This window comes from Salvelinus namaycush, chromosome 41 (genome assembly GCF_016432855.1).
Source record: "Salvelinus namaycush isolate Seneca chromosome 41, SaNama_1.0, whole genome shotgun sequence".
Classification (NCBI taxonomy): domain Eukaryota; kingdom Metazoa; phylum Chordata; class Actinopteri; order Salmoniformes; family Salmonidae; genus Salvelinus; species Salvelinus namaycush.
This window is the reverse complement of record NC_052347.1, coordinates 17,604,168-17,654,887: the sequence shown is the minus strand read 5'-3', so window position 1 is coordinate 17,654,887 and position 50,720 is coordinate 17,604,168. Positions and strand designations below refer to the sequence as shown.

The following is a 50,720-nucleotide window of genomic DNA, read 5'->3' as shown; positions in this document are numbered from 1 at the left end:
TACCCACCCCTCCCCATACCTATTACCTACCCTCCACTCCCCATACCTATTACCTCCCCTCCCCTCCCCATACCCATTACCTACCCTCCACATACCCATTACCTACCCTCCCCATACCCATTACCTACCCTCCACATACCCATTACCTACCCTCCACATACCCATTACCTACCCTCCACATACCCATTACCTACCCTCCACATACCCATTACCTACCCTCCACATACCCATACCCATTACCTACCCTACCCTCCACTCCCCATACCTATCTTACCCTCCACTCCCCGTACTTATTACCTACCCTCCACTCACCATATCTACCCTACCCTCCACTCCCCATACCTATCTTACCCTCCACTCCCCGTACTTATTACCTACCCTCCACTCCCCATACCTACCCTACCCTCCACTCCCCATACCTACCCTACCCCTCACTCCCCATACCTATTACCTACCCTCCACTCCCCATACCCATTACCTAACCTCCACATACCCATTACCTACCCTCCACATACCCATTACCTACCCACCCATTACCTACCCTCCACATACCCATTACCTACCCTCCACATACCCATTACCTACCCTCCACATACCCATTACCTACCCTCCACTCCCCATACCCATGACCTACCCTCCACTCACCATACCCATGACCTACCCTCCACTCCCCATACCTATTACCTACCCTCCACATACCCATTACCTACCCTCCACATACCCATTACCTACCCTCCACTCACCATACCTACCCTCCACATACCCATTATCTACCCTCCACATACCCATTACCTACCCTCCACTCACCATACCTACCCTCCACATACCCATTACCTACCCTCCACATACCCATTACCTACCCTCCACATACCCATTACCTACCCTCCACATACCCATTACCTACCCTCCACATACCCATTACCTACCCTCCACTCCCCATACCCATGACCTACCCTCCACTCACCATACCCATGACCTACCCTCCACTCCCCATACCTATTACCTACCCTCCACATACCCATTACCTACCCATTACCTACCCTCCACTCCACTCCCCATACCTATTACCTCCCCTCCCCATTACCTACCCTACCCTCCACTCCCCATACCTATTACCTACCCTCCACTCCCCATACCTATTACCTATTACCTACCCTCCACTCACCACACCTATTACCTACCCTCCACTCCCCATACCTAATGCAACCAATATGATGGTAGGTGTACACACACACACACACACCAATGCTTTCACTAGCAGAATTACAATCATAAATCCCACCAACCGTGATAAACCCGCCCGGGTCCTCACACACAACACTGACAATGCTTTGGTAAATTACTGTTTTATGTGTGTTGCACTGACAGGTTCACGTCACAGATAAGAAGAATCCATCTCTGAGCTGTAATATTCAGCTATATTATTAAGGTACTCTATTACTACTCTCAATTAGCTTGTCTCAATGTAGTGGTCTGTTATTATCATAATTCATTCAGTGATTACCGATATGGTATTTGACATGCCACTGGTGAGGATGTGAGAAAGAGAGGGATAGAGAGAGGAAGAAAGAGAGAAAGAGGGAGATAGAGAGAGCATATTTAGAAAACCTCACCAGTTTTTATTCTAATCATATTTATTCATGTCTATCCTGTTATACATAATCCATTATGATTCCTGCAGAACTGTATCCTCCGGTGTTTCTATCGGTCACTCTGTCGCTCATTTCTTCTCCTCGTCTCCTTCTTTCTTCTCCTTTAAGACTGGGGAGGGCAGAGAGAGAAACTCACCATGAAAGAGAGGCTTGAGGGGGATTATCCTACTTTAATCTCCCTCCCTCCCTCCCTCCCTCCCTCCCTCCCTCCCTCCCTTCCATATATATATATATATACATACATACAGTGGGGAGAACAAGTATTTGATACACTGCCGATTTTGCAGGTTTTCCTACTTACAAAGCATGTAGAGGTCTGTAATTTTTATCATAGGTACACTTCAACCGTGAGAGACTGAATCTAAAACAAAAATCCAGAAAATCACATTGTATGATTTTTAAGTAATTAATTTGCATTTTATTGCATGACATAAGTATTTGATCACCTACCAACCAGTAAGAATTCCGGCTCTCACAGACCTGTTAGTTTTTCTTTAAGAAGCCCTCCTGTTCTCCACTCATTACCTGTATTAACTGCACCTGTTTGAACTCGTTACCTGTATAAAAGACACCTGTCCACACACTCAATCAAACAGACTCCAACCTCTCCACAATGGCCAAGACCAGAGAGCTGTGTAAGGACATCACGGATAAAATTGTAGACCTGCACAAGGCTGGGATGGGCTACAGGAAAATAGGCAAGCAGCTTGGTGAGAAGGCAACAACTGTTGGCGCAATTATTAGAAAATGGAAGAAGTTCAAGATGACGGTCAATCCTCCTTGTCTGGAGCTCCATGCAAGATCTCACCTCGTGGGGCATCAATGATCATGAGGAAGGTGAGGGATCAGCCCAGAACTACACGGCAGGACCTGGTCAATGACCTGAAGAGAGCTGGGACCACAGTCTCAAAGAAAACCATTAGTAACACACTACGCCGTCATGGATTAAAATCCTGCAGCGCACGCAAGGTCCCCTTGCTCAAGCCAGCGCATGTCCAGGCCCGTCTGAAGTTTGCCAATGACCATCTGGATGATCCAGAGGAGGAATGGGAGAAGGTCATGTGGTCTGATGAGACAAAAATAGAGCTTTTTGGTCTAAACTCCACTCGCCGTGTTTGGAGGAAGAAGAAGGATGAGTACAACCCCAAGAACACCATCCCAACCGTGAAGCATGGAGGTGGAAACATCATTCTTTGGGGATGCTTTTCTGCAAAGGGGACAGGACGACTGCACCGTATTGAGGGGAGGATGGATGGGGCCATGTATCGCGAGATCTTGGCCAACAACCTCCTTCCCTAAGGAACTAAGGAGTGGCGCCGTAAGAAGCATCTCAAGGTCCTGGAGTGGCCTAGCCAGTCTCCAGACCTGAACCCAAGAGAAAATCTTTGGAGGGAGCTGAAAGTCCGTATTGCCCAGCGACAGCCCCGAAACCTGAAGGATCTGGAGAAGGTCTGTATGGAGGAGTGGGCTAAAATCCCTGCTGCAGTGTATGCAAACCTGGTCAAGAACTCTGTAATTGCAAACAAAGGTTTCTGTACCAAATATTAAGTTCTGCTTTTCTGATGTATCAAATACTTATGTCATGCAATAAAATGCAAATTCATTACTTAAAAATCATACAATGTGATTTTCTGGATTTTTGTTTTGAAGTGTTGAAGTGTACCTATGATAAAAAATTACAGACCTCTACATGCTTTGTAAGTAGGAAAACCTGCAAAATCGGCAGTGTATCAAATACTTGTTCTCCCCACTGTGTATATATATATATATATATATATATATATATATATATATATATACTGAACAAAAATATAAAAGTAACAAAGTGTTGGTCCCATTTTTCTGTTATTACTCTTAAATTTTGTGCACAAATTTGTTTACATCCCTGTTAGTGAGCATTTCTGTAACAAGCCCTTTTGTGGAGAAAAACCTGGCTCCCAAGTGGGTGGGCCTATGCCCTTCCAGTCCCACCCATGGCTGCGCCCCTGCCCAATCATGTGAAATCCATAGATTAGGGCCTTATGAATTTATTTAAATTGACTGATTTCCTACTATGAAGTGTTACTTCGTAAATTGTTGTGTTTATATTTTGTTCAGTATAATATGATGATTTGTATTCTGTACAACTGCCTGAATCATACACTCACAATCTCTACATTTAATCTTGTTAGGGAAAATTACATACTATCAGAGTGTTCCCAACAAGCGATAATCATAAGTCATAGATTGTGAATCCATGACCAACTTTGTAATAATGGGTTTAACGGGTGATAACTGATGATTAGTTAGACAACTATCGACTGCCAATAAAAGTCTGTCTCATGCTGAGTATGATAGGAGTTGTAGTGTGTGTGTGTGTGTGTGTGTTTGTACATGTCTATGTGTGAATGCGTGACAGTGTGTGTGTGTGTGCCAGTACCTCGGACTTCCAGCCTGCACTCCACCTCGTCCTCCCCCAGGTTGTTGATGGCCTTGCAGGAGTACTTGCCCCCGTCAAACTGGCCGGGCTTCCTGATGTTCAGGGTCAACACCCCCTGGTTGTTCTGCATCAAGAACTTAGGATCCTCCCCAATGATCATCTTGTTCTTCATCCACACTATCTTAGCCTGAGGTGAGGAGAGGACGGGTTAAGAGAGGAGGGAGGGACTTTAATTGGGGAAACATTTGGCCTTGAAATATAAATCACCAACTCACTAGGCAATTTTCCATTGACCCCGGTTTATTCGACAAAAGCAATATCATTGTAACATGTGTAATGGAAAGGCAGATATAGGAGACATTTTCTGAAGAACGATAACAATTCTATCCATTCAACAGGGGTGGATTTTAGTAATTTTTCTTTATTTGTGAAAAAATGATGACGGAAATGATGTTTTTCAGAATAAATGATGATTGCCTAATCATTTAAGGTACCCGGGGCACGTGATGTCACCGAGTAACTATAAAGCTCCACTCCACATTTAATTCTAATTCTATGCTTACAATATACATTTTTCCAACTACACTGAACAAAAATATAAATGCAACATGTAAAGTGTTGGTCCCATGTTTCATAATCTGAAATAAAAGATCCCAGAAATGTTCCATACGCACAAAAGTTTATTTCGCTCCAATTTTGTGCACAGATTTGTTTACGTCCCTGTTAGTGAGCATTTCTCCTTTGCCAAGATAATCCATCCACCTGACAGGTGTGGCATATCAAGAAGCTGATTAAACAGCATGATCCTTACACAGGTGCACCTTTTGCTTAGGACAATAAAAGGCCACTCTAAAATGTGCAGTTTTGTCACAACACAATGCCCACAGATGTCTCAAGTTTTGAAGGAGCGTGCAATTGGCATGCTGACTGCAGGAGTGTCCACCAGAGCTGTTGCCAGATAATTTAATGTTCATTTCTCTACCATAAGCCGCCTCAAGTCGTTTTAGACCAGTCCAGGACCTCCATATCCGGCTTCTTCACCTGTGGGTGTCACACCTGCTCCCGTTCCCCCTCCCTGGCCCTCGAGGGCGCCAGGCTACCCGTCATCATATACACCTGTTACCAACATTACGCGCAGCTGCGCTCTTTGGACTCACCTGGACTCCTTGACTTTGTTGATTACCCTCTGTATATCTGTCTGTTCCTTGGTTGTGTTCCGTGTGTCCGCATTATTCCGTATTGTGTTTGTCATATGTTCTTGTTTACCTGTGTGCTGATGCTGTTCCTGTCGTGTTCTATGTCTGTTCCTGAATAAATCTTTGACTCCCCGTACCTGCTTCTCATCTCTGGGGTCAGGTCCTTGCAGTGGGATTGTCTGAGACCAGCCACCCGGACAGCTGATGAAACTGTGGGTTTGCACAATCAAATAATTTCTCCACAAACTGTCAGAAACCGTCTCAGGGAAGCTCATCTGCGTGCTCGTCGTCTTCACCAGGGTCTTGACTTGACTGCAGTTCTGCGTCGTAACCAACTTCAGTGGGCAAATGCTCACCTTCGATGGCCACTGGCACGCTGGAGAAGTGTGCTCTTCACGGATTAATCCCGGTTTCAACTGTACTGGGCAGATGGCAGACAGTGTGTATGGTGTCGTGTGGGCGAGCGGTTTGCTGATGTCAACGTTGTGAACAGAGTGCCCCGTGGTGGCAGTTGGGTTATGGTATGGGCAGGCAGGCAGGGGAGCAACTTTGGTTTGTATCCAGTTGGATAAGTACTCCAGACAGCCTACCCGACCGCTCGGAGACTTCCGCAAGGTCCTAAAGCAGTTTCCTCGTTTTGTATCACATTCGAATGATAAAACTGTGGGGGACAAAAATGCAACTTCAGAATGGGGGGGGGGGGGGGGGGGGCATGTCCCCCCCGTCCCCAATGAAAGTTGCGCCCCTTTGGGCATGTATAAGCTACGGACAACAAACACAACTGCATTTTATCAATGGCAATTGGAATGCACAGAGATACCGTGACGAGATCCTGAGGCCCATTGCCATGCCATTCATCCGCCGCCATCATCTCATGTTTCAGCATGATAATGCACAGCCCCATGTCGCAAGGATCTGTACACAATTCCTGGAAGTTATGACATGTCACACATTGAGCATATTTGGGATGCTCTGGATCGACGTGTATGACAGTGTGTTCCAGTTCCCGACAATAACCAGCAACTTCACACAGCCATTGAAGAGGAGTGGGACAACATTCCACAAGCCACAATCAACAGCCTGATAAACTCTATGTGAAGGAGATGTGTCGCACTGCATGAGGCAAATGGTGGTCACACCAGATATTGACTGGTTTTCTGATCCATGCCCCTACTTTTTTTTTTAAAGGTATATGTGACCAACAGATGCATATCTGTATTCCTAGTCATGTGAAATCCATAGATTAGGGCCTAATGAATTCATTTCAATTTGACTGATTTCCTTATATGAACTAACTCAGTAAAATCTTGAAAATGGTTGCATGTTGAGTTTATATTTTTGTTCAGTGTACAAAAATAATGTTTCTTTGCAGTACATGGATTGTCCTGACTTTCAGGAATGCCTGAATTCGGGCTCCCGATTGGCACTGCATCTCAGTGCTAGAGGGGTCACTACAGACCCTGGTTCAATTCCAGGCTGTATCACAACCGGCTGTGATTGGAAGTCCCAAAGGGCGGCACACAATTGGCACAGCGTCGTCCAGGTTAGGGTTTGGCCAGGGTAGGATGTCATTGTAAATAAGAATTTGTTCTTAACTGACTTTCCTAGTTAAATAAAGGTTAAATAAAATAAATAAATAAAGAATTGCTGCGACTTGCTTTTCTGGTTAGCTGGATGCAAGTTTCACCATCCAACTATTTCAGAACTACAGGAGTGCAAGTTTCCCAGTGGCACGGACTGTGGAGTTATGTTGGCACATGAGAATTATTAGAATATGGCAAATATTAGTCAATTATTCTATTCATGCTGGCTTTCATTTGTACTTTAGGCTACCTGAAACATGAAACAGATAGGTGGGAGGGGATACAGGTTGTTGCCAATTTATTAATGTAAAATTTGCCTAAATGGGTAATGGAAACACTTCAACCACTACATTTGTACTTTAGGTGTAACATCATTACGTCCAGCTGTTTTTATCGACACAAGATCGTTAAATGGAAACCCACCCTAGCAGGCAATTGTCGCATCTATTTTCTATGCCAACTTTCTAAATGTTGAAAAATCACCGGACAAGTTAATGGAAACATAGCTTGTGACACACAAACGCACCTTCAAACAGCTTCTTGTTCTCGCTCTCTCAACACACACTCAAACACTTAATTACAGTACTGCCCCCCCCCCCCCCCCCCCCACACACACACACACACACCCTCACCTTAGGGTAGGCCCGGACAGCACAGCTGATGGCAGTACTGTAGCCTGCAACAACAACCCTGTCCACTAGGGGAGCTGTAAACTTGGGGGAGCTGCTCATGTCCTTCTCTTTGAAGGCTGGTTTGTTGTACTCCAGATCTGAGGGAGGGATATAGATGGGGACTGTGATAGCTGTGTTTATTAGGCTATATAATAATAATATTAATAAATGCCATTTAGCAGGTGCTTCTATCCAAAGGGACTTACAGTCATGCGTGCATACATTTTACGTATGGCTGTCCTGGGAATCAAACCCACTATCCTGGCATTACAAGCGGCATGCTTTAGCTTTACCAACTGAGCTACAGAGGACCACATAGTATATCATGTTAACTATTATATCTACATACTACATTTGGTTTAGTATAGTGTGGTGTAGTGTAGTGTAGTGGTTCTCAAACTGGGGTTCGCAAGAAGGTTTTGGGGGGGGGGGGTCGTCGCAAGTTTGAAACGGAATGTGAAAATGTGTAAAATATTTTTTTCACACATTTTAAATCAGCTACATAAAGTTTAGCAATCTGCTACGAACACATCTTTGCCAGAACAATAGGCTACCTTGCAATTTCATTGATTATTTTCACATTTTAGAAGTTTTGGGTGGCTAGTACTGGCTATATTTCTAAAGATAGCTGTAACACTGTAACAGTCTTTTTTTAACTTATGGGGTGAAGATGTAACATATTCTGGTGAATTTATTACGAGATTTGTGAGGAATAAAAAGACTACAGACAGACCGTGGTTAGGCTGTTAGGGTGACTGTATTACGGCCACGCCGGCGGTCACGAGTCATGACCGCAGTCAAATTCCATGTGACCGTTTAGTCACAGTAACTAGGCTTCTCCAAGCTCTGATGCTGCTGATGGTCATTAGTAGCCTACCAAACTTGCTAACTGCCTGGTACTCAGCACTCTATTGTTCCTCTAATCACTCTGACATCAATGCAAATGTAATCGAAAATCAAAACACTTCATGAGAGCCCGTGAGAAAAGCCCATGCGTGAGAAAACAGAGTTTTCACGGCCTCTTTTAAAAAGAGGAGGATCCCGTCAGCTTTCTATAGGCTAGGCCTACTATATTTATTTCTCAACTTTCATAATATTAAGCACATTGCTTCTCTTTATAAAGGGAGTATAGCCAACCTGGCTGGCATGAAAATGAACCACGTGAAAATCACCCATAGGCCTAAATGTTTTGATAAGGTTTGTATCACACAACTAAAGTGGCCAAATAACTTTGTAAACTTTGGCTTTACAACCAGTGTAGAGCCTAACTGGCATACTTAGGCGGCGTGTGAGTTTCAAATTTGGGGAAGATCATTTTCACCATAAAAATCCCCCTTAATAATATAGCATTACATGCATAATCTCATTTGTGGTTACTTTTTAGAATGGTGTTTTCCCACTAATTGATTGCATTTTGGAACATTTGCACTTACAGCCTACTGTCGTGTGCGCATTGCTGCGCTTATAATGTGAAGAAATCGCCTAATAGTTTATCAACATTTTAAGCTAAACGTTCTGATCTGTTGCATCAGCCTCATTGCCTTTAAAAGTTTTTTTGATGCGAGTTGTTGTATTAATTTGGGATCTATCGCATCCTACAACTGTCCCAGACTAAGTTTGGAATATTTCTTTCTCACACAGAAGGCCAAGTTGGCCAACAGAATAGGTCAACCTTTGTACTATGGGGGATAGTAGATTGTAGATTGACATACTGTAGGCTAGCGCTTACCCTAACCATGGTTTCCATCCGATCCTGCAACCTCCGATACATACAGGTAGGCCATATGACCCAGCTTGCTCTGGACTCCAGAGAAGTGACATGATATCCCTAGTTGATATTGGTGGCTAATAACTATGAATTACTTTTTTTTTTTAAATAAATGTATCCCATTTTCTCCCCAATTTTCGTGGTATCCAATCGCTAGTAATTACTATCTTGTCTCATCGCTACAACTCCCGTACGGGCTCGGGAGAGACGAAGGTCGAAAGCCATGCGTCCTCCGAAGCACAACCCAACCAAGCCGCACTGCTTCTTAACACAGCGCGCCTCCAACCCGGAAGCCAGCCGCACCAATGTGTCGGAGGAAACACCGTGTACCTGGCCCCCTTGGTTAGCGCGCACTGCGCCAGGCCCGCCACAGGAGTCGCTGGAGCGCGATGAGACAAGGATATCCCTACCGGCCAAACCCTCCCTAACCCGGACGACGCTATGCCAATTGTGCGTCGCCCCACGGACCTCCCGGTCGCGGCCGGCTGCGACAGAGCCTGGGCGCGAACCCAGAGACTCTGGTGGCGCAGTTAGCACTGCGATGCAGTGCCCTAGACCACTGCGCCACCCGGGAGGCCCCTCTATGAATTACTTTTAATCTCAAAATGCTGGTGTAAAACTCAGTTTATTTCTAGATCTTGCCTTTTGAAGGTGCATCACTGTTAATGGTTGTAATGACAGGCTACATTTGCGCAGCGATGGTGTGTGCGTGTGCGTGCAGGGGGGAAAAGTATGGTGTAGTATTGTAGTGTGTTACCGGTTTTGCCTATGATGGCAGTGTTCTTGCTGAAGGCCACCTCATCGCTCAAGCCACAGATGTTCTCACTGAACACACGGAAGGAGTACTCGTTCCCCATGACCAGGTCAGACGCTGTGCAGCTGGGCCGGCGGTTGTGCTCATACACTGTGAACCAACCCTGACCAGAGAGGGAGAGGGAGGGAGGGAGGGAGGGAGGGGGGAGAGGGGAGAGGGAGGAGGGAGGGAGGGAAAGATGTTTACAGAGAAGTAGAGAGGTTGAAAAAAAAGGGGAGGATATGTGGATATATAGAGGCAGATGTTTGAGAACAGAGGACGAGGGTAGAGAAGGAGAGGTGAGGTGGATACACAGTAAAGAAAGAGAGAGCTATAGAGAGAGATGAGGAAAGACAGAGGAGGGAGTTGGAGACCTGGGTCTTCTTGTCAGCCTTCTGGATGGTGTAGCCGGTAATATCAGTGTTGCCTGTGTCTTTGGGGGGCTTCCACTCCAGAGCAGCGTTGAAGCCCCACACCTCTGTTACCATCACATTTATAGGAGGACCTGGCTTGTCTGTGTGGGGGGGGGGAGGAAGTACATCTGTGTGTCAGTGAGAAAGAGATCTCTTTTAACAGACAAACAGACAGCGAAAATGGAGCATGTGGAGTGTGTCTCATGTACGTCAGTACTCCAGCATGTTTGTCATTAATCCTGGTCTCTGACGTGCTGCTACTGTGACTAAACGTGTGTGGGGGCTGATCTGAGGAGGCTGGGCCCTCTCATTAGCTCACCTCCCAGCAGGGGAAAGGAGACAAAGACCCCTAATCCCACCCTAATCCCAGTCTACACACCAATAATGCCAATGGAACCCCACTGCATAATCCACCCACCCAGCCATACAGCACCCTGACCCTCACACGGGTGCTAAAAGGAGCAGGAAGGAGGGAAAGAGGGGAGGGAGGGAGCAAAGCGACGGTACGGTGGCAGTCAGGGCAGGAGGGAAGGATTAAGAAGACAGGAAGAGAGGAATCAGCCTCTTTGATGATTCCCTCCCTACTTTGGAGTCTTAGACTCCCTCCGAGGATTAAATGAGGAATTATCATCACATTAAACTCTGGGGTGTCATCCTAGATTTAAGTCATTGCATCATGGTGGCTCCATATTTGACTGTAATAAGTAGTAAAACATACTAGGTAGAGTGACTGAAGGGTGAGCGGGGACATACAGTTACAGTGGCAAGAAAAAGTATGTGAACCCTTTGGAATTACCTGGACTTCTGCTTAAATTGGTCATACAATTTGATCTGATCTTCATCTAAGTCACAACATCAGACAAACACAGTCTGCTTAAACTAATAACACACAAACAATAATACATTTTCATGTCTTTATTGAACACACCGTGTAAACATTCACAGTGCAGGGTGGGAAAAGTATGTGAACCCTTGTATTTAATAACTGGTTGACCCTCCTTTGGCAGCAATAACCTCAACCAAACGTTTTCTGTAGTTGGGGATCAGACCTGCACAACGGTCAACAAAACTGTTTCAGTTCAGCAATATTCTTGGGATGTCTGGTGTGAACCGCTCTCTTGAGGTCATGCCACAGCATCTCAATCGGGTTGAGGTCAGGACTCTGACTGGGCCACTCCAGACACTCCAGAAGGCGTATTTACTTCTGTGTTTTGGGTCGTTGTCCTGTGGCATCCCCCAACTTCTGTTGAGCTTCAATTGGCGGATAGATAGCCTTACATTCTCCTGCAAAATGTCTTGATAAACTTGGGAATTCATTTTTCCATCGATGATAGCAAGCTGTCCAGGCCCTGAGGCAGCAAAGCAGCTCCAAACCATGATGCTCCCTTCACCATACTTTACAGTTGTGATGAGGTTTTGATATTGGTGTGCTGTGCCTTTTTTCTCCCCACATATAGTGTTGTGTGTTCCTTCCAAACAACTCAACTTTAGTTTCATCCGTCCACAGAATATTTTGCAAGTAGCACTGTGAAACATCCAGATGCTCTTTTGCGAACTTCAGACGTGCAGCAATGTTTTTTTTGGACAGCAGTTGCTTCTTCTGTGGTGTCCTCCCATGAACAGTGTTTTACGTATCGTAGACTCGTCAACAGAGATGTTAGCATGTTCCAGAGATTTCTGTAAGTCTTTAGCTGACACTCTAGGATTCTTCTTAACCTCATTGAGCATTCTGCGCTGTGCTCTTGGAGTCATCTTTGCAGAACGGCCACTCCTAGGGAGAGTAGCAACAGTGATGAACTTTCTCCATTTATAGACAATTTGTCTTACCGTGGACTGATGAACATCAAGGCTTTTAGAGATACTTTTGTAACCCTTTCCAGCTTTATGCAAGTCAACAATTCTTAATCTTGGGTCTTCTGAGATCTCTTTTGTTCAAGGCATGGTTCACATCAGGCAATGCTTCTTGTGAATAGCAAACTCACATTTTGTGAGTTTTTTATAGGGCAGGCCAGCTCTTACCAACATCTCCAATATCGTCTCATTGATTGTATTCCAGGTTAGCTGACTCCTGACTCCAATTAGCTTTTGGAGAAGTCATTAGCCTAGGGGTTCACATACCTTTTCCAACCTACACTGCGAATGTTTAAATTATGTACTCAATATAGACAAGAAAAATACAATACTTTGTGTGTTATTAGTTTAAGCACATTGTGTTTGTCTATTGTTGTGACTTAGATGAAGATCAGATCTAATTGTATGACGAACTTATGCAGAAATCCAGATACATCCAAAGGGTTCACGTATTTTTTCTTGCCACTGTACATATGGCCTCCATCCCAAATGGAAACCCTATTGTCTATATAGTGCACTACTTTTGACCAGAGCCCCTAATGATGTTGGTGCCAGTGACTGACCTACGATCTGGATGTGTATGTCAGCCTTGTCCTGCATGTTGTCTATCTGGACAGACAGGGTGTATGTCCCAGAGTGGTCCCTTTCTACCGAGCGGATGAACAGGATGGTGTCAAAGTCACTGGTGCGGATGCCCACCGACTTATTCTCCAGGGGCTCACCGTCTTTCAACCAGTTGACCACGGGGCGAGGCTTCCCCTGGGGAAAGACAGGGGTGACATGGTCAGTGAATGAAAATGACATTTACTGAATTAAAGAGTGAGATGCTGCTACAGGAGAAGTGCAGGAGGAACACCCTAAAGTGAGAAAGGTGTAGACTGGCAAGAATATCCCATTTTCTGATTGGTTTGTTTTTGCATTACAGGACAATGATTGCTCTTCTTTCACACACTGAGACCCAGATAACATGAAGTCAGCCCTGTCTCTAGCCTGGGGAAGGTTACTACTGTGTGGTGCTAGGTGTTCTCAGACCTGGAATGGGATGACCAGGTTGATCTTCTCTCCCACTTTCCTGATGAACTTGGTTCTTAGCTGGCGAGGCAGGCGGATCTTTGGGTACTCTGAGACATGGAGGGAGACAGAGAGGAATGTCAACACAGAAGTAATGGAAGTGGCTGTGTATACCGTGTGTGTTAGAGGTCTATGGAGAAGTGTGTGTGTGTGTGTGCGTCCATGCATGCGTGTGAGTCTGACCCATGATCTCTCTGATGGTGACAGACTGTTTCATGGTGCAGGGGGGGCTGCGTCCAGCGATGTTCATAGCCACCACTCTGAACAAGAGCTTCTCTCCTGTTGGCAGCCCCTTCACACGGTACGTGTTCTTGTCCACTGGCTCCTTATTGGCTGCCACCCAGTTATCCTCTGAGGGATGGACCAATAGCAGAAGAGTATTCATTGTCATCCACTTGGAAATGAGATGGTTCATCTGTAGGGTTTTATAGGAATTCTATAGAGGAATTCTATGGGAGCGATTAGTGAATTAGAAGGAATAATAATGTTATTGAACAATCCCCAAATCCTCCTTCACCTCCTTCTTTGCACCACTCGATTATGTACCCATCAACGCCCCCTGCTCCAACCCTCTCTGGAGGACGCCACTTCAGGGCACAGGTGCTGTCTGTCACATCCTCCACCGTCAGACGAGTGGGCTCACTGGTAGGGGCTGAGAGAGAGAGAGAGAATAGTTAAGAGGAGAGGAAGACCGAGGTAAGCTGTATAAGTAGAGTATCAGGAGATTGAAAGGCTTCTCTCCACTGCTCTAGTAATAAGTGTCTACCCACCTATGGGCATGAAGGGCTTTGAGTTGCCGCTGGGCTGGGAGATCCCGATCCCGTTGACAGCAAACACTCTCATCTCATAAAAAACACCCTCAATCATCTTCTTAGCCTCATATGTGGTTGACTCAAACACCTCAAAGTTCAGCTTGGTCCACCTGGAGGAACCCTGCTTCTTCCTCTCCATCAGGTAGCCTGCGAGTGATGTCATCACAGAGCGACATTACATCATTACAGACCGACATTATCACAGTGACATCATCACAGAGCGACATTACATCATCACAAAGCGACATCATCACAGAGAGACATCTTCACAGAGCGACATCTTCACAGAGCGACATCTTCACAGAGCGACATCTTCACAGAGCGACATCTTCACAGAGCGACATCATTAGATCTTACCAATGTAATGAGAGAGGTTAACAGATGCCTGTTAACTTCTTTGGGGTAGGGGGCAGTATTTTCACATCCGGATGAAAAGCATGCGAAGAGTAAACGGCCTGCTACAAAGCCATAAAAGCTAGAATGTGCATATTATTAGTAGATTTGGATAGAAAACACTCTGAAGTTTCTAAAACTGTTTGAATGATGTCTGTGAGTATAACAGAACTCATATGGCAGGCAAAAACCTGAGAAAAAATCCAACCAGGAAGTGGGAAATCTGAGGTTGGTCGATTTTCAACTCAGCTCCTATTGAAGATACAATGGGATATTGGTAATGTTGCACTTCCTAAGGCTTCCACTAGATGTCAACAGTCTTTAGAACCTTGTCTGATGCCTCTACTGTTTAGTGGGGCCGAAGGAAAGAGGAATGAGTCAGAGGTCTGCCAGCAGCTACGAGCTGACCATGCGCGTTCACATGAGAGTTTGCTCCCGTTCCATTTGCTTTTCTGAAGACAAAGGAATTCTCCGGTTGGAACATTATTGAAGAATTATGTTAAAAACATCCTAAAGATTGATTAAATACATCATTTGACATGTTTCTACTGACTGTTACGGAACTTTTTGACATTGTCTGCTTTTAGTGAACGCACAAACGCGCTAACAAAAGTAACTATTTGGACATAAATGATGGACATTACCGAACAAAACAAACATTTCTTGTGGAAGTGGGAGTCCTGGGAGTGCATTCCGACGAAGATCAGCAAAGGTAAGTGAAGATTTATAATGCTTTTATGACTTTTGTTGACTGCATAATATGGCGGCTATATTTGTGTCTTGATTGGGCTCTGAGCGCCGACCTCAGATTATTGCATGGTTTTTGCTTTTTCCGTAAAGCTTTTTTGAAATCTGACACAGCGGTTGCATTAAGGAGAAGTGCATCTAAAATTCCATGCATAACAGTTGTATCTTTTGGCAATGTTTATTATGAGTATTCCTGTAAATTGATGTGGCTCTCTGTAAAATCAAAGGATGTTTTGGAACTTCTGAACGTAAGGCGCCAATGTATACTGGATATAAATATGAACTTTACCAAACAAAACATACATGTATTGTGTAACATGAAGTCCTATGATTGTCATCTGATGAAGATCATCAAAGGTTAGTGATTAATTTTATCTATATTTCTGCTTTTTGTGAATCCTCTCTTTGGCTGAAAAATGGCTGTGTTATTCTGTGAATAGGCACTCACCTAACAATCGTTTGGTTTGCTTTCGTCGTAAAGCCTTTTTGAAATCGTACACTGTGGCTGGATTTACAACAAGTGTATCTTTAAAATGGTGTAAAATACATGCATGTTTGAGGAATTTTAATTATGGGATTTCTGTTGTTTTGAATTTGGCGCCCTGCAGTTTCACTGGCTGTTGAAGAGGTGGGACGCTAACGTACCCTAGAGAGGTTAACCCAGAGGGAAGAGAGTCTGATAGCTCAACAGATAGATGTAAAAATAGGAAAGGTGCACCTTTGATGGGCGCACCCCCGTCAAATTTGGGGGGATCCCATGTAATGGTGGCTGTGTCCTCGCCAACTCCCATACATCTGACGTTCTCTGGAGGGTTAGGCACATCTGGAGTGGACAGGGAGAACAGTCAGGACAGAACATAGAGGTGTTCTCACCAGCTCAGAATGGGTTCTAACTTAATGTCACATCTATTATTGAATCTCTCTTAGTGAATTGTTTTTAAATATCTGTTTACATATATATTGCATAAGAGGGGAGAACAAGACACAGAGAGAGAAAAGGGAGAGAGCAGGGAGATGTGGGGGAAAGAGGAGAGGAGTGTAGAGAGGAGAGTAGAAGACTGGAAAGAGAGAGGAGAGAGAGAGAAGGAGAGAGAGAGTACCACTGACCAACAATCTTGACGGTGAGCTCAGCCCTGTCCTCTCCGGCTGGGTTGGTCACTATGATGGAGTACTGGCCTTCGTCTGGCCTCTCCGCCCCCTCAATGACAAAGCTGCTCAGAGTGGTCCTGGTCTCCACCCTCACTCTGCCCTCCGCCTCCGATATCACCTAGAGACAGGAACAGGGAGGGCACTTAGACAACTGGACTGACACTGTCTGGTGACTCAACTACTGGGTGTAACCTGGATGGCCTAATGGTTGGTTAATGTGAGTGACACCCTGCCTTCCTTAGAGAGGCATGCTGGGGCAGGGGTTTGATGTGTGTGTGAGGAGGAAGTAACAGAAGGACTAGATCCTCACAGTGTCTCCTTTCATCCAGCACACAGTGGGGACAGGCTCTCCTGTGATCTCCACATCAAGGCGGAGCTTGTTGCCAGCCACCACAACAATGGTGTTCTTGCTGCCCGTGCTACTGGTGTCCAGGTGGATTTTGGGAGGGTCTGTGAGGGGCGGAGGAATGTCAGAGAGGGACAGGTGGTCCTGGGTGATTATCACAGTATTAAATACACTGTAATAAATAGGTAATGCCAACGGATGATAGATGACAATAGCCACACCTACCTTGGCGTGGAACATATTCGATCTTGATTTCTGAGATTAACAGGGAAAACACATGAATCAGTATCGTTTAAAATACAGGCTCTGCTTCATTGTACTCAGTAAAACTTAGGAGTCTCTCTCTCTTTCTTGCTCTCTCTCACTCACTCACTCACTCTCTCTCTCACTCACCAATGAAGTTGAGTTTAGCGGAGAGGGAGAGTGCGTATCCTTCAGGGACAAAGGTGTAGTTTCCTTCGTCCTGCGGCTTCACGTCATCAATCGTCAGCTTGTGGATCCTGGAGAACCAACGGCAACCCAACGTTACCAAGGAGACAACAGACACTTGCAGTGACCCACAATTATGCAAAGCACAGTTACCCTGGCAACATGCTTCATTATGCAATATCAAGTAAAAAAACGCATGGGATAGCTCTCTCCCTGCATGACCAGTGTTGCCATGGTAAAACACCTGCCATAGGTGGGTCTAGCTAGTAAGAATATGTACTGTACTGACAAGGTCCCATGGAGAAGGAGAATTTGAGGATGTTCAGGCCTGTCTGAAGTTACTGCAACTCAATGAGGACCCCTCCCCCCCAAGGCCCCAGCAATGTGATGCCATACCTTCCGATGTGTGACATCTTGATGCGGTTGCCGGGTTTGACCTCTACACCGTCCTTGAACCACTTGCCCACCACCTTCTCATCAGACACCTCACACTTGAACATGGCCTGTTCACACGCTTTCACCGACAGGTCAGCTATACTCTGCAGAACCTCCAGCTCCTTGGCTGAGCACCAGGGGTAGAGATGAAGGAAAGGAGAGAGAAAGAGAAAACAGAAAGGGACAGCATTTCAGACTCTTTCAAAAATGAAGTTAATAAAACATTTCCTTATTTAGTGTACTGTATGATATCTGTACCTTCCACTTCCAGTTCTCCTTTGGATTCTCCCCCGTTAGTGTAAACATAGTACATTCCGATGTCCTCTATGGTTGCTTCATTGATGACCAGAGTGTGTTTCTTCCCATCCTTCTTTATCCTGTACTTCCCATCCTTGGTCAGCTCAACTCCATCTTTCATCCTGAGCACGGGTGAGACACACACAGATATAGAAATAGCGTTTAACAGCAGTGAGAGACACATACACACACAAATGCCACAGCTGTAACAGAGATTGATTGATTTAGTTACTTAGTCATTTGATTAAAAAGGGTATTAGTATGAGTCTCTCACCATTTGACGTTGGCTCCTTCCTCTGACACCTCACACTCAAACTCCACCTTCTCTCCCACCACTACATGCACATCATCCAGCAGCTTGGTGATGGTGACCGGGGGCTCTGTGGATAGACACAGACGTCAACACAACTCATACACCTCTGTCGTGTCTTTACTATCATTAAATTGAAGACTTATAGTTTTTATCAAAGATTCTCTGTAATTAGTTATTACGCGATCAACTAAATAATAACGTAACTAATTATCTAGGAAGTTGGGGCACCAGGGAAAGTATTCAGATTACAAAGTTATAATTTCCCAATATAACCTTTCAGATATTTTCATATCTGATCGATAGTCTTCTGATTAATGATTTATTTATTTTACCTCACGTTAGTCTCATTCCAAACGTCGTAAATTGTTGGTTATCTGCACGAACCCAGTCTTCACTATGAGTCATCCATACATCAATTGTCTTAAATCACTTATTTATTACTAACTAAGTAATTCACAGAAATGCATAAACAAACAAACAAACTTGGTAAATGTGGTTACATGAAATTATAGGAGAATATGCCCTAGTGGGCTGAACCGGCATGGCGGCTTAGACAAAGGGAAAATGGGGGGGGTCGACCAAGAAGTCACTACAGAGTTCATAATTATAACAATCGACATGCTAATCCTTTACACATGAACGCTCACTCATTCGGGAACAATTGCAATCAATATATATATATTTACGCTCAGTGTGTCGTCTTGATCGCTGGAGAAAAGTTAGTTTCTGTTGGAGAGTTTCGTCCGTCTCTCTCTCTCTGTCTTGGTTAGTGGATAGTTCAGAGTGACATTCGTTATAGAATGGATGTTTCGGCGGTTGTCGTTCTTCGCGTTCAATGATACCGAATTCCTAGCTGCAGACTAGTAATCAATATCAAAGACTTGTTCTTATTCTGTCGGTATCGATAGTCTAAGAGTTTAACCACGTGGTATGGTTAAAAGATTCAGCAATGGTAAACAACCTTCGTTCCCCTCCTAATGGAGAAAAACATGGTCTAGTGATAATTTCTCAGAGTTGGGTTTTTATTCGGAATTGCAGAAAGGGGCTGTCCCAGGATGTCTGACCCAACTGGGCTCAGGGGCAGTCCTCTGATTTAGTTCAAATCAAAAGGGAATTGTATTTTTCTTCATTAAACAGTCCAAAATCATATTACACAATTATACAAACAGTATCATACTCACTCATTCATCTTATACAACAATTAGATGTAAACCTCATATCTGAGGCTATTATATAAACAGCGGTATGGTAATGTAGCCACACAGTCTCCCATGGGTTTCCCCAAGTTGAGACAAACGGACCAGTTAATAGCTGGAATCTTCACCGATCTTTTATACTTTTTCCGGAACATGAAATGTGTTCGTACCTCAAGTTCTGTGAGGTGGAAGGATTTCCTTTGTTCTCTATGAAAGTGTACCCTCTCTCTAATACTGTGTGTCCATGAGGAGATTCTCAGGAATTTACGACGTCTCTCTGACCACAGCAACCTAGTTGAAGGAGGAAAGGGGGAGGCAGGGAGTGGCAGGGAGAGGGGGATGGGGCTTGCTATACCCAAACAGGCAACGTCATGACACCTCATACAAACACCACACACACAACCACACTTACAGGAAAACTCACCAACCAAGACTTGATCACTCAACACCAAAGTAAGCAGAAGAATAAGGAGGAAGAAGTGGAAGAATGATGAAGCTGCAGATTTCATGGCACAGCACTGTATACTGTGCTAACACAAAGACACGAACACCTAACATGTACCAGTCCGCACCAGGATTCGATACCATGTTTCACAACAACACAATGTCCTCCATAGTCTCCGTTAATACTGCTATAGAAACAGAGAACTGAGCTGTTGTGGTACGGGGGAGACAGTACCTCAGGTCTCCGGGAAGGTGACATCATCATCACTGTGTCAATGCGTGATGCTAAGCTAGCATCCGTTAGCTGCCGTCCTCTACATCCACCTCCCTCTGACCTCCTTCTTTTCCGCAGCAACCTCAGCAGATGATAGACATCAACTCTGGGATCTGAGTCACGGCACTACTGTAACATGAACCCGTCCGCCGCAGGCTCCCATACAGTACCATGCTCACAACAACAACGTACTCAGAAGTTTCCGCCAAAAGTGCTATACCGCAAAAGCCATGGATGTTTTTTTGGGGGGGGAGACAGTACTTCAGGTCTCCAGAAGGTGACTGAACTGTGCGATCGATGCTAAGCTAGCTTCCACTAGCTACCATCCGCTAAACACAAATACACCTTCTCTCACGTTAGATACATCAACACGTACGCCATTGATATAAACACTGACAGAAACAACAGGGACGTCTAAATACACACAACATATAGTAGACTGTGGTTGTCGCACTGGAATGGCGTCTGTGTGGTGAAAGCTTACCCGTTGCTGTAGGGTCTGATAAATGCAAAAACAGGATGAAATGAATGGGCACAGAGAGAGAGCAAAGCACGTGATGATTAAGGAGCAAATGCATCTTTGCATCTCTACCCAAAATCAACAAGACACACAGAACACGCATTAGACACGCTACAAACTGGACAACAAATACAGGATGACAACGTTGTGCAAACTTACTGTTCATAGACATTAATACACACATACATATAAACATTGAGACATGTACTGCATACACAGTAAATGTTGACAGATACTACACACTCAAAGACACTGAACTAAGCAGGGAACAACTCCCTCCCCTCAAACACCCTATGTAAAGATGAGTGTTTACCTTTGACAAAGACTTCAGTGAAGCTCTTCTCCTCTCCCACCACACACTCATAGGCTGCATCGTCAGACAGGTTGCACTTGTTGATGGTGAGTGTCCGTTTGTTGCCCACGCACTCAAACACATACCTGACATGACAGACAGACAGGGGCAGAGAGAGACACTGTCAGAAAACAGAGAGGACAGACAAAGACACTAGTGACCGAGTGTCGCTCACTCAACTCATCGACAAATGAATGACTCACACGCTCACATAGTCAAATATACTGACAATCACGCATATTCACACACAGACACACACAGACACAGACACACAAAGCAGCCAGTCCCACTTGGCAGAGGGTTTGATCTCCACTCCGTTCTTCAGCCATTTGACCTGAACGTTGGGGTCATGGAGCTCAACATGCATCTGGGTCCTCTTGCCCTTGTCCACAGAGTAACATTGCTCTAGCTTCTTCAGGAAGGCTGAGGGAGGGAAAGAACCACTGTTATGTCTCCAGCCTTTACACACCAGACACAACAACCAGAATAACCCAAGCAACACTACACCAGACTACCTCCCTTTCAGAGCCCATCAGGCATTCACTATAATAAAGCATTCCCTGTCCCAAACACTCTCAAGTAGAAATGCCCACAGCTTGCCTACTTCCTCCTCCAGTACCCCCCCCCCCCCCCCTTTCTCTCCCCTCACCGTCACTCTTCTTGGGTTCCACCTTCTTCATCTTCTTCAGTCTCTTGAGCAGGCCCCTGAGGTCTGTGATGCCGTAGTCAAAGGCAATCTTCTCATAGTCACATGGCTTAGCATCCTTCAGGATCTCCCACACATCCACATCCTCTTTGGGCTCGTCCCTCGCCTTTTTTTCCCTGAAAGAGAGGGGGAGAGGAGATTGATTGTGAGTGTGAGTATGTGTGATTGCTCATAATGGAGTTAACTCCACTCCTACCTTTTTTTGAGGAGGGCACTGAAGTCCAGGTCACCTGCATCCTCTCCTGCATCTCCCCTGGGGACAAGAAAGGGTACGAGTGGGAGAATTAGGTTTCCTACAGTGTTAGGTCAGGTTAGAGGAGTCGGTCATTTCAAACATAACATACAGTATACTGTACATACAAATATACTTGTTGTATATTAAGGTTTTACATAAGATCAATCAACAATTAATATCTGTGCTATTTCAATGCTATAGTAGTGAATCATTGTTTGTTTACAAAAAATATGGAAGTGAACGAATGGTACTGGACATACAGTAGATGGTACTACACTGTACTCTGCTAAGACGAACACACACACACAAACGTCCACACCCACATTCACTTTCCCTGACGTAAAGACACATCAACGATACAGTATTGATATAAAAGTTATAACAACAGGGACGGAATTCCCATATACACACAAATATACAGACAGTACACTGTGGTTGCACAGTATCGCACAGTGTCTGTAGCCATGTCTTACCCTTTTTTGGCGCCTTTAATGCCTCTGATAACACAAAACAGGATGGTAATGAGTGAGCATATAGAGCATATTGGGAATCAATAAGGCGCATACTGACACTTTGCCCGCCTAAATTCACTGGGACATAAAAAACAGCATACTAGTGTACACACACACACACACACACACACACACACACACACACACACACACACACACACACACACACACACACACACACACACACACACACACACACACACACACACACACACACAGTATTGACCTCTATTTGTTACTGTATGTACCCCAAACACAGATACACTGTACATGTACAAGGCTGTACATTGACACATATATACAAGGTAAATACTGTGTAAATGTACACGCACAGGTACTGCTGATACACACCCACACAGAGCTTTTCTTACACTCTCATAAAGATCCACACATATGACACCTCATGATTGCATCTCTAATGTATGTAATCCATGGGAAATATACACTAGTTCCACTTGAGGCCTTGTCAATAGGCCACACTCAGACAGACGTACAGTACCAGAAATAGCCTCACATGACAAAGAACACATGAGGGGAAGCACGGGCTATTTCAGATCTGAACACACACAGTGGACAGATGAAGAATTCCAAAGGTGGGAATATGGAAGCACACGGAAGGGAATCCCAAATAATATATTCTGAACACACACAATGGATTGAGGTTCTGGAAGAAGCTTAGGACAAGGCTGCCTTATAACAGAGAGGCAGCAAGGCCAGACACGGAATCGCTGAGGAGGAAGATGGGGGTACACACGGATGAATCGCAATGACTGGATTCTCCATACTTACTGACAGTGGGAGTTGGAACGCAAAGACCGCCACATACTGTGGCAAGGCCAACACTAACCCATCCAGCTCCCTTTGGGGTGTTGAAGGTTTTTTGGCATCTTGGGTTTTCACACTTTAATTCACGATTGTAACGCATCTATTTTTTCATATCTTTTCATTCTCTTTTTCTTTTCTTCATACCAAAATTCACAAAATAAACACAAAAACACAATCTGAAATGGTCCTTTGCACGTTGTGTTTCCTTTCTTACCCTTGCTTTTTTGTCTTTTTGTCTGATTAGGAGAGGAAATCATATTTGAAACAGTAACTAGAGTGAACTGACTGGCGGCAGCACTATGCCAACAAACACAGAGGGATTTTCTACAGCTTCACAGTGAGAAACAGAGCTGCTGCACACATATTGAAACACAAGTCTTTGGAGACAGGGAAGAGAAGACACACAAATACAGAGACAGACATACAGGGATATACATAGTGAACAGACACAGAAATAGAAACATACGGACACAATGTACAACTGAAACATAAAAACACACAAACAAACATACAGGTTAGTCACAGAGACACATTAGTAAGTCACAGAGACACATTAGTAAGTCATAGAGACACATTAGTAAGTCACAGAGACACATTAGTAAGTCACAGAGACACATCAGTAAGTCACAGAGACACACCAGTAAGTCACAGAGACACACCAGTAAGTCACAGAGACACATCAGTAAGTCACAGAGACACATCAGTAAGTCCCAGAGACACACCAGTAAGTCACAGAGACACACCAGTAAGTCAAAGAGACACAAATAGACATGAATGCACAGATAAAGACATAAAGAAAAAGGCAGATGTGTAGTACAATGACAGACATACAGTGAAGCCAAAACACACACAGACAACGTGAATGACACAGATATACCAAAGGCACCTACAAACACAGATATGGGAGCCAGAAAGACAGTCAGGGGAAGATATACTCACAGAGTGGGACAGATGCCCAGAGGCAAAGATAGAATAACCAACATATGTGAGGTGGGAGAGAAAGACAGATGATATGTTGAATGGAACCACCCTGACAGTGACACTCACGATCGCTTGAAGGCATCCAGGATGTTGGCGGGCTGCTCCTCTTGTACGGCTGAAACATGACAGAGGGAGGGAACGATGAGAGGGACACTGGACTAACTGACAGACAGTTGAAAAATCAGGATGAATAATGGACTGAGTACTGACACTGAAACACATATACACTACCTGCTTTATCATTATACATTCTGTATCAAATATTGAATGACTTACTGACAAACTCACTGACCACAGGTTAAGTGACAGATACATGACTAAATGGCTGACAATGATGGCCTGGGAGGGACCCACCTTCCACTGTGACTTCAAATGTACAGCTGTCACACTTGTCTTTGGAGGTGACCTCACAGCGGTAGCCACCGGCGTCTCCTTCCACTACTTTGATGATGCTCATCTCATATGTGTAGACCTGGTTGAGATAGTGAGAGAGGAAGACATAAACCCTTACAATATATATACACACACACACACACACAGTACACACACATACACACACAAAAGAGTAACACAGATGTACAGTAGACTTTCACTTGTACAGATTTGAGAGAATGTGAAAACAGTGACACACACACACACCTTGGAGTTCCTGTCATAGGCCTCTTTAAACTGCACGTGCTTGCCAGCCTTGCTGCCCAGGTCCAGCCACTTCCCTTTCAGCCATTTCATGTTGGGCTTCCTCAGCAGGTCAGATGAGTCCACTTTAGCCACAAAGGTGACGTTCTTCCCTGCCACCCACAAATTACATAGAGCAATCAGAAATTCTGACCTCTGGATAATGGTGTTTTTAGGGTTCTTATCCATGATCCATATGTGAGTGTTAATCCAAACTTCAGAGTGCTACAGTATGTCAGAGAGGGGGAACAGGGCAGGGGTCTCACCTTTGATTACTGTCGTGCTCTCTGGCCTCTCTACAAATAGTCCGGTCAGCTCGGACTGCCCCCCTGGGACAGTCTCTAAAAGTAGGGAGAGGTCATAGAGGTCAGGGGTTAGAATAAGGTCATTGATGACTGCTCATCAGACATCATAGACACAACAACATCAGTGAACAGACAAGTAGAGACAGAAAACCAAACATTAGACCAAAGCACCTAACCTTTGTTTATAAATACCATTCATTTATTAATATTTTGTCTACTAGGCAGCAAGATCAAAAGGTCAGAGGTAAAGCTTGTCTTTGTTCACCCTGTGACTTATTGAGACTTCTTGTATCCACATTTAGCAACAGCTTTTCTCAAAGACAGAGAAAAGTGCTGCAGCATGTTTTTCCACTCCCTGAAATGTCTCCATTATTCTAATGGATGATCATGAGAAATCATGTCACATGACACCAGTCTTGTATTTAACTGAGGGTCAGTATCCAAGCGTCTAGTCAACACCAGAAGAGGGCCTCTAACAGCAGTAAGGTAAGGCCACCTGGGAATGAACAAGTAACTAAAAACACATCTGAAGACGTGTTTATCCATCCCTTTCCACTAGTCTTCTCCCACTTTGACAAAAGTAAATATAGCTCTTTAATGTTGTGATATTATCAAAGCATGACTGCTTGCTCCTGTTCCTTTGTGTGCTCCCTCCTTTTCAAAAAAAGGATTGCATTGATTTGTGTCAGCAGAAGGACAAATACAAGCTTAAGTATTTGTTTGTCTTACCATCATCGGGCAATTCTGTATCAGGGAGAAAGAGAGAGAGAGAAACACAGCGGGGGAACACATTAGCTGCAGTATCTTTACTGTAATCTGAAAGATGAGCGTTTACTGAGCAGCTATGAAAACCTGACCTGCAGGTGCTCTCTCACACACACACTTAACGTCTCTCTGTTCCCTCTCTAACTTGGATGAACATTTCCTTTCTTTTCAAAATGGAGGTAAAAACTAGACGGTTAATGAGTTATTTCCTCAGTCGTCAAATTCAAACCAGTTGGTGACACTGTACTCATCATTACTATTATTATTATTATTGAGAATTTAGGGGAATTATTAGCTGTGCAAACGGAACACCATTTATTTGTTCTCTCACCTTCTGAATCTGACAAGAGCTCTATGGAAAAAGAGAGTTTATAAGCATAGAGAAGCAGGTAAAAAGCCATATCGATTGACCAATCGATTGGGTGAAAAGGTTGTCGAGAGAATGGAACAAGGGTCAGGAATCAAGTGAGGTCATGCACCTCCATAAACTCAGAGTCACAACGCCTATGCCCCTCTCTCTGCTTTTATGGGCTCAGTTAATTTGATTGGAATCAAGTGAACCCTGTGCACAGATCCAGGCTCAGTTCTCTAGTGTGATTTAAATCATTTCAGTAAGAATGTGAATAGGTCAAGCTGATCCTGGACCAGCACCCAAGGGACACTTTTCCTTCAGCTCTCTACACCATTTCACTCTCACATTGGAAACTCGCTGCGGTTTGAAACTGTGAGAGGTTGGGAGTGCAGCGATAAACACCTCAAATGGAACAGCAGAACCGGCAACCATCAAAACCATAACAATTCTTCAGTAAGATCATTTTGGGGGATAATGCGTATTATGGGAAATATTACTGTAGGTAAATATCACTTCATTCATTATTACTGTAACACTTGAGGAACAGATAATACCTTGATATTTCATATCAACATCTTTTGCAATACAGTGATTAATGATAAGGGATATGGTATTGTGCAGGAACAGTATTTGAACTAACTCAACAAAACAGCAAAACTTATCATCAACTTATCCTTCTATTAAACCATTACCTTAGTAAGTGCACACATACACACAGGTCACGATATATACCCAGAGTAAATATATACAGTATATATCATTTTGTCATTTGTAATTTAGATTACGTTTTCACTCTGCATCAATTTCAAGTCAAGGTCATTTGATGTTTAATACAATTCCTTCACTTGGATGCTTTGGCGAAACCATGATACTGTATCATGTAATGTCTAATCTCAACAGATGTTTTTTCCCAAAAACATGAATATCATATTAAGCACTAAAGATCATCTTAAGTCCATTCATAAGCAATAGAAAAATGATGATTTTATGCCATTTTGCCAATATGATCTTTATGTTTTTGGGAAACTCACCACTGATCTCTAGTAATTAGTATCAGTCGGCGCTGATATCACAACAACTATCTGTCAGACTGATTCTCTGGGTCTAACTCCTCAACAGATGATTCCTAAAGACCTCTATATAAATGATACAGTATCCATAAACCCATAAAATAGGCCTGCAGGATCTTTTCCATTACTGACTGCCATCTACAATGGTCTGTACTGCTACAGTCAGACTATGAAGGCCTTCGCCAGAGCAATCCCAGGATTCAGTAGTCTCCGTTTGTCAGTCCACCGTGATGGACACTCAGGTCACCGACACACCGTGTCGTGACTGAGACTGACAGACATGCACGTTAAACAGGTGATTGACAGGAAGCAGGGAAGCATACGAACACAAACACAGAGGGGGAGTTGTGTATTGTTTCCTTTCCTTACCATCTCTGCACTCACTTCCCTCTGAATGAAAAGAAACAATTGGTACATAGACATTAGTACTGCGGACAGCGAAGGGTTAAACAACAACCAAATATACTGTCCCTGTGTATGGAGTCTGTGACTGGAGAAAAAGGTTATAGATATATGAATATATGAAATACTAGATCATAAAAACAAGACATACAAAAATACATAGGCTTACCCATGATGACACTGGCATACATGCTGATTTATACAAATACACACACAAACGCAGAATGCATTGATACATTTGTGCATTCATACAGTCACTGCACTACAATCCTTTTTGTTACAGTACCCTTCCTTGTCTCAGGGTGCTTCACCTCTAATAAAATAAAGTAAAAGGCTTTATGGTTAAGTATGAGGAGAATGCTAATATATACAGTACCAGTCAAAAGTTTGGACACACTTACTCATTCAAGGGCTTTTCTTTATTTTTACTATTTTCTAAATTGCAGAATAATAGTGAAGACATCAAAACTATGAAATAGCACATATGGAATAATGTAGTAACCAAAAAAGTGATATATTATATTTCAGATTCTTCAAAGTATCCACCCTTTGCCTTGACAGCTTTGCACACTCTTGGCATTCTCTCAACCAGCTTCATGAGATATTCACCTGGAATGCATTTAAATTAACAGGTGTGTCTTGTTAAAAGTTAATTTGGGGAAATCTGTCCTTTGGTCTGATGAGACCAAATTTTAGATTTTTGGTTCCAACCGCCATGTCTTTGTGAGACGCAGAGTAGGTGAACGGATGATATCCGCATGTGTTGTTCCCACCATGAAGCATGGAGGAGGAGGTGTGATGGTGTGGGAGTGCATTAATGGTGACACTGTCTGTGATTTATTTAGAATTCAAGGCACACTTAACCAGCATGGCTACCATAGCATTCTGCAGCGATATGCCATCCCATCTGGTTTGCGCTTAGTGGGACTATAATTTGTTTTTTAACAGGACAATGACCCACAACACACCTCCAGGCTGTGTAAGGGCTATTTTACCAAGAAGGAGAGTGATGGAGTGCTGCATCAGATGTCCTGGCCTCCACAATCACCCGACCTCAACCCAATTGAGATAGTTTGGGATGAGTTGGACCACAGAGTGGAGGAAAAGCGGACAAATAGTGCTCAGCATATGTGGGAACTCCTTCAAGACTGTTGGAAAATCATTCCTCATGAAGCTGGTTGAGAAAATGCCAAGAGTGTGCAAGCTGTCGTCAAGGCAAATGGTGGCTACTTTGAAGAATCTAAAATCTAAAATATATTTTGATTTGTTTAACACTTTTTTGGTTACTACATGATTCCATATGTGTTATTTCATAGTTTTGATGTCTTCACTATCATTCTACAATGTGGAAAACATCTGGTTTGCGATGAGAAAAAAAAAATCATGAGTAGGTGTGTCTAAACTTTCACTGGTACTATATATGCAGAAGCACACACTGAAATACCCACACCCACCGACCCAAAAGACACTTCCGCAAATATGTATACAAGATACAAACAAACAAGTAAAGGCTAATATACAGTGCATTCGGAACCTATTCAGACCCCTTCACTTTTTCCATATGTTTTTACGTGAGAGCCTTATTGTAAAATGGATCAAATATTTTTTTTTCAATGGAAACAGGATGCACCTGAGCTCAATACCGAGTCTCATACAAAGGGTCTTAATACTTATGTAAATAAGGAATTTCTGTTTTTTATTTTTAAGAAATTTGCAACAATTTCTAAAAACCTGTTTTGCTTTGTCATAATGGGGTATTGTGTGTAGATTTTTATTTAATCCATTTTAGAACAAGGCTGTAATGTAACAAAATGTTGAAAAAGTCAAGGGGTCTGAATACTTTCCGAATGCAATTAGCTACGTAAAATGTCGATCCTCCTGCGTACTTGCATCAAGTTTCTAATTGCGGGGCTGCACACGTCTGCATATTTTAGCTTCGCAACTATAGAGGATCGCCATTTTGCCAAGCTTATTGTAGTTGCATACAGCGTAGGGTGTAAATTAGGGCTTAACACATTGACTGAAAAGCTCTTACCCTCTGTTGTGGCTGGGCCTGTGTTAATGTTGCAGGCTGGGCCTGTGTTAATGTTGCAGGCTGGGCCTGTATTAATGTTGCAGGCTGGGCCTGTATTAATGTTTCAGGCTGGGCCTGTGTTAATGTTGCAGGCTGGGCCTGTATTAATGTTACAGGCTGGGCCTGTGTTAATGTTGCAGGCTGGGCCTGTGTTAATGTTGCAGGCTGGGCCTGTGTTAATGTTGCAGGCTGGGCCTGTGTTAATGTTTCAGGCTGGGCCTGTGTTAATGTTGCAGGCTGGGCCTGTATTAATGTTACAGGCTGGGCCTGTGTTAATGTTACAGGCTGGGCCTGTGTTAATGTTTCAGGCTGGGCCTGTGTTAATGTTGCAGGCTGGGCCTGTATTAATGTTACAGGCTGGGCCTGTGTTAATGTTGCAGGCTGGGCCTGTGTTAATGTTGCAGGCTGGGCCTGTGTTAATGTTGCAGGCTGGGCCTGTATTAATGTTTCAGGCTGGGCCTGTGTTAATGTTGCAGGCTGGGCCTGTGTTAATGTTGCAGGCTGGGCCTGTGTTAATGTTACAGGCTGGGCCTGTGTTAATGTTGCAGGCTGGGCCTGTGTTAATGTTGCAGGCTGGGCCTGTGTTAATGTTGCAGGCTGGGCCTGTGTTAATGTTGCAGGCTGGGCCTGTGTTAATGTTGCAGGCTGGGCCTCTGATAATACAATATTTTAGCAGATGATTGAACTAACACAGTGATTATGCTAGTATGTTGCACCTTGCACGTACACAGACAAACACACACACACGAACGCACACACTCTCCCACACACATTATGCACAAGTGACATGTTAGACCAGAAAACATCTTAGCCTCAGTAGCAGGCTGGGCCTCTGTTAATAAAAGATCATGAGGATTTAGGGGATACATTTAACTAACATGAGTTGTTAAGCATGAGGCACGCATTTAAAAAAGACAAACACACCACTCACACACACCACTCACACTGTACAAGTGACATGTTAGGCCATCTATAACAGAAAATGATAACATATTAGGCAGGGGGTGAAATAACTTAATGATAGCATGATGCACCTTATCCACAGATACATAAACACATACAGGTACACTTCCAAATAACAGTATGCGCACACATACAAGTAACACATTCAGCTAGAGAAGCACTTACCCTCTGCAGCAGGCTGGTGTTGGGGGATGAACTGAATAAGTAGTATTGCACCTTGTAAGCATTCACACACACACACACACACACACACACACACACACACACACACACACACACACACACACACACACACACACACACACACACACACACACACACACACACACACACACACACACACACACACACACACACACACACACACAAACACACACACAAACACACGTACACACACACGTACACACATTCCGTACAAGTGACATGTTAGGCCAGAAAAGCTCTTAGCCTCTATAGCAGACCGGTCTTCTGCCAAGAAAATGAAGGGCTTTTAGAAGAGGAACTTGAGTAATTACTTAGTTAATATGGCACGATTTACACACACACACTCACACTCACACTCACACTCACACTCACACTCACACTCACACACACACACACACACACCTGTTCATACAGAATGCTATCTTCATACATTGCATACGCTCACGTAAGTATCACATTCAGCCAGAAAAGCTCTTACCCAATATAAATAAGAGGGTTTAAGGAACCGGATTTAAATGTCGAGCAGAGCTGCCTTACATTATGTAATATGAACTCACACATACACATCCACAAACACATAGGGTACACAGACGCAACTAACACATTTAGCCAGAAAAGCTCTTACCCTCCGTAACAGGTTCGACCACTGTCAATACAATGACAGAATTTCAGTGATATGAACTAGACTGTACCAAATGATCTGAGTCCGTACCAAAGCTAGCATCAATGCAGTATGCATACAAATGTAGGTTCTTAATTTGACCACTCTTTTGTTGATCAGAATTTTCCTGCATGGCAGGAAATGCAAACTTGTCGTGCACTCAAGGTTTAAAAAGGTTTAAAAAGGCTTCCAAAGTTTGTAATTTCCACTTTAAAACATCAGACTTGATTTGCCTTAACGTAAAGTGTATCCCTACAAGAAATATCCATGAATTATAATCAACATAATAATTCACATTTCCAGTTACTGCAGGATTATTTTCCTGCTGTAGCAATCTGGCTCAAATTAAGATCCTACATGTACATATACACTCTCACACACACATAAACTACTCGTATACCCACAAGCAAATGCCTCCACCATCTTTCTGATGAACCGTAGATAACACACTGACTTCAACTTAATGCTGTGTGTGTTATACATTGAAGGACCATATTAAGCCAGAACAACTCTTAACATCTACAGCAGGTTCAGCTTCTGTCAGTAAAGATAAACAGGGCTATCAGGGGGGACGACTGGACTTCATTGTTGAATAGAGCTGACATAATGCACGGTGTACACATACAGCACTCTCACAATATATGCAAACTTACCGTGTACACACACAACAACCTATGTACTCGTGCTGCATACACTTATTTAAGTAATTAATTCAGCCACAAAAACATTTCCCCTCTATAGCAGGCTGGGCCTCTGTTAATACACACAAATGGATTTCAGTAGGAGGTACTGGACTTAAGTCCGTATTGGAGCTAGCATTATGTACAGACAGTCACACGCACATACACACGCTCACACACACACACGTACAAAAACAGATACAAACATACAACACAGACAAAAACCTATACCTGCACACATCCACATACAATACATACACAAATGACACATCAGACAGAATAGCTCTAGCCCTCTTCAGCAGGCTGGGCCTCTGCCACTAAAACGAGAGGATTTCAGTGTGGAGTAAGTGTGTAATAAAGGTGGTATACTGCAGTAGCAGACACTCACACAAACTCACACACTGAGTACAAGGAAATACACATCCGTAACGTTTCCTGAACAATCCTCCACATACAGTGGGGCAAAAAAGTATTTAGTCAGCCACCAATTGTGCAAGTTCTCCCACTTAAAAAGATGAGAGAGGCCTGTAATTTTCATCATGGGTACACTTCAACTATGACAGACAAAATGAGAGAAAAAAATCCCGAAAGTCACATTGTAGGATTTTTAATGAATTTATTTGCAAATTATGGTGGAAAATAAGTAGTTGGTCACCTACAAACAAGCAAGATTTCTGGCTCTCACAGACCTGTAACTTCTTCTTTAAGAGGCTCCTCTGTCCTCCACTCGTTACCTGTATTAATGGCACCTGTTTGAACTTGTTATCAGTATAAAAGACACCTGTCCACAACCTCAAACAGTCACACTCCAAACTCCACTATGGCCAAGACCAAAGAGCTGTCAAAGGACACCTCTCATCTTTTTAAGTGGGAGAACTTGCACAATTGGTGGCTGACTAAATACTTTTTTGCCCCACTGTATGCATTTATGTATACACTGTAACAAAAAGATGTTGATTCAACGTACAATTTTTTGTTGTTGTGAGTTTGTTGAACAAACTCACAATCCTATTGCAGCTGGTTGTTTTACAAATGTACGTTGAACCAACAGATTTTTTTTTTTACAGCGTACACACACAAAATAAATAATAATAAACACACTCACACAGACCACACCACACACACACCCCATACACACCCAGATACACACACGCACACCCAGATACACATACTCCAGTGCTTGCCAAAATAACCCACATAACAAACATCACCTCAACATTAACATAGGTAGTTCTTACCAACTGATTGGTGACCTGTTATCTCAGGTAATAAAAAAACCCAGTAAGAACCAGAAGAATAATGACTAATATATAATTTAAATGAATATAGTCTGCTTTGTCAGGCATAAACCAGTGGGATATTGTGATAGGCATGAATATAAACGTGTGAAGCCTAAGTTAAGTGTATTGGCGTTCTATCTGATCAACACTGTCATGGTGCGTGGTAAGAATCATGCACGGCCACTCTCAGTCTCATCCCCACAGAAAGCTACTTCTGTGATTGGTCTTAGAGGCCTTACCATGATCCTCCGCTGGCTTCGCTGAGTGAGGGAAAACAGTTAACCGACATTACATTGGAATGATGAGGGGATGATTATGCCCTACTGACTAACACAAACACACACAGGTTAACACACACACACACATGCCCTGTTCTCACCCACCCTTATCTGTAAAAAAAAAAGAAAAAAGAAAAAAAGAAAAATTGAATCAGACATTGATTTTAGTATAGGCCTAACCATTCATTGAAGTATTTCCTGTATAAGTATTTGTCATCCATTTGTTATGAGTGAACTCACCAGCAGGTGCTGCTGCAGCCTTATCTGTCTTGGCCGCTACAATTAAAGACAAACATATACAATAATGAATAACTAAGTGACATGTGTTTTCATCAGTTGTATGTAGAGGTTCTGTAAAGAGAGCAAAGGTTAGATTCCAACCATACCAACTCGAAAACATCGTGGACCATTAAACTTACAATATAGTTAATATAATATGAAATAATCACCACTGTGAATTACCAATATTTGACTTCACACTGTGCAAACATGCATACATACAAACATTTACAAATGATTTGAATGCACATGTATTATGTAGAAGTCTAGATATGCATAATCCACGCCTGCACACAGCACTGTAGTGTAAATTCAGAATGTTGATACATTAATGCATTCCCATGTACATTGTACATACAATATTATACCGGTACATAGACACATAACACATAAGTTCATACGATAAACAAATACATATTTTAATGTAACCACAGAGGAGTTGCACATTCGCTCAACCTTGCTTTGTGCAGTTCTTACCAATTTCTTCAGGCTCTGCCTCTGGCAAAGAAAGAGTATTGGAATTGGAGTCAAAGTAAGTACACTGTATATAGAAAGAAAGGTTGGCATTCATTGGGACGACTCATGTACTGGAGGCAGCTCTGCCATGTAGTCACTAGCTGGCACAGCCACAAAATCATAAAATAATTAACCCTAACCTTAACGACACTGCTAACCTTACGCCTAACCCTAACCATAAATTAATTTTTACAATATATAGCTAATTTTGACTTTGGAGCTGGCCCATCTAGTGGAAATCACTCAATTATGCCTCCAGGACAAGATTCATCCCAATAAACATCAACCTGCTATAGAAACAGTGGCTACTGTGTGTATATTCTTGATAGAGATGGGTAGTTTTAAAGAGAAGATCATTTAGATTTTAGATTTTTATTTCACCTTCATTTAACCAGGTAGGCTAGTTGAGAACAAGTTCTCATTTACAACTGTGACCTGGCAAAGATAAAGCAAAACAGTGCGACAAACAACAACACAGAGTTACACATGAGCAAAATAAATAAATTAAATAACAATATGGAGATGAGGTAGTTGTATAGGCTATTTACAGATGGGCTATTTACAGGTGCAGTGATCTGGGAGCTGCTCTGACAGCTGGTGCTTAAAGTTAGTGAGGGAGATATGAGTCTCCAGCTTCAGTGATTTTTGCAGTTCGTTCCAGTCATTGGCAGCAGAGAACTGGAAGGAAAGGCGGCCAAAGGAGGAATTGGTTTTGGGGGTGACCAGTGAGATATACCTGCTGGAGTGCGTGCTACTGGTGGGTGCTGTTATGGTGACCAGTGAGCTGAGATATGGCGGGGCTTTACCTAGCAAAGACTTATAGATGACCTGGAGCCAGTGGGTTTGGCGACGAATATGAAGCGAGGGCCAGCCAACAAGAGCATACAGGTCGCAGTGGTGGGTAGTATATGGGGCTTTGGTGACAAAACGGATGGCACTGTGATAGACTGCATCCAATTTGCTGAGTAGAGTGTTGGAGGCTATTTTGTAAATGACATCGCCGAAGTCAAGGATCATGAAGAATAATGTGACTGAAAAATATCAAAGACTAAGATGCTTTTGATAGGGTTTAAGACCATCAAAGTACTGATGTCTGAGATAAACAATACCTCCACAAGAGTGCCTAATGAATGTAGAGATTAAGACTTATTTACTGAAAAACAAACTGAACCACACAGTAACGGTAATGATCTCTGGCTCAAACTCTGGCCGGACACATGGATCTGCCATCCAAAGCTATAATTTGTACAGACAGTGTCCTTGTTCAGAGCACCTGTTAAAGTGATAACATAAATAGTCTCAGTGCCTTGGGATTTGTAGTCAGCTAAATCCATTAAACTACCCAACCACAGAATGGAGAACATCAACCAAGTCTCCCGAACCATCTCCATCTGATCAATCACAACTGACTTTTCAGAACTATTGTCCCATGAGTATACCGAACTGCGATTCTAAGATTTCAGCCTTGGCCTTGACACTCTGGTTATGCTGAATGACCCTGGCTGTGTTCTCAGTGTTGGCATACTGAGCAGCTGACACGTCTATTTTTGAAAAGGTTTGTTTTTCAGGCAGCAATATGTTAACGTTCTCAGCACATCTAGTTTTATCCCTGACAACACCCACTGTCTTATGTCTCAGGGGGTCTTTGACGCACAGGGCATTAAAAGCCTTCTTTAGCCCAGGTTCTGTGCCTTTTGTAGCAGGCCCAGTCCATAGATGGAAGGTAAGTGGGTCAGTGAAGTTCTGGTGCTCCATTTGCTGCTCAGTCCACTATTGTTGACTGGGATGGGTGTTATGCACCATTGAGCACATGCCATGAGACGGTAAGCCTCGATGACAAGGCCTTGTGTCCTAAGGTGGCACAAAGCATTTGTTTAACCACCCATCATGACAGGAGAAATATGGAACATATGGTGACTATCACTGCATGGTCTCCTCTGTGACAACAGTGTAGAAGTCAGCAATCAAAATGACAAATCCTGTCCCTATACTACAGTATGTTCCAGGACGGTGGTTACCAGTCAAATCCCCTGTTCAGATTCCCATGAAAATGTATAATAGCAGAAATTGATAGATGAGACCATCTCTAGATTCCATTGCTAAATAAGATGCCTTAGGATACTATAAAAACAGGCCGGAATCTGACGAGTGATTGTCTTTGGTTAGACCAACACCCAACCCCTTCTCTCCTTCAGCCCAGTTTGGCCAAGGCTTCTCTCTGGTTACGACCTGTCAGCACTCTCTCTATCACAGGCCGGCTCAGTGTCTGTCTATCTGCCGTACTCATACCAAAAGTTCTAAGTACAGCGTTATGTCAGAGAGAGAGAGATAGAGTGCGAGAGAGAGAGAGACAGACAGAATGACAGACAGAGAGAAAAGATGAGAGCGAGAGAAAGAGAGAAAAGAAGAGAGCCTAGAAATAAGAGAAAGTGAGAAGGAGCTAGAGGGAGAGGAAAATGAGAAAGGCCATCAGGGGTCAGATATGGTGAGAAGTGTTCAGTTGAGGGCTTGAGGGTCAGCTCCATCAGATTTAGTCATGGGAGAGATGGATACCATGGTGTATATTTAACAAATATCCTGTGAACCAGTGTTTGATTTCCTCAATTTCTCTAGCCAAGCTGCCCCATCACTGTCAAGCCTTCCTCTAAATATATACTGAACAAAAATATAAATGCAACATGTAAAGTGTTGGTCCCATGTTTCATGAGTTGGAAATTTTCCATATGCACAAAAAGATTATATATCTAAAATTTTGCGCACAAATCAGTTTACATCCCTGTTAGTGAGCATTTCTCCTTTGCCAAGATAGTCCATCCACCTGACAGGTGTGGCATATCAAGAAGCTGATTAAACGGCATGGTCATTACACAGGTGCACCTTGTGCTGGGGACAATAAAAAGCCCCTCTAAAATGTGAAGTTTTGTCACACAACACAATGCCACAGATCTCGTTTTGAGGGAGCGTGCAATTGGCATGCTGACTGCAGGAATGTCCACCAGAGCCGTTGCCAGAGAATTTAATGTTAATTTCTCTACCGCATCCAACGTCGTTTTAGAGAATTTGGCAATACGTCCAACCAGCCTCACAACCGCAGACGTGTATGGCGTCATGTGGGCGAGCAGTTTGCTGATGTCAATGTTGTGAACAGAGTGCCCCATGGTGGTGGTGGTGTTATGGTATGGGCAGGCATAAGCTATGGACAATGAACAAAATTGCGTTTTATCGATGGCAATTTGAATGCACATAGATACCATGACGAGATCCTGAGGCCCATTGTCGTGTCATTCAAGTGGTGGAAAAAGTACCCATTTGTCATACTTGAGTAAAAGTAAAGATACCTTAATAGAAAATGTAAAAGTGAAAGTAACCCAGTAAAATACTACTTGAGTAAAAGTATTTGGTTTTAAATATACTTAACTGTCAAAAGTAAATGTAAATGCTAAAATATAAGTAAAAGTACAAATCATTTCAAATTCCGTATATTAAGCAAACCAGATGGCGCCATTTTCTTGTTTTTTATTTTATTTACGGATAGCCAGGGGTACACTCCAACACTCAGACATAATTTACAAACGAAGCATGTGTGTTTAGTGAGTCCGCCAGATCAGAGGCAGTAGGGATGACCAGGGATATTCTCTTGATAATTGTGTGAATTGGAACCTTTTCATGTCCATCCGCCGCCATCACCTCATGTTTCAGCATGATAATGCACAGCCCCATGTCGCAAGGATCTGTAAACAATTCCTGAAAGCTGAAAATGTCCCAGTTCTTCCATGGCCTGCATACTCACCAGACATGTCACCCATTGAGCACGTTTGGGATGCTCTGGATCGACGGGTACGACAGCGTGTTCCAGTTCCTGCCAATATCCAGCAACTTTTCACAGCCATTGAAGAGGAGTGGGACAACATTCCACAGGCCACAATCAACAATCAACAGCCTGATCAACTCTATGCGAAGGAGATGTGTTACGCTGCATGAGGCAAATGGTGCTTACACCAGATACTGACTGGTTTTCTGATCCATGCCCCTACCTTTTTTTTAAGGTATCTGTAACCAACAGATGCATATCTGTTTTCCCAGTCATGTGAAATCCATAGATTAGGGCCTAATGAATTTATTTCAATTGACTGATTTCCTTATATGAACTTTAACTCAGTAACATCTTTGAAATTGTTGCCTGTTGCATTCATATTTTTGTTCAGTATATATATATATACACATACAGTTGAAGTCGGAAGTTTACATACACTTAGGTTGGAGTCATTAAAACTCCACAAATTTCTTGTAAACAAACTATAGTTTTGGCAAGTCGGTTAGGATATCTACTTTGTGCATGACACAAGTAATTTTTCCAACAATTGTTAACAGACAGATTATTTCACTTATAACTCACTGTATCACAATTCCAGTGGGTCAGCAGTTTACTAAGTTGACTGTGCCTTTAAACGGCTTTGAAAATTCCAGAAAATTATGTCATGACTTTAGAAGCTTCTGATAGGCTAATTGACATCATTTGAGTCAATTGGAGGTGTATCTGTGGATGTATTTCAAGGCCTACCTTCAAACTCAGTGCCTCTTTGCTTGACATCATGGGAAAATCAAAAGAAATCAGCCAAGACCTCAGAAAAAAATGTGTAGACCTCCACAAGTCTGGTTCATCCTTGGGAGCAATTTCCAAACGCCTGAAGGTACCACGTTCATCTGTACAAACAATAGTACGCAAGTATAAACACCATGGGACCACGCAGCCGTCATACCGCTCAGGAAGGAGACGCATTCTGTCTCCTAGAGATCAACGTACTCTGGTGCAAAAGGCGCAAATCAATCCCAGAACAACAGCAAAGGACCTTGTGAACATGCTGGAGGAAACAGGTACAAAAGTATCTATATCCACAGTAAAACAAGTCCTATATCAACATAACCAGAAAGGCCGCTCAGCAAGGAAGAAGCCACTGCTCCAAAACCGCCATAAAAAATCCAGACCCCGGTTGGCAACTGCACATGGGGACAAAGATCATACTTTTTGGAGAAATGTCCTCTGGTCTGATGAAACAAAAATAGAACTGTTTGGACATAATGACCATTGTTATGTTTGGAGGAAAAAGGGGGAGGCTTGTAGGCCGAAGAACACCATCCCAACTGTGAAGCACGGGGGTGGCAGCATCATGTTGTGGGGGTGCTTTGCTGCAGGAGGGACTGGTGCACATCACAAAATAGATGGCATCATGAGGTAGGAGAATTATGTGGATATATTGAAGCAACATCTCATGATGTCAGTCAGGAAGTTAAAGCTTGGTCGCAAATGGGTCTTCCAAATGGACAATGACCCCAAGCATACCTCCAAAGTTGTGTCAAAATTTCTTAAGGACAACAAAGTCAAGGTATTGGAGTGGCCATCACAAAGCCCTGACCTCAATCCTATAGAAAATTTGTGGGCAGAACTGAAAAAGCGTGTGCGAGCAAGGAGGCCTACCAACCTGACTCAGTTACACCAGCTCTGTCAGGAGGAATGGGCCAAAATTCACCCAAATTATTGTGGGAAGCTTGTGGAAGGCTACCCGAAACGGTTGACCCAAGTTAAACAATTTAAAGGCAATGCTACCAAATATTAATTGAGTGTATGTAAACATCTGACCCACTAGGAATGTGATGAAAGAAATAAGCTGAAATAAATCATTCTCTCTACTATTATTCTGATATTTCACATTCTTAAAATAAAGTGGTGATCCTAACTGACCTAAAACAAGGAATTTTTACCAGGATTAAATGTCAAGAATTGTGAAAAACTGTGTTTAAATGTATTTGGCTAAGGTGTATTTAAACTTCTAACTTCAACAGTATATATATAAGTGGTGCTTCATCTTTTTGGGAAGAATCCATCATATTATATTATCATCATCATTTGAGGTTTACAGATTAAAAATCAGGGACAAATCAAAATGGCAAGTTCTTTACCATTCAATAAGAAATGGAAATGCATGGGGGGGGGGGGCATTTGAACTATGCTATACAGTAAATGAAAGTGCACGTCTTCACTCACAGGGTTATATGGATTAAGGATATCATATTCTTTCTCAAAATATACAGAATCTTTCAACATTCGTACCAGGTAGCCTGAGTATTTATTTTATATATATATATATACTCTCTCAGCTCTCTCCCCCTCTACTTCTCTCTCTCTCTCTTTTTGAAGGGTAACCTCCGTGGAATGTTCTTAATCTCTCTTGACATTTCCCCCTCTTCCTTCTCTCTGTGTGCTTCTCCTCCCTCAGATACAGTAGTAGTAAGCCATAGACAGTCTACTGCCACATGTGGCCTCATTTTATACATCACTTTCAAAGGCTTAATCTTTGAAGTGTTCGCTAATTTCATCACTGACAATGTATATACATTAGCAAGAGTTGTCTTAAAGAGTTGAATCTGTGATATCTTGAAAAGAACATATGTTTGTTTTATACTACCATTACAGTTATATATTGCGGTAATGCATCTACAGTACGCTTGGTGAGGATTCCTTTCCCTTAAGCCAATGTTAGAGGGCTTCTGAAATACCTCCCTATAGGCTCTTTAATGTAGGGGCCGACGCTGGAGTAGAGAAGCAGGTATGGGGAGTTGAACATTTAATGAGGAACAGACATGGAACAAGACAGGAACAGCATCAGTACACGGGTAACACAATGACATACGAACATTAATCCTGAAGCAGGGAACAGAGCTTGGGACAGACAGATATAAGGGAGGTAATGACACAGGTGATTGAGTCCAGGTGAGTCCAATAATTGCTGATGCGCATGACAAGGGAAGGCAGGTGTGCGTAATGATGGTTGCAGGAGTGCGTAATGCTGGGGAGCCTGGTGCCTTCGAGCGCCAGGGAGGGGGAGAGGGAGCGTGTCACTTTAACAAGTCTACAACCGTGAGTTAAAGGCAACATGGTGTGTTAATGGCGCTTGGTGACCCTCACAACACCACAGAGATATCTACAACCTATAGACGTGTGACATACGTGTGACATACAGTGCATTCAGAAAGTATTCAGACCCCTTCCCTTTTTCCAAAAATGTTTAGGTTACAGCCTTATTCTAAAACGTTTTCAATTGTTATTTTCTCCAATCAATGTACACACAATACCCCATAATGACAAAGCAAAAACAGATTTTTAGAAATGTTTGCAAATGTATATATATATATTTTTTTTTTTAATGAAATATACATTTACATAAGTAAATTCAGACCCTTTACTCAGTATTTTGTTGGAGCACCTTTGGCAGTGATTACAGCTTCAAGTCTTCTTGGGTATAACACTACAAGCTTGGCACACCTGTATTTGGGGAGTAGGGATGCACCTGGGCTCAATTTCGAGTCTCATAGCAAAGGGTCTGAACACTTATGTAAATAAGGTATCTGTTTTTTATTTGTAATACATTTGCCAACATTTCTAAAAAACTGTTTTTGCTTTGTCATTATGGGCTATTGTGTGTAGATTGATTAGGAAAACAATTAGTTTAATAAATTTTAGAATAAAGCTGTAATGTAACAAAATGTGGAAAAAGTCAAAGGGTCTGAATACTTTCCGAATGCACTGTACATGTCTCATTACCCATAACATTACTCACATGTGATGCTGCACACCCCAAAAAATCCTGCATATCAGTATGGGAGAGTGGGTTAAGTTGAGCCAAAGGGGTTTCTTCCATCATTTCATGGAAGAAACCACATGGAAAAATAGGTAAGCAAGTTAGGTCCAAACATTTATTGTGTTAATTAAGAGGTTTCATGATGCTTGTTTCTAAACCAAAGTAGATCATTTTAAGATTGTTCTATACATCAGTTGGGGTCTCTATAAACTTCAATATGAGGACCTAAACCTAACCTCCTGTGTGGGCTAATAAAGTCCTAATGTTCAGTGTTCGTAGGTGTATCTAGTATTGCAATTCAATGAGTAATTATATTTCTACGTGCATAACCTACAGTACATACAGTATGTGATACAAATGAACATCTTTATCTAGACATCAGCATGTGCTTGTTTATCTATAAAAGTCACCATGGTTGGAATTTATTGTCATGAATCTTGCCCTGGAGGCAGCTCTGAAGTGTGGTCACTAGCTGGCACAGCCACAAAGTCATCAAAACCCTAACCTTAACCACACTGCTAACTCTAATGCCTAACCCTAACCTTAAATTAAGACCAAAAATATATCTTTTTATTTTCATTCATTTTTACGATACAGATGATTTTGACTTTGCAGCTGGCCCATCTAGTGGAAAAAGCTCAGTCCTGCATACGTGGCAAGATTCATGAAAATCAACGTCAACCTGCGTATAATGCAGGCATTTTCACATTTTCATAAATATATTCAACTATAGCACCAAGCGGGCATATTCACATAAGGACTCAAAGGGGAGATTTATATTCAAAGGGTCTATTTATACCGCCGAGCGTGTGGTGGAGTATCAATGGTATTATTGGCATTTGGCGGGCATCTATGCTGGGGGCAGAGTGTGACTGATGGAGTTTCATCGTTTTATGATGAGGATGAAGAGAGTGATGCTTTTGGCAGCATGGGAGTACACTTAAGCCTCTGCTCTCTATATCGCTCCATCATTTGGCGGTTTTATTTGACAGTTCCGATGATATGAGTTATAGAGGTATATGTCATACAGTGTTTTCTGGACAAAGGCAGAAGGAGGGGGCATATTCTAAGGAGTAGTAGTAGGGGTGTAGGGAAGGTGGCATGGTGGAGGGAGAGTAATGTAAGTTGAATGAATACCATAACATATATGCAGGCCTATATTGCTGGCATCAGATCTGGCTATGAATAGCATTAACACCACTCTAATGTAGTAATTATTTGTGGTTGTAACTTGGCGGAGGTTGTGGTGGGTCACAGCCAGGTGTATTTGTTTCCACTGTGCAGTAGTTGTGCTGTGTAATCGCTGCAGCTGTCTTTTACCACAGCATGTGTGGGCTATAGAAGTCACTGGGCTGGCAACTATAACTTCACCTGTTTAACGAACCACTTTCATGTTTTCCAACATGGCAACAGGAAGAGGTGGGAGGACATTTACTAGGGTACTACAGTACTGAGGTAAGCCTGTAAGGGAACATAGGAAGGGAGGGGACAGAACCTGGGAGGGAACCTGGGAGGGTAGTATATCACACTGTATTTTATCAGACAGTAATGATGATAAGAATTATAGCCTGTATGCATTCCTCAAGTGATGTCTCTCTCCGCTACCCCTCCCCCCCATCCGCTGGCACACGTCTGGGGTGAAGGTCTATAGTGGAACAGTGGAGGAGAGAGGATGAGACATGGTAATAGGAGTGGTAGAGAAGTAAACAGAGAGAGAGGACAATACCAAATACTATTTGGTATTGTCGTAAATATGACAGAGTTAGAACTATTTTAGAACATCTTGTAAATAGAAAGCTTTCAACAAAAACTAATTTGGCAAAGAGGAAAATGACACCTCTTTAGGGAAGTAGAATCTGCAGAATGGAATAAACGAGACCCCATAAATATCATCCCAAACTGTCCTCTATCTTTTCCATTCATCTCCATTCATTACCATTCCCTCCGCATCTCTCTCCGTGCCTTATCAGAGGGCGCTTAAAATAGGTCTGGCTCAAAGCGCAAGAAAACACTTTTACATTAGAGGACATTACCAAATACTACTGCCAGTGTTCCTATCCTCCACAAAATGCTTACGGAGTATTTATAAAGTCTTAGTTAATGACATATTGGGGCTTAACGGTTCACACTCTGATTGTGAACTCCTCTGGCTCTCTGTTGACTCTGCATCTGTCTGTAATCCATCAAGCCAGAGCTGCATACCTGGGGGGGCATGGTGACGACCCTGGTATGAGGTAATGCTATACTCACTGCCTCGGTTTCATGCGGGCAGGGTGTGGAAGAGGAGGCTCAGGAGACGTCAGTCTTTCCCTGCCACTCTGTCCAGGCAGCAGGGCCCAGTCCAGAAGAAGGGGTAGAAAGGGGTGTGGGGAGGGGTGTGGGTAGAGGGGGTCAGTGGCAGTCGGTGCCATTTAAGATTAGGGAGGACGGTAAAACATTTTAAGGGCCTTAATTCTATTACAGTATATTGGATGACTGTCATTCATATTCCTTTCACCAAGCTCCGTGTAACAGCGATAGGTTTAGACTACGGCATGATACTTGAATTTGTCCTTTACCCATCATGAGGTTGCTACATCCTAGCCTACAAATTAAAGTTTAACGTAGGTGCACAGGTCAAGAGACAAATTGGTGTAATCAACGTGACAGACAGGGACACATTCAATACCACATTGTACACTCTTGCCTGCACCTAGCTGATCTAGGGTGTAGTCATTAGTCCAAACAGTTTAAAAACAGTATGTTTTGCAACTAAAACAAGTTTTTATTGGACAAATACAGGTAGGTCCATCCCGTTTAGTTCCGTTTGCTTCTGTTTAAGAAACATTTTGCAACAGAATTGGTGGAATGAATACACCCCTGATCACAAAGTTCACTTTCATAGCAGCCATACAAACAGCATCATCACATCTACACGCTCTCCTCCTCTCACATTTTCCCTTCACTTGAGGACTTCAGTGCACAACACAACAGCTGTCTGTGACCAGGTGAAAAAACCTCTCCAAGCCAAACCTTCATACCATAAGTGCTACACACAGCCTGCATCGTTGTCACCATATTAGCTAACGTCAACATACACGACATGACCAAAAGTATGTGGATACCTGCTCGTCGAACATCTCATTCCAAAATCATCGGCATTAATATGGAGTTGGTCCCCCCCGCTTTGCTGCTATAACGGCCTCCACTCTTCTGGGAAGGCTTTCCACTAGATGTTGGAACATTGTTGCGGGGACTTGCTTCCATTCAGCCATAAGAGCATTAGTGAGGTTGGGCACTGATGTTGGGCGATTAGGTCATGCTGAAATAGGAAAAGCCCCCCCCCCCCCAAACTGTTGCCACACAGTTGGAAGCACATAATCATCTAGAATGTCATTGTATGCTGTAGCATTAAGATTTCCCTTCACTGGATCTAAGGTGCCTAGCCCGAACAATGAAAAACAGCCCCAGACCATTATTTCTCCTCCAACAAACTTTATAGTTGGCACTATGCATACGGGCAGGTAGCGTTCTCCTGGCATCCACCAAACCCAGATTCATCCATTCGACTGCCAGATGGTGAAGTGTGATTCATTATTCCAGACAACGTGTTTCCACTGTTCCTTAATTTTTGAAGAAATGAATTTGTTCAAAACTGTTCAACTATTGTCTTTCTCTTTGAGTCAATTACTCACCACATGTTATGCACTGCAGTGATATAGCTAGCTGTAGCTTATACTTTCAGTTCTAGATTAATTCTCTGATCCATTGATTGGATGGACAACATGTCAGTTCATGCTGCAAGAGCTCTGATAGGTGGGAGGACTTCCTCCGGAAGTTGTCATAATTACTGTATAAGTCGAAGGAAGGGGGTGAGATCCATGAGCCTCCTAAGTTTTGTATTGAAGTCAATGTATCCAGAGGAGGACGGAAAATAGCTGTCCTCTGGCTACACCATGGTGCTACCCTACAGAGTGCTGTTAAGGCTACTGTAGACCTTCACAGAGTGATTTAATCAGTTATTTGGTGATGTGAATATATTTAGTACAGTTTTATCTAAAAAATATCACTTTTAAATGTTTCACTATTTAAAAAAAAAAATTATTCACTGAGTAGGATGGTCCTCCCCTTCCTCCTCTGAAGAGCCTCCACTTGAAGGGGTCATGAAACCCTAAACTTTCACTAATCAAATGGCCCCACCGCAAAACACGTTGGTGGGATATCATAACACTCTATTAGGGACATTTCCCTGCACCGGTCCACTGCTCCAGACCCCCAGGGAGGGGGGTGTAAAGATGCTGATCTTTCACTGCATTACAACGAATAATTCATTGTGTTATTTTCGCTCCCCTGATGAAGGGAAGCAGCGTCAACAAACAACTCTTCACCTGTTATCACCCCTCATATTGCCTGAGTTTAACTGATACCATGATGTGTCTCACAATCATACACTGTATGTCCAAAACACAAGACATTCATGGCTAATCATTAATATCTCTGATAAAATATTCATATTTTCCACAACACTAGTTTGATCAAGCTAAGGTATTCCCTCTCTGGTATTCTCAATCCCCTTCCTCAGGCTAAGCACACAGGCTGCAGAACTATTCTTAATGCTGTTTATTGGGAAGCGTGCTTTCTCCATGTCCCAGTGGCTTCTTGAGTACCAGACAGTCACCATGGGGGAGGGGAAGGCTCCGGGACTGAGTTGAAGTTCAAAAGGGGGGGGGGGGGGGGGGGGCAAGGATTTGGGGTTGGTGGAAAAGTAAGGGAGAGCAGTCTAAAGGATGGAATTAATGTGGTGACAGGAACATGATCTACATGATGTAATGATGCTAGATTGGCAACACATGGCTGAGACATAAAGAAATTGGTGTGGAATTACTCTGAGCCAGCCAGGCAGGCAGTATAAACAGGAATAACAGTGGTGAAACGAAGGTAAGATGACAGAGTACAGTAAAAAATAAAAAATAAACATATAGTAAATACAGTACAAGATACTGTATGCCCTTTGAATACATTTACTGTATATAGTTAATAGTCTATGGTAAGGATCCAAACAGGCCACATTAATCGGTTAGCCCAATGAAAGAGTTTAGTAGAGGTGTAAGTGAAGTAGACAGGCAATCAGGGTCAGATAGATTGAGCCTCTGAGGTGCAGAGAAGTGATGTGAAGAGGTCACACCTGACATGGCATAACCCCCTCCGACACATCATCTCGTTCATCTTTCTCCCCTCATCTTATCGGTATGCTTTACTATGCTACTGCTCTACTCTGTTCTTCCACACTAGGTTTTTCAGCTGTCCCCATAGAACCCTTTTTGGTTCCAGGTAGAACGCTTTTTGGTTCCAGGTAGGACCCTTTCGAGTTCCATGTAGAACCCTCTGTAGAAAGGGTTATACATGGAACCCAAAAGGGTTCTTCAAAGGGTTCTCGTATGGGGAAAGCTGAAGAACCCTTTAAGGTTCTAGATAGCACCTTTCTTTCTAAGAAAGATTCTTCTCCCTCCCTCCCTGTTTGAGTCTCTCAAATGTCATGTTGCCATGTGATTTACAGTGCCTTAAGGTCACTGTTGAAAAGAGACCATGACATATTTTAGATCCCCTCAGATAGACAAACATTACTACATACGGGCAATAAATTTCACTGACACTTATGGCAATGTTTTGTCAACAGATGCCAGAGCTGCAATGTCTTCACAACAACTAATTCCATGCATAAAAGACCTACGTATTGCTGGTGTTAATGCTGTGTGAATATAGGCCAACAATATATAAGTCCTCACACTTGAACCACTTTTCCCCCATATCAACAGTGTGGGTCTATTACAGACATGGGAAGACTTTGTGGTGTAAAAGAGCAAAGATCTGTGCAAATAATAACATGAACCTTATTATCATCTATAACCTAATTTTAACAGATATGTGCTATTTTCGATAGTGCCAAATAGATGGTTTGTAGATGTTCAGTAGATCAATTATCTATCAACATCATTTTAACTAACTATCCACTCTAACCATAGACCTAACCTTAACCCTTATCATAATGTTTATAATAATAAAAGTTCCAAACTAACTATTGAGACGAGATAGGCCTCTACCTTGCCACTGCCTGGACTCTCCACCATCACAAAAACGGACAGATTCTCACTATCTTTCCTGCAATCCACTTTTCTCTTTACCTCACTCTACCTTCATAATGAATGCAACCTATGTTAATTCAGATGATTTCATCACTTTGTCATGCTTATCGTAACATTTCCCAACAGATATGCCAATAAACTTCATATGTTACTACTGTGAACGCTATGGGAGTATAAAGTGCAAAAACAACAACGTATCACATTATCAACAACATACTATCATACGTAGGGAACCAGCCTATGGGAGTAGTAGAGAGTCTGTCTCGGTCGATGACAGGAAGAACACTGACCAATATAGATACACAGAAGTCCAAAGAGGACACTAGCTGTACAACAGTACTAAAGCTTATGATGTGTATGACCTGCTTACCTGGCTTCTTGGCTTCGGGCATAGCTGCGATAGTGTGTCTATCTCTTCCTCTGACTGTGTCTCCCTTCCTCCTTGTCTGTTAGTCTGTCTGCTTTTCCTCCTTCATCCCTTTTTATTCCCTCCTCCCTCTCCACTTCAGTCCCCCTCCCCAGGAAAAGGCTGTCAGATGACACCTAGAGGGGATCCAGGAGCTCTGAGGAAAGAAGGAAGGGGTAGAGGGTGAGAAGGAAAGGAAGACAGCATAGAGGTGAATGGGGGTTGGATGCAGTAATGAAGAGGACGACCCGGCTGGAAACTGTTAATTGGTTAACACGGTAGGGCGGGAGCCAGCCCATTAGCTAATTGATTGACACACCGATTAGCATTGATTGACAGGTTGATTGTCTGACTGTTCTCTATATCACTTTTGACTGTCTAACACAAGACACCTTAGGCAAGTTTCCATTGACCCAGGTTTATCCAACAAAATCAGTGGAGCCCCACCTGTTTAGTGAAGACATCAAAACTATGAAATAACACATATGGAATCATGTCGTAACCAATTTTGTTTTCATCAAATCAAAATATATTTTAGATTTTATATTCTTCAAAGTAGCCACCCTTTGCATTGATGACAGCTTTGCACACTCTTGGCATTCTCTCAACCAGCTTCAAGAGGGATGCTTTTCCAACAGTCTTGAAGGAGTTCCCACATATGCTGAGCACTTGTTGGCTGCTTTTCCTTCACTCTGCAGTCCAACTCATCCCAAACCATCTCAATTGGGTTGAGGTGGTGTGATTGTGGAGGCCAGGTCATCTGATGCAGCACTCCATCACTCTCCTTCTTGGTCAAATAGCCCTTACACAGCCTGGGGGGGTGTTTTGGGTCATTGTCCTGTTGAAAAATAAATGTGGTGTATTGCTGCAGAATGCTGTGGTAGCCATGCTGGTTAAGTGTGCCTTGAATTCTAAATAAATCACTGTCGGTGTCACCAGCAAAGCTCCCCCACACCATCACACCTTCTCCTCCATGCTTCACGTTGGGAACCACACACGAGGAGATCATTCGTTCACTTACTCTGCGTCTCACAAAGACACGGCGGTTGGAACCAAAAATCTCAAATTTGGACTCATCAGACCAAAGGACAGATTTCCACTGGTCTAATGTCCTTTGCTCGTGTTTCTCGGTCCGATTCACACAGTCTCCTTTGAACAGTTGATGTTGAGGTATGTCTGTTACTTGAACTCTGTGAAGCATTTATTTGGGTTGCAATCTGAGGTGCAGTTAACTCTAATAAACTTATCCTCTGCAGCAGAGGTAACTCTGGCTCTTCCTTTCCTGTGGCGGGTCCTCATGAGAGCCAGTTTCATCACAGCGCTTGATGGTTTTTGCAACTGCACTTGAAGAAACTTTCAAAGTTCTTGAAATGTTCTGGATTGACTGACCTTCATGTCTTAAAGTAATGATGGTCTGTCGCACACCTGTTAATTGAAATGCATTCCAGGTGACTACCTCATGAAGCTGGTTGAGAGAATGCCAAGAGTGTGCAAAGCTGTCATCAAGGCAAATGAGTGGCTACTTTGAAGAATCTCAAATGTAAAATATATTTTGATTTGTTTAACACTTTTTGGGTTACTACATGATTCCATATGTATGATTTCATAGTTTTGATGTCTTCCCTATTATTCTACAAAATAGTAAAATAGTACAAATAAAGAAAACCC

The 50,720-nt window shown here is 43.0% G+C and overlaps 1 protein-coding gene across 1 annotated transcript; it reads right to left on the bottom strand.

Moving 5' to 3' along the window:
• Positions 1-1,330: 1,330 nt before the first annotated feature.
• On the bottom strand, positions 1,331-28,143 carry LOC120034025 (myosin-binding protein C, fast-type-like). The gene is made up of 27 exons (XM_038980418.1): positions 28,122-28,143; positions 25,325-25,399; positions 25,023-25,171; positions 24,738-24,855; positions 24,450-24,498; positions 22,027-22,083; positions 21,774-21,946; positions 21,415-21,547; positions 21,086-21,210; positions 18,300-18,405; positions 17,987-18,147; positions 17,690-17,855; positions 17,258-17,364; positions 17,090-17,119; positions 16,829-16,968; positions 16,477-16,636; positions 16,088-16,192; positions 14,188-14,376; positions 13,935-14,069; positions 13,601-13,768; positions 13,379-13,467; positions 12,910-13,105; positions 10,457-10,596; positions 10,047-10,206; positions 7,483-7,619; positions 4,072-4,258; positions 1,331-1,761 (listed from the first exon to the last, which is right to left on the bottom strand). The coding sequence occupies exons 1-27, from the start codon at positions 28,141-28,143 to the stop codon at positions 1,721-1,723; spliced, it is 3,318 nt and encodes a 1,105-aa protein (XP_038836346.1). The 3' UTR covers positions 1,331-1,720.
• Positions 28,144-50,720: the final 22,577 nt, after the last annotated feature.

What these genes read in the sequence shown, in the direction of transcription:
- LOC120034025 (XM_038980418.1), bottom strand. Translation starts at nt 28,143, where the DNA reads ATGTATGCCAGTGTCATCATGG. An exon ending in AAGATGTCACACATCGGAAG is followed by an intron (nt 17,365 to 17,689) that starts GTATGGCATCAC and finishes TTGGTTCTCCAG; the next exon opens with GATCCACAAGCTGACGATTG. An exon ending in AAAGCCCTTCATGCCCATAG is followed by an intron (nt 14,070 to 14,187) that starts GTGGGTAGACAC and finishes TCTCTCTCTCAG; the next exon opens with CCCCTACCAGTGAGCCCACT.